The sequence below is a fragment of the Furipterus horrens genome, unplaced genomic scaffold (genome assembly GCF_987537825.1).
Source record: "Furipterus horrens unplaced genomic scaffold, mFurHor1.1.pri manual_scaffold_8, whole genome shotgun sequence".
NCBI classification, from domain to species: domain Eukaryota; kingdom Metazoa; phylum Chordata; class Mammalia; order Chiroptera; family Furipteridae; genus Furipterus; species Furipterus horrens.
The window spans coordinates 28,388,205-28,460,096 of NW_028327178.1; the positions used below are offsets into that span (position 1 = coordinate 28,388,205).

At 40.8% G+C, this 71,892-nt stretch overlaps 2 protein-coding genes, 1 non-coding gene and 1 pseudogene across 5 annotated transcripts in view; 2 read left to right on the forward strand and 2 right to left on the reverse strand.

The window, feature by feature from the left end:
* Positions 1-22,420: 22,420 nt before the first annotated feature.
* Positions 22,421-22,542, reverse strand: LOC150002662 (small nucleolar RNA SNORA26). The gene has a single exon (XR_016512894.1). It is a non-coding gene; the product is annotated as a small nucleolar RNA SNORA26 (small nucleolar RNA).
* An 11,901-nt stretch (positions 22,543-34,443) lies between these two features.
* On the forward strand, positions 34,444-40,092 carry ZNF396 (zinc finger protein 396). Its single transcript, XM_090285657.1, has 4 exons — positions 34,444-34,894; positions 35,165-35,306; positions 37,515-37,856; positions 38,727-40,092. The coding sequence occupies exons 1-4, from the start codon at positions 34,490-34,492 to the stop codon at positions 38,813-38,815; spliced, it is 978 nt and encodes a 325-aa protein (XP_090141783.1). The 5' UTR covers positions 34,444-34,489; the 3' UTR covers positions 38,816-40,092.
* Positions 40,093-49,901: 9,809 nt separating this feature from the next.
* On the forward strand, positions 49,902-56,883 carry ZNF24 (zinc finger protein 24). Of its 2 annotated transcripts, none has more exons than XM_090285656.1 (4): positions 49,902-50,114; positions 52,302-52,808; positions 52,980-53,127; positions 55,361-56,883. In XM_090285656.1, the coding sequence occupies exons 2-4, from the start codon at positions 52,389-52,391 to the stop codon at positions 55,897-55,899; spliced, it is 1,107 nt and encodes a 368-aa protein (XP_090141782.1). In that variant the 5' UTR covers positions 49,902-50,114; positions 52,302-52,388; the 3' UTR covers positions 55,900-56,883. The 2 variants fall into 2 exon arrangements, with proteins under 2 accessions (XP_090141782.1, XP_090141781.1); XM_090285655.1 differs by having other exon boundaries at positions 49,902-50,032.
* Positions 56,884-66,414: 9,531 nt separating this feature from the next.
* The window catches only part of LOC150002665 (uncharacterized), a 15,031-nt pseudogene continuing 9,553 nt past the window's right edge, over positions 66,415-71,892 (reverse strand). The window contains exon 3 of the transcript XR_016512711.1: positions 66,415-69,628. The product of XR_016512711.1 is annotated as an uncharacterized LOC150002665 (transcript). The remainder of the gene's footprint in view (positions 69,629-71,892) is intronic.

Below are 71,892 nucleotides of genomic sequence, written 5' to 3' on the forward strand. Positions count from 1 at the left end.
CATGTGCTGACGAGGATGCGGAGAAAAGGGAATCCTAGTACACTGTTGGTGGGAATGCAGACTGGTGCAGCCACTATGGAAAACAGTATGGCATTTCCTCAAAAAACTAAAAATGGAACAGCCTTTTGAACCAGCAATTCCATTGCTAGGATTATATCTGAAGAATGCTGAAACACCAATTCAAAAGAAACTATGCACCCCTATGTTCATAGCAGCACTATTTACAATAGTCAAGTGCTGGAAACAGCCTAAGTGTCCATCTGTAGATGAGTAGATCAAAAAACTGTGGTATATTTACACAATGGAGTATTATATAGCGGAAAGAAAGAAGGAACTTCTACCATTTGCAACAACATGGATGGAACTAGAGATAATTATGCTTAGTGAAATAAGCCAGGCAATGAAAGAAAAATAACGTATGATATCACCTAATACAGGAGACTAATGAACAACACAAACAAACGAGCAAAACTGAATCACAGGTATGTAAACAAGGAGTAGACTAGCAGTGACAAGGGAGTGGGGAGAGGGAGAGAAGGGTATAAGAAGGGGAAGGGTCTAGTCAAAGAACATGTATGAATGACCCACGGACATGGACAATTCGGTGGGGACTGACCGTGGGAGAAAGGGTGGGCAGGGTGCAGGGAAGCAATAGGGAAAAAAGTGGGACAACTGTAATAGAAAAACAAACAAAAATTTTTAGCGGGGGGAAAAAAATGAAAGTAAAATAAATTAATAAATGAGCCAGAAAATCCACACCCCCTCAAAAAAACCACCACCACCAACAACAAAAAACCTCACATGCACATGTAGGAAAGTGAACAAAAGAAAATGTAAAGTATGGAAATTCAATTTTAGTGAATATTAGAAGGATAAGGATTTTCCTTCATACTGTATAATTTTTCTCCTTGCCTGATTCCTCCAGAATTTGGCATGCTGAAGAAGTAAGTAATGACATAAGGTTCTTTGCGTAAAACTAATAAAACCAGTTGTTAATAGAGGTTTTGTTGACCATGACTTTGACTGGAATGTCATGCCTAAAGGAGACATGCTTGGGCTCTGGTTGTTACCAAAAAGCCCTGAGGAACTGGGATTAACTTTTGAAGGTAATAAAAGCCCATGAGAAAAAAGGCCTGGTACCTTGGTTGGTTGTGCGGTCCATCACAATCTTTCCAGGGAAGGAATGAAGGTTGCTTTCCTGAAAGATGGCTACAAGGGACCTTAAGGCACAATGGAAAACCTGAAGGACTTGGAAAAGACAGGTGTTTACAGGCAAGACTGAATGGCAGGTATGTGGCTCAGCTCCTGTGCCCTGAAGGGCATACTGAAAGTCACCCTAAAGTTTCCTTGCATAAGTTCCAGCAAAGCAGAACTAAAGATCATATGTGATCATTTGCTGCTTTTGTTGTGTTTATGCAAATGAACAGGATAAGTTAAAACTGGACCTAATACAGTCTGTTTAATGAGAAGGAGGGTAATCTTAAGGAGAAAAATCACGATTCAAGGAAAACCACAATGCTCAGTGGTAGACTATAAAATAGTGCAGCTAATTGTCTTTAAAGTTTATTTTCATTTAAAGTTTGTTTTCATTTGAAAGTTAAACTAGGTCTGTAATATCATCAAAGATGCTTAATTTACAGGCAATAAGAATGTTAAATGCCTTGCAACTGGATGTCTTTCCAATAAGACAGTCTTGCAGATTTAGAGACTGGTTTGTGGGTTTTGCATGAATTAACATGTGTGTTTTGTTTTCATAGGACATAAGCCTATGATCTCATTACCTGAGTGATTGTCTGGATGTATAGGCCTCACTTAATCCTGTCTGCATTGCTGCCTCCTGAGACTCAACAGTTTTGCTGGACTAAGTGGCTGGGTTGGTGAAGCATGGGGTGGTCTGTGGGCTTCACTTTAAAACTGGTTTCTCTTTTCAATTCTAATGGCTTGGACGGAAAGGGCCCAGAGGTCTGAGAGAGGGGAAACCTAAAATATTCCCCTCATCCCAAACTAAGTATAGTGGGCAAAAGGGTTTTGGACAGGTGTGATGTGCCTTGCACACCTTACTCCAAAGAAGCCTTTTTTTTTTTTCCCCCTAATGTGGGATATTGAAAAATTAATCCTTGCCTTTTGTCATTTAGTGGTTATGGATTGAATGATGTCTTTTAACCCTGTTGCCAAGTCTGTTTTCCGCAAATTACAACAAGGATGCCAGCCTGTTAAACCAAGCACGCCATTGTCTGGGGACAGCCAACTGACCTGGAGTCTGCAAGATCCTTCCCCATGTGGGAAGGTCACCTTCCCCACTATACCCCCACTGGGTAGATAGGGCAATGACCATGTCCAGTTTTAAGCAGCTAGAGGAGCACAAGACCTTCACCCATTGTCCTTTATAAGATTACAAAGGGTCTTAAGTCTGAGAGGGAGGGATTGTTATTCTTTATTGTTATAAAAATTAATAAATTAATTTTTTAAAAGAGAATAATATAGGAAAGGGTGAAGCCAAGGAACTTACTCGCACAACCCATGGAAATGAACTAAGGGGGGTGAGATTGCTGGAGGAAGGGGGGTACTGGGCAGAGAGGAGCAAAGGGGAAAATAATTGGAACTATTGTAACAACATAATCAATAAAATATACTTAAAAAAAAGAACTCTTACAATTCAATAATAAATTAAATAACTTAATTAAAAATGGGCAAAAGATTTTAATAGCTATTTTACCAAGAAGATATTTAAGTTACTAATAAGTCTACAAAAACATATGTCTACACAAAGACTTGTCTGTGAATGTTTATAACAACTGGGCACTGGGGGCTTGCTCTGCACCTGTTCTTGCTTCTAGGACTTTCTGGAAGGGTGTTGAGATGCCCTGCTGTGCTTGAATGGATCTTCCCTGCACAGACCAAAGCTGTTGTGAGTACCTGTAGTGACAATGAAAAGAACAACATTATTACGTAACCTATTCCTGGCAACTATGGGGCACTCTGCCTCAATAACAGCCTCTGCTGTTTTCAAGGCAAATCGATGGCCACCGTGTTGCCTGAACTTCACTCATCCAGTGGGTAAAATTCTCTCCAGGACTGGTTTCCCCTGGCCACCCAGCAACCTCCTCTTCTCCCCTGGGTCGCCTAGCCCACCTATTCATAGCCTAACAATATCCCAGGTGACAAGCCTGAGCAACCTTTCCTGTTAGGGTGCATCTTGGCTGGTTAAGACTGAGCACTCCTACTCTTCTGATGGCTGTCTCTTTGAAACAAAAAAGATATATTGTGTCACCCTGACCTGTCTTATAAAGAGAAGTAAGGAGAGAGAAATGAGAGCATTTACTGTGACTGAGCTCCATTGCTGAGACTATTAAAAATCAGTGAAAAACCACAGTAGCCAAGGAGGAAGGAGAAATGTGGTTTACTGAGCTTTTCTAAAAAGACGGAATTTCTCTCATGGGACAACTTGATTGGAAATAGAATGAACTACAGTTAAAACATGTGATTCCCATTACCAGCTACATCCTTTCAGACAGGAGGCAGATATAATTGGATCCATTTCTATTTTAATTATAATTCTTTGGCTTTAAAGAAATCGCCAGTGGAAATCTGCAAGCCACCACAAATGCCGCCATTGCAAATTCCCTGGATTTTAATGTGGCCTGGATTTCCTTCAGGGAGGCTGAGGCCACCCACCACAATTGATATTTGTTGTTGTTACAGACCTAAAGTTTTCCCCAAAGATGAACTGATCCCTTCTCTTTCTCTTCTTTCTTCTATTTTTCCTTTTGAAGAAAGGAGAGAGATCTCTTAGATTTTGTCAGTCCCCTAGAAAACACAGAAGAGAGAAAGGAGCCTTTTTTTTTTTAAGATTTTTATTTATTTTTAAGGAGGGAGAAGAGAGGGAGGAAGAGGAGAGAAACATCAATTGGTGGCCTCTCATAAGCGCCTCTGACTGTACTAAACCAAACCTGCAACCCAGTCCCATTCCCTGACCGGGAATCAAACTGGTGACCTTTTACTTTGCAGGACAACACTCAACCAACTGAGGCACACCGGTCAGGGCAAGAAGGAAGGTTTTCGTGATGAATAACAACCGAGTGCAGGCTCACAGAGGGCTTCCTTTTGTTTTCCCACCTCTCCAATCTCTCTAGAGTCCCAGACTCAGGAATAGTCCTGAAAAGTGCTTAAAATTCAAAGACAGGCTCTTATAAAGTCAAAGAACACACCAACACTGTAAAACTCCTGGGGTTAAACCTCATTTGAACTGTTTCCCATTCGTTCTCTTTCCATCAAAGGCATTCTTGGCAGAATTGGACGGAACCCTGGGAAGGTCAGTACCGAGCACAAAGTAAGTGATGAAGACAGGGAACCAGGTGCCCATGCAGCCTGGGAGAGGAGCCTGGTGGGTGTCAGGTTCCTATGCCAGTCCTGGATGGTTGATGGCTTGTTGAACACAGTCTACACAGGAACAAGGCAGGATTCATCTTTCTTTTGAAGCTGAGCAAATAAATATAAGGAGCACAATCCATGTTGTAGTCACAATTTTGTTTCAACTAAAATTCAGATAAAAACAGTTGTGAATGTACCCCAATGTTTTGCTTGCTCTAATTTGCCCTGTGCTCCAATATCTTATTCAAATTCACTATGATATAATTCAGCAAGTTCCACAATGACTTTTCCTATCATGACTAAATCCCTATTTAGAAAGAAAAAAGAAGGGTCTTACAACCACCCTTCTCCAAGAAACCACTAAATACAGCCTAGAATAGCAAATTATGCAAAGGAGTTTCTCAGTTTCTGAGATGTTTGTATTCTATTTCCTTATGATAGGGATACTGAAGCTTCTTATGAAGAACTTGAACCCCTTCTCTCATGGTTTTCCAGATCCTCTTCTTATTTTGCTTCTCCTGGCTCCTGCCCCCTAACATATATCAATATTTAAGGCCCATGGGTAAGTAATTGAGGAGGGAGATAGCTTATGGAAGGCCAAATAATGGCTCCCCAAAGATGTCCAAATCCTAATCCCTAGGACCTGTGACTATGTTATGTTACATGGCAAAGCATAATTAAAGTTGCAGATAAAATTAAGGTTGCTTGACTAGCTGACCTTAAAACAAGGAGATTATCCTGGATTATCCAGGTGGACCTAATGTAAAAGTGGAAGAGAGGCGCAGAAGAAAGAGTCATAAAGGAAAATATAACCACCACCACCACCACCATCCCAAAAAAGAAGAAGAAAAATGAACAGAGCAATGCAACATTTCTGGCTTTGAAGATGGAACCATGAGCCAAGGAATGTGCGGCCGACTCTAGAAACTGGAGAAGACAAGAAAACAAATTCTTGCCTAGAGCTTCCAGAAAGGAAAGAATTTCCACCCATACCTTTATTTTAGCCAAGTGACACTGACTCTGCATTTCTGACATCCAAAATTGGAAGATAAGGAAATAGATTTGCGTTGTTTTTAAGCCACTAAATTTGTAGTTATTTGTTACAGCAGCAGTAGAAAACTAATACCAACTTGAACACTGTATCGCTAGTGTTTCTCCTCTAATTCCACCTCGTAGCAGCCTCGTGACTAGTGGTCCACTTCAAATTATTGTTGATTTTGTTAGGTATGATAGTGCCATATGTATAATTTTGTTGTAGAAAATAATATCCTCCTCTAATGGAAACGCACAAAAAGGCTGGGATTTGCTTTAAAATATTCCCAAGCAAAAACCACGTTGTGAGGAGAGATATGAAAGTAGATTGTTGTTGATAAGTGTTGAAGCTGGGTGACAGGTACATAGAAAGCTCATTATGTTATTCTCTCTACTTTTTGTGCATGTTTGAATAGTTCTATAATATAAAGTTGAAAAATATGTAGGTGCAACAAAATTTTAAATGTCCACCTTCATAGATAGATATTTTATTGTAAGTAAGCTAAGGAGTTTTTCAATTGTTTTTACCTACATCTTACTGCATGAGACTCTTTTTATTATTAACTTCACCTGTGCGAGATAGGCTGGCCACTGCTGTAGGCTCTGGATTTTGACTTTCTTCCTGAGCAAGAAGAGAAGATATTAAATCTAATGCATAGAATAGATGCAGTATTACTGTCTTCCTCCTCTTGGTGAAAAGGTATTGGGGGTTCTGATAGAGCAGGGAGAGCAGGGCTCAGGTAGTTACAGGGGTCCGGGCACAGGTGGAGAGGCCATTCTTCAGGATGGCCTTAAGCTTGCACAGAATTTAATCAATTCTAATCAACTAAATTTAATCAATTCTGGTTTAAATAATTCTAAAATCAATATTTTTGTTTACATTTTAATATATATAAAGTAGGGATGCATCTTACAGTCTATGGTATATATATATGCTCCTGCTCCTTGGGGTCAGTATGTGGGAACATGAAATGCCCAGAATTGCGTACATCAAATCACCTTCCCATGGAATTTACATCATCTCAATTTGTTGACTGTCCTTTGACATTTTTGTAAAGCTCTGTGGTAGTTTTGTACTGCTGCTGTAACAAATTACCACAAACTTCATGGCTTAAAACAATACAAACATATTATCTTGTGGTTTTGGAGGTGAGAGTCTTATACATGGGTCTTACTGGGCTAAATCAAGGTGTGGGCAGGCTGCATTCCTTTCTGGGGATGCTAGGGAAGGATCCATTTCCTGCTTATTTGGGTTGTTGGCAGAATTCAGTTTCTTGTGATTGTAGGACCAGGGTCCCCATTTCTTGCTGGCTCCAAGCCAAGGGTTGTTGTCACCTCCTATAGGGCTACCGCTTTCCTTCCTTCAGGGCCCCCTTCGAAGTCAGCAGTAGTCGGCTGAATTCTCACACAGCCTCCCTTACACAGTACCTTGCCTATTAACATAACTAATCCCAATACCTTAACCAGCAAAAATCTTTCCCCTCAGATGTGAAAAACTGAACTAAAATCAGGTATACTCCATTTTTTGAATACACTTTGGCCAGGAGTACACATGAGTAGGTGTACCAGGGATAGCAGGGGATGATGAATTTCCTCATGAAGAGTAGAAATCTTGTAGCTCCTCTTGTACCTACCTATCTGAGCTTGATGAGAGTAAGAACGAGCAAAATTCTTCAAGTTTGCTTCAGACAAAGAGAGAAACCTTGGCCCAACCATATCTTTTTATCTTAAAAGTGAGCTTGTGTTCACACACACACATACACTGTCTTGTATGCTGTTCTTTCATCACTTTCTCAAAGACTCCCCTCTCCTGCCAGCATCACTGTGTTCCAGAGACACTGTCAGCGCATTATCTCACTCCTGATACCCAGCTGGGTCAAGCCGAACATCTCTGCAAACAGACGAGTGAAAGCTTTGGGGAGGGATACAAAGGCAGGAGTCTCCATTTTTACTAGGTAGAACCCAGCTCTACCTGGAACCCAGAGAGGGCATGGCTCCATGCCCACCCTCCACTGGACTTGCCACTGGAATTTCGTACTTTGTAGTAAATTCTCTGAGGACAAACTGATAAAGGATTTTGAGATTTCCATGACTTGGTGGTTGGATGTTTCCCTCAGCTGCAGAATCTATTGTGTAGGGTGGTCAGTGGCTAGCCCCACAGATCTTGTGATGGGAATTACAGCACCAGCTACAGGGTTTAATTGTATGGAGTCACCAGCCTTCTCTAGAGAGGAATCTGGTGTCCTGGCTTCGTTACGGATATTTGGGAAGGGGAAAATGATGCACTTCGTGTGAGACAGAGAACCTACAGACGTCCTAGGATCAGATGGACATCACGCTTGTCAGCAGCAACTATTAATGTGAAGGAATTGTGGAATTATGGTTTGAAAATGTTGCAGAAAAAGTGCTTTAACCTAAAATTTTATATCCAGCTATATTACTATTTACATGTGAAGATCAAATAAAGATATCCTCAGGTACATAGAGTGTCATAGAGTTTTACTAGACAAACAAAAAACAACAAAAAAAGACAAAACCAACTTTTTGAGGGAAATCTTGGAGGAAGCATTCTAGCAAAAGGAGAAATAAATATGGGAAGACACTTTGGAATCAGGAATATAAGGGTGAGTACATAATTTGTAAAGTTTACAGTTGTGTAAATATTTTTACTGTTCTGTAAATAGGCAAGAACTTCCAATTTTCTTTTAAGTGTCTCATTTTAAATATGATATGCTGGCTGGTATGGCTCAGTGGATTGGGCTCTGGCCTGCGAACTTAAAGGTCTCCAGTTAAATTACTGGTCAGGGCCCATTCCTGGGTTGTAGACCAGGTCCTGGTTAGGGGCTTGTGAGAGGCAACAATGTATCTCTTGTGCATCTATGTTTCTCTCTTCCCTTCACCTCTCTCTAAAAATAAATAAATAAAATATTTAAAAGAATAAATGTGAATGAGAAGCCAGGAATCACCTGACAGAAGAAAGCCTTTAACATTAAGTCTGGAAATAAAATAAACAAATAGAAAAATGAAATTTGGAAACAAATACAATGCAGAGGGCAGAATAATATATTTTTAATATCATTAATATTCTAGATAGATATCACATTCATTAAATAAGAATAGGAGGCTATTTTAAAAAGTATTCAAAAATATGAGTGATTTCTTCAAAATTAAAAATATGATAACAGAAATTAAACACAGCCCTGACTGGTGTGGCTCAGTTGGTTGGGTGTCCTCTCACAAACTGAAATGTTGTCTGTGCGATTCCTGGTCAAGGCACATGCTTGGTTTGCGGGCCAGTCCCCAGCTGGGGGCATGCAGGAGGCAACCGATTAATGTTTCTCTCACACACTGATATTTCTTTCCCTCTCTTTCTCCCTCCCTTTCCCTTTATCTAAAAATAAATAAATAATTTTAAAATAAAAATAAAAATTCAGCAGAATAAAAAAAATTCAGCAGAATATTGAAAAGATAAAGTTAAGGTAGTTTCCAAGACAGTAGAATAAAAGATAGATAGATACATAGACAGATAGATGATGGACAGAGAGGAAAGGAGAAAAAAGAATTAAATTAGGGGGTTAGTCCAGGAGATCCAACATTCAAATAACAAAAGTTTCAGAAAGAGAAAACAGAGAAGAGACTCTTAAAGACATAATACAAGAATACACAAGATGTTTATGGAGATTATTTAAAATCTCAAACTAAGAAAATAAAGGAAGATACATTTGCCTACACTCAAGATGGATTAGCAGGGACCAAATTTTACACTCTTGCCTCAAATATACAAATAAACAAACCAAGATACAATATAGTAATCCCTCACTTAACATCTTCAACAGGTTCTGCAACTTTAAGCGAAATAACAAAACCAATTTTACCATAGGCTAATTGATATAAACAAAAGTTAAGCTCCTACAGTACCTCATTAATGTTATAATAAATGCATGTTGAAAAAAAGACATTATTTGAGGACCTGCTGTATATGAAACAACAGGTTTAAAGACATTGGACATCAACCAACAATGAACATCAATCCTGAGAGACAAGCAACAAGGGAGATGAGCCCTGTGACTACCCAGCTTACTGCCTTGAGAGTTTCCAGGCTGCGGTTCAGGAACAGAGAACCCTGGCAGAGCTCAGCAGCTTTCTTGAGTAGAGGAGTCAGAGCTGAGAGTCAAAGGGACATCAAGATGGCTAAAGTGTCTAGGACAGAGAGAGAAGCCCAGAGACCTGCAGAGGGTGACCAGCACAGGAGTGAGAAGAAACTAGCTAAGGCAAGGGAGAAAAACTATCTGAAAGGATTGGAGAACAGTGCCTGGCACTGACACCACGCTGGGAACAGTGCCTGTTCCTACTGGTCCGATGGGTAAAACTCATAAATCACAGGGCATTCAGGAGAGTACTCAGGAAAGCCTTGCCTCAGGAATGGGGAATAATCAGCCCTACATAGAGCAGTACTCTGGACCTACTAGTATCATAAAAGTAAGACATGAAAGTATCAATCTGTTCCTAAGAAACTTGGTTGCATCCCAGAATAAACCTCAAGAATATCCTCAGAACAAAAAATTATCCAGCACCTGCAAGGTAAAATTTACGATGTCAGGCACTAAAACAATGGTCTCCAGGCATTGAAAGAGTCAGGAAAATACAATTCACAATAAGGAGAATAATCAATCAGTGAAATGGATCCAGAACTCAAATAGCTCAAATAGCTGTTAGAATAAGTGAAGATACTAAGACAATTATTATTATTGTATTCTATATATTCAAAAAGTTAAATAGAGACAGATATTTATATTTTTAAGACTTTATTCTTAGAGAGAGGGGGAAGGAGGGAGAGAGAGAAAAATCAATGCAGAGGGAAACACCTATCAGTTTCCTCTTGTATGTGCTCGGACCAGGGACCAAACCCACACCCAGGAATGTGCCCAGACCCAGAATCTAACAAAATGACCTTTCACCTTGTGGGATGACACCCAACCAACTGAGTCACACTGGTCAGGGCGAGACAAATATTTTTTAAAAGACCTAAATCAAACTTCTAGAAATGCAAACTACGTCTGAAATGAAAATGCACTGGATTGTATTAATGGCAGATTAGGTTTGGCAGAGAGAAAAAAAGCCTCAGCGAACTGTGAGAAAGCCTTAAGCAGCCTAACATGTGAATGGGTTCTTCACAAGAAGAGAATAGGAGGTCAAAAAATATTTGACTAAACCATGGCTGATATTTTTCCTAATTTTTTTGCAAACTATAAATTCAAGATCCAAGGAACTCAATGACTCCTATACATAAGAAACTTGAAAGAAACATCAAAAAAGCAGTGATGAGAAAATCTTAGAGGCAGTTGGGGAAGGGGGTGGAGGGATGTTATGTACAGAGAGACAAAGATGAGAACAGTAGACTTCTCATGGAAACAATATAGGCAAGAAGACATGGAGCATCTTCAAAGCACTGAAAGAAAAATTTTCAAGCTTAAATTCTATACCCAATGAAAATATCTCTCAAAAATGAGGGGAAAATAAAGATGCATCATCAGACCTGCACTATAAAAAAATGTTAAAGGACACCCTTCAGGAAGAAGGAAATGAAAATAATGTCAGAGGTAAATCTGGGTCTACACAAAGGAATAAAAAGCACCACAAATTTCAAGTACGTGGGTAAATATATGAGTGAAGTGTAAGGACCTGACAATTTTTTAAAATTGCAATGCAAGTGCCTGAATTAAGCTCTTGATTGCTGAAACAGCTACTTCATATACAGCTATCACAAATAAACACATTGCTAGCCACAGCACTAGATAAAGAGCCAGCCTATAGTACCCCAAGTTTTCTTTGTTCTAGAGATCTGGTTGATTTAAACAACTGATGGTTTGGCCGCTTATTTTTCACTTCCTGCACTTATTTCCACTTTTATGCTTCAAATTTACCAATAAAAAGTGAACCCTTAGAAACCTTAGGCCCCCTACATTTGCTTCCATTAAAAGCAGAACTCAAGGCCAACGTTCTCCCTGTCTCTCTCTACCTGTGATATCACTGTGTGGCCCCAGGTGTGCCGTGGTACCCTCCAGGACTCGTGAGTAATAAACCTGTCTTTCAAAATTTCCCGATGATTATTGATGAGAGCATCTTGCAGCCATATTGAGAACCACAGGGCCAGTCCAGCCACAACACTGGTTGCAAAAGGGGAGATGTAGGTGGGGAGTTCCCTGTGGGCCCAGGTGAGTGCCCCCAGGCATTTCTAGCTGTTAGCATCACTATCCATAGGCTGAGACTGGCACAAAACAAAATGATTTTAGTATGTATGTATTAGTATTTACATCTCTTTTTAAAATAATTGATGATTTAACAAAAGTTATGACATTGTATTGTGTGATTTATTTAAAAATGTATAAAACAGATGTGGTAACTGCTAGGAGGGAAGAAATGTAAGTAAAGATTTGTGACATTCTTACACTATATGTGAAATAATATAATATCACTTGAAGGTAGCTTGTAATAAGTTAAAGATGTATAATATAAAACCTAAGGCAACTACTAGATATTAAATAAGAAAAAATTCATGAACTTGAAGACACAATAGAAACTATTCAAAATAAAGCACAAAGAGGAAAAAGACTGAAATAACAGAGCACCAGCAAACTGTGGGATAATTTCAAGTGGTCAAATATACAGTTTGGCAGTTTCTTAAAATTTTAAACACACCTACCTACCATATGACCCAACCAATTCACTGCTCTGTATTTACCTAGTGGTAAAGAAAACATATGTGCATGCAACAACTTTTACACAAAGTTTATGGCAGCTTTAATTATAATAACCCCAAACTGGAAACAACCAAATTGCCCACCAACAGGTGAATGGATAAACAAATCATGCTATATCCACCTGGTAGAATACCACTCAACAATAAGAAGGAATAAACTGTTAATTTATGCTACAAGAATGGCTGAATCTCAAAATTAGTATACTGTACTGAGTGAAAGAAGCCAGACCCTTCCCCCAAAGCACCTACTGTGTGATTCCATTTATTAAAAATTTTAGAAAATGCAAACAAATCTATCTATAGTGATAGAAAGCAATCACATTGCATGAAGAAAAGGGTGTAGGGAGGGAAAGGATTACCAAGGGGCACAAAGAAATTTGAGAGGATGACATATTTGTTCACTCTGATATTGGTGATGATTTCATAGTTTCATCCACATGTTAAAGCTTACCAATTTGTACACTTTAAATGTTTGCAGCATTTTGTATGACAATTTTATTTCTATAAAGCTGTTAAACATGAAATACAGGAAGATTTTCATAAACGCACATGGTTGTAGTGACAACATTTTAAGAAGTTAGTGCTTAGAAAGGGAGAAATTAATTTAAAAGGTCATCCATGAGAAAAAGAAACTTTGAAAGGGAACTTCTTTACTTTCCCTTCCATTTCTAACTTACTGTCTTGCTATGGCTCCAGAGAAATAAATCAAAGAGGAAATAAAATTGTTGTAATTGGATTTTTTAAAAATGGTAATGCAATAATATTTCCTCTCAAGGGGTTGAAAGCACGGAGCCTGCTGATGCTGGCAGTTATCTAAATTTCATGTCACTCATGGTAGAGTAGCAGGAGACAGCATGATTTATACCTATATCAGGAAGATGATAAAGTCTTTTAGCAGTACCAAGAAACAAGTCAGGGATGCTACAAAAACACTTTCAGTATTATTTCCTACCCCCTGTAAGGATGAGATCATTCACCATCTTGCTCCTACTGACACTTTCCAGCCTCAGTTTCCACTCCATCCTTAGTAATGTTGCTCAGCTTCATCCAGACAGACTGACTCACTATTATGCCAGTAGACCTTGAGATTTCCTGACCACCTGCCTGGGAAACATCCCTCGCTAATGCCTCTTTACTGACCTGCTCAATCCTTACCCATCTGCTGTGATCCTATTGTATCTCTCTTATTCTAAGTGAATGTTCCACTTACAAATGGCTAGAGCATTTTGAAGGTATCATTCCATTGTTTCTGCTTAGAAGTCAGCTATACATTTATGGCTTAATATCTTCAACCAATTTTTCAAAATTCTCAACTATTAACTCTTCAAACACTGCTTCTATCCCACACATCTTCTTCTATCCTTATGGGACTTCCTTCTCTCTTACTTTCACTTCTGGCTTTCTTTCTTTCTTTCTTTTTACCTTTTCATCTTTCAATATGATATTCTGGATATTGTCTTGTAACCCATCAGAAATCCATTAATTCTCTCTTCAGCTATCTATTCTGCTGTCAAAACCATCGCTGAGTTACTAATTTTGATCATTGTACTGATAGTTCTAGAGTTTCCCTTTTTTAAGTTTCTATTTCTCTGTCAAAATAGTCTTATCTTTCACCTCTCAAGGAACACAGTAAGCATAATTATTTTAGTCTGAGTTTTATAACTTCATTCTCTAGATCTCCTGTGGGTCTCTTGTTTATTCTGGTTGTTATTTACATTGTTTTGCTCCTTAATACGCCAGGTTGGTATTTTTCTTTTTTTAAAAAAGATTTTACTTATTCATTTTTAGAGAGAGGGGAAGGAAGGGAGAAAAGGAGGGAGAGAAACATCAATGTGTGATTGCCTCTCACGTGCCCCCAACCGGGGACTTGGCCCACAACCCAGGCATGTGCCCTGACTGGGAATTGAACCTGTGACCCTTTGGTTCACAGGCTGGTGCTCAATTCACTGAGCCACATCAGCCAGGGCAGTATTTTTCTTTTAGGTGAAATTCACATAACATCAAAATAACCAATTTAAAGGGTATGATTCAGTGGCATTTAGTACGTTTACAATGCTGTGCAATTACTACACCTAGTTCCAAAATGTTTTTATCACCCCAAAAGAAAATCTTGTACTCATTAAGCAGTCGCTTCCCTTTCCTTTCCGCCAGCTGCTGGCAACTAACAATTCGCTAAAGTCTCTGTTCCATCCTAATAATTAAATGAGTTTCTTGTAGGCAGTGTGTAGTTGGGTCTTGCTCTGTTTGAGTCCTCTTTTCTGTACTGTCACCTGAGAACTCTCAGAGCTATAAGCTAAGGCAGTTATTTGTTTTCCTTACCTTGGGGATTGCTGTCCTGATTATTGCCTGATACCCAGTCTCTTTGAAGCAGATTAGCAAGAAGCTAGGACACTTCATTGGCAGGTGGAATGGGGAAACTGAGACAGATAGTAGAACAAAATGGTTGAGTAATTTACAGCCAGATACAGAAGGTCACCAGGGCAGACAGCCCCCTGGTGCCTAGCAACAGGCAAAAGTGGTACTGAACCTTGCCCCCACGGTGGCCTTTCCTCCCCGGTATATTGCTGGTCATGCTGTTGAGACACCCTGCCCTGGCACTGACCAATCAGTGGAGACCACAGCCCTGAAAGGGAACCCCTGGAAAAGCTGATGAATAGTCTATTGAGATCCTCCCCTAAGACAGCTCATAAACTCCCAGCCCTTAAAACCTTCAAGATGGAGGGCCCAGGGTGCCTTCTCCCTCCCTGGAGCACACCTGCACCTTTCCATTTCCCCTCTCCCTCCCCCACAGGCCTGCATCTCCTAAACTCTAAGGGACCCCATGAGGCCTGCAACCAGGGGAGCAGTGAGCAGGGGCCACTTTTCCAGATCCAACCCCCCAGAACTGTCTTAAAGGCCCCCTTTTCTCTGACTTCTCAGCAGCAACCCCCAGGCTCTCTCCTGTTCTACCCTAGGTCCTTCTTTGTTTCACTGTCTCAAAAATCACCTCATGTTGTGAAAACGTTCCTGCACAAAGTCAAGAACCCACACACTACCAGCTCTGGCCCAGTCTTCTTTCCAGCAACATCTTCTCTTGAAAACCATTATTTCATATATTTTGGTCCATTTTTCTTTTTTCTTCCTTTTTTTCTTGGTTGTTTTGGGTAGGAGGGTGTCTGTTACTCCATGTTGGCTAGGAGCAGAATTCTGCTGCTCATTTAAAACATAATTTTTGTGCTTTAATTTAGTAGTTAAGTCATTCTATTGTTTGAATTAATTCAATTTTAATTTTAGGGTTTTTTTTTTTTTTTTTTTGAAGGATGGTGTCATTTGATCACTTTTTTTTTTTTTTTTTTTTTTTTTGGTTTTTCAATTACAGTTGTCCCCTTTTCCCCTAATTTCTCTCCCCCACCCAACTGATCACATTTTAACTAAGACATTCATCATCCTGAAATCCTTCCTTGGGAGCTTTTATTGTAAAAAAATATGCTTGTTTTTTCCAAGTTAACTTTCTTTGTCTTTAACCATCAAGCGCCAGACTCCAGATCCTCTTTGCCCTGGGAGCTGGTATGAACAGCATGTGTCTATGAACTGCTGGAGGTGTCCCTAGTCATCAGATACACTCTGACTATAGATACCTGACAGCTCTACTCAAGCTGGGATCATCACGTCCGCCCACCCCCTAGGATGTGCATAGAGCCGCTGACTCTACATCAGCTTCTTTGAGCTCTGGGGGTTTTGATGTTTTAAAATCCAACAGTTAACTTTTAGAAGTTGCTAAATTAAAAAAAATAATTTCCAATTACTTGAAGATTTTTGTGATTTATTATCTCCTCTTTCCTTGTTCTTGAATTTTTTAATTATTTTATTTTATTTTATTTTTTGCCATCAGCTTGTAGTGCTTCTAAACAACCCAGATGCTGTCCACTCTTGAGCCCAGACTGTCCTGGGTGGCACTTTGTCTGAGAACCACTGGCGCTGTGTGATGTATATGTGATGGGGTGCCACCACGGTCTTCTCTGAGGCAGAACTCTGTGAGCGTCCCCACCTGAGGACTGACTAGTTATCATGTTGGCTTTAAAATGCTGCAACCAAGGATCATTTAAACAAAAAGCAGGCTTTTTGTCATGCCCAAGCCAAGCCCATCATAACACCTTCCCTGCAGTTACTGTTTCATCTCTCCCTGCCCTTTCTCAGCCAGACTTCTTGAAAGAAATGTCAGCACTTGCTCCTTCCATTTCTTCACACCTGGCCTGATTGCAGTCTGGTTTCTATACCCCACCTCCAGCCTTCATAAGCATCTTTCAACAGCTCCTGCAATTGCCCCTCAGTTCTGGTCCTGCCTGCAGGGACAGAGACTCACCCCCTTCTTGTCCCCTACTTCTCTGCAACCCCTCCACTTTCTTTCTGCCCCCTCCTTTTGTTACCTCCCAGTTTTGTTGATGGCTTTGTCCCCACTTTCTTCCTTCTTCCAGAAGAACCCATGAACTCCTGTGGCTTTGATGACCCCACTGGTGAGGAAGAGCTGGGGATGAAGAAAGAAGACTGTATAGGTCAGGAGAGTGTGCCAGGCCTTGGATTAAATCCTAAGCAGATTCCTGGGGAGAGTTAAGGCAGCTGGGGGACAGTGGGGACACTAAGGACATGCCTGCCACTTCCAGAAGTGGTGCCTAAACACTAAAGAGTCAGTTTCTCTTGTGGATCCAGAGTAGTAGAACTGTAAAGTATACATGGCAAGACAAATTATTATAACGTCAGATACTGCATAAAATCACAGAGCAATATATCAACATGGAATGCTGAGTAAGGATTTGCTGTTTTGAAGTACAATTTATATGTTGAAACTTCCCCCCCTGGGGGAAAGAACCATGCAGATGTGTTTGTTCCAGTTTGTTTTATACACGTGTATGAATATGTACAGAGGAGGGACAAAGGACACTGCCCTTCTATGGCTGCTGGTTCAAAAACCAGGACTTGGTAACCATGATTGTGTCCAGTTGCCACTCTCAGTCTGGAAATCTCCCTTCCTGCTTTGACTTGACCCTCCTTTCCAGCAGAGCTTGCAGCTGCCTTTCCCAGAAAGCCTTCCACCACCTTGGGCTTGCCACTTGCCCATGAACATCTGGTTATTTATTCTTCCTTCTGCTGTGGCTCATACAAACCTTCTTTCTTCAGCCAGCCTGTAGGCTTTATGAAAAGAGGGCTTGTTCCTCAAGGCATCCAGCAAAGCACCCCACCTGCTGTGAGCACTAGGTATTTGTGAACTGAAGTTTGTCAGTAAATTCCTGCAGGAGGGCGGGGATTCCTGCAGGAGGGTGGCACCAGTAGGGCTTTGACCGCTCATCCCAAGCTCAGCCACCCCAGTCAGCCTCGAAGAGCCACTTGAGAGCACTGATGTGGCTCCTTGCCAGCCCCTGCACCAGGCAAATAATTCTCAGCTCCAAGTGGAGAAAGGGGGGAGGGAAAACACCTTAGAGGCCGTCCCTGTCTCTCTCATGCAGCAGCACATCCCATCCTAAGAGCCCTTGGAGGGCACCAGTGATGGGGATGTGGGAGCCAGTCTGTCCTGGACTGGGGCTGCGTAATGGTCCAGGCCTCGGTCAGCTCAGGCTGTGTGCGTGTGCATGCGTGTGTATGTGTGTTTAAAGGACTGGCATTTAATAACTGGATATTACACTGCAGCATTCCAGTCATTCATCCACCCAAATGCATTTCTGATTCAGTTCTCCTCCCTTGAAGTTGAGCTCCCTTAAAGTTCATGTCCCAAGAATGGCACGACCCTGCTTCTAACGAGCTTCTACTTGCCTCCTCATTCCACAGTGACTTTAGCATGTAACTGACCTGGTCCTTTCCAGCCTCCTCCTGTCACTTTTGTATCAAGGATGAGCCACTGCACCTTGGCTTCTCATTCTTTCATCATCTCAACAACCATCCTCTCCCTCCACAACACCTCAGATGTCCACAGCCTAACTCCAGATCACTGCCTTCAAAAACGTGCGTGGCACCTCCATCTCCTGTGGTTCCCACTCCGTACAGAATTCCAGCTCAACACTTGGACCGCAGAGCATGGACCGCAAGGCCAGCATCTCACTTTCTTCCTCATCCAGCTAAGACTATCAGTGGTCCAGCACTTTACCATATGCCTGCCTTCTGATACCCTTTCTCTCCACTGGGGCGAACGTGCAGTACTTGTAGGAGCAGGAGCCAAAGGAACGGGGATGTCACAGGCAGGAAGAATCTCCTACAAATCTCAGAGGAGCACCAGCCCTGCACAGCCCCTCCCTCTGAACAGTCCGTTTCACAGCCTCCCCTTTCTCCTCAACTCCCACCCCACCTCAAGCTCTGCAGAGATGCACAGCAAAGTGAAAGCCCTCTGCTGCAAGTGGTGGGGCAGGAATCCTGCTGGGTTCAGGATCCTGCCCCAGAATAAGCCCACAGCCTCTGTCACTCCCCATGGCCACCCCACTGAACTCCTAATTCTGGCACGAATTGCTAGCCTGATGGAGAACGAGTCAGGGAGAACATTACTTATTTCCCCTGCGGTGGGGCCTGTTCCTCTCTGCCCCATGGAGAAACACTCGGCAGCTCCTACATTTTTCTGTGAACTGTGGTGTCTAACATCGTCACTGTCATCATCGTCATCGTTGTCAACTTCAAACTTCACACTTGGGCTGGGTTTGCCCTCCTCTGCCAAGACACCTGCAGGGGCAAAGGTCCTGCAACATTTCTCTTTTCCTTCCAACCTTTTTCATGATTTTCCTTCCACCCTTTGCCGTGGTTTCTGACCCCACCCTGGGTGGAGGTGGTGCAGGCGGGGCAGGAAAGTCCTCACAGCTTGAAATTCCATGATGATCTGGTATCAACCCTCTCTGTGAAGTAAGCGTTTTCCTCTCTGAGGTACTTTGGTGGGTTTTTCGGAGTCCCCGTAGTCTCTGGGATCTCTTTCTAGCCGGTCACTCAAGACACCTTCCTCAGCTTTTTAAGTGTATGATGGAACCTCAGAACTTACTCTCTGTGGGGTTCTGCTCACCGGGGAATCTTCTTGGTTGGGATGTGAAACAACCCGATGCCAGGTTTCTCACTTGAGTGGCCAGGCCTGGACCTTGGGAGATACACATTCCCTCGGCCCCTGCGTACAGGGGGCCCCTGCGTACAGGGGGTCCCTGCGTACAGTGGGAGCCCTGCCCCCTACCCCCTGCTGCCTCCCTCCATAGCACAGACTAGGACCAGAAGCTCTCTCCAAAATCCTGTCTCATCTCCAGTTTTTCCCCTGGCCTTTTTAACCTCTTTTCTAGGCCAGAGGTAGGAACCAGTTTTGGAAACTTCCTCTGTAAGGCAGTCTTGACCATCACTTGGGAATGCAACACCTATCCTGCAGCCCAAACTGGAGTCTCAATAGCCCCTAATCCTGCCATGCTTGGTTGCACATGCATGGAGTGAAGAGTTAGTCATGGCTGCTGTTCTAAAGCAGGAAGGCAGCAAAAGGCCAGGAAGCAGAGATGTCCTGAGGGGGACCAGGCAATGTAATCAGTTTAACTCCTTGGTGAAATTTCAGTGCTCTCCTCAGACCCAGGAAAGCAGTATTGTTGCAGGCTCTGAGATTTTGCTCCAGAATAGAAATAAATATATTTTTATATAATACACCAGATAGTTTGTCATGGCAACCAATACATCCTTTGACCCCTGTATTCATGTCTAGGAGGCTGAATGTGAGCAGAGGTGGCAATGACTCCTTTAGCCTGGCCTGTGTGCCCACTTGTCCAGCGCTGACTCCCCAGATGGTGAAGCCACTGCACCCAGAACAGAAACCACTCGCTGCTTCAAGCAGAGAGGAGCTGTTTACCAAGGCGTTGCGAGGGCTGGGGTCAGGTAGGGGTTGCCAGATGAGAATAGCAGGTTAGGGAAGCTATAAGGGTGGAGTTATAAAATACGACCAGCATGTATCGCACGTCGTATCTGACAAACTTAGAGGAAAGAGCTTGAGGAGCCTCTTGGAGGTCATTCGGTGCCCTCTTGGCAATCCCACCTGAGTTTCACAGATGAAGAAATAATAGTGGTTGTAATGGTAATAATAATAGCCTCATTTTGTTGTTGTTGTTTCCTTTTAATGTAAATGATTCCTTAGACACTTAGGAAACCTGACCTCATTTCTTCATTACTTCATTTATTTCTCAGGACAATCCTATGAGGAACCTACTACCAACACCTTCATTTTACAGGTGAAAAAACTTAGACTCACAAGGTAAATCCACCCGCCCTAGGTGCCCCAGCCAGAAAGGGCCTCACCAGGAGGAGGGCCTGTGCATTAGGACCCTGGCCCAGTGTGATTTCCATCACATCACAGTGCATAGCAGATGAGCTCAGGGGGAAATGCTCTTGTAAAACCAGATTTAGGATCTGAAAGAGTGGTGCATACCTTTTCCACTTTTCAAGGTCAGACTCCAAGGGCAGAGCCATTGCTTCGAAAATACTTGTGGCATTACATTGAAATGCCAAGGCCAGAAGGTGAAGAGCAGGTGGCAAATGGGAGAGCAGAAGCTGTGAAAACAGTGTCAGTCTATGCTGGGGAGAGCCTTGTGGGTTCTGAGAGTCAGTGTATCTCTGGCTCTGACAGGGGCAAGCTGACCAGGCAGTGGACGTGAGACCATGGGAAGAAGGACCGCAATCCTGTGTTGGGAGAGAGCGGGTCTGGGAGAAGAAAAGAGATCTAGAGACCAGGGAGTCTTAAGAGATAAAACAAGTTAAGACCAGGGAGGGAAGTCAGAGGAGTTTAGAGGTCCTGGACGAGAAGGCAGCCTGGGCTTGATATTTGAGAACAAACTCTCAGATAAGGGGGAAGGGGTGGAAGGAAAACACCAGTGTCTTAGAGGAAAGGGCCCGGGAGAAGCACATGGCTTCTGTGAGGAGAGGGTGAAGAACAGCTGGAGAATGCCCTGGGGAGGAGGCGGATGAAGATCATGGGCCTTGAGGGAACAGAGCAAGCTGTAAGGGGCCAAGCAGGGAGAAGAACAAAATGCTGACAAGTTTGAAGGGGATGTTCAGGAGCGTAGAGAGAGAGAGCTCCGAGTCTGCCCAGTGTTTGCAGGCAGAATCAGCACGCTGAAGTCTTCTGGTGTTCTCTTTCCTGCATTCCCACATTCCCACTGCCCATCTCTTGCTGTGCAGGCAGCCTATCCCCTCCCCACCACCTCCTCCAAACGCATCATTAACATCGCTGCTGGGAGTGTTGCCACCCTGTGTCCCACAAACCCCCTCACTGCACCCTCCACCACCATTCCGACCTCCCAGCAGCAACACCCCCAACACATTATCTGCAGATTCCTTGGGCCCTTAGAATATCCTTCAAATGTATCCTTCTTGATCCCTGTGTGACGTCACTAGACTGTGAGGACTCTGAATCATTTCTTATTCATCTTGTACAGTGTCCTGGACCTCAGAGTCAGTCATTTAGATGTTCCCTTTTCATGTACAATAGGTAGTATTTTAACTATTCTAATATAAGTGTTCAGAGTGTCAATTAAAAATATTACTAAACCCTTAAAAACAACACAAGACAAAACAATAGCAGTTCGTCAGTTCTACCAAAATGGAAATAGTTGGTAGTTGTTAATAGCCATCAAGTTAAAAATCTTACTCACCTTGTGCCATCTTGTGGAGAAGAGGGCAAAGAACATTCAGTTCTTTCCTTGCCACCTCCTTCTCTAAATATATTCAATAATTATAATACAATATTAATCAATAAAATATATTACATTTAACTATATATTATCCTACATTTTAATTTAATATCATTCTATATTAAAATATAACATATGACTATATTTATAACTTATAGTTAAATATAGTTATAATACAATATTAATGAATCATCTTTACCATATTATTATTTATGATTTTTTAAATACTGTTCACAGATGGATCAGGAAGTATTGTATAATTATATTTTATTTCTGGCAACATCCTTGTGTGTTTTTGCTCTTGGAAAATCATTACATTGCTTCATGTCTTATTTGTCTAGTTTTCTGGGTATTTATCAAAATTAATACCCAAACTCTCTGCTGAAACTGTAAGATCCTCTCACTGTGGTTAAACAAATCTTGAGTCTTCAACAACACTACTTTTTAAAAAGTATTGGAGCTATCTTCAGTGCTGCTGCCTAAAATGAGACCAAGTTACGCTCTCATTTGTTGCACAGCTATCATCATCCTCAGACACTTGCTTGCATTTTCAGTCTGTGACAAATAGCAGTTCTGAATTTTTTTTTTTTTTTTTTTTTTCAGCTGTGACTCCAGACAGGATCCAAAGAGGAGTTTTACCATCTCTTCTCTGGGTTTTATGGAGACTTACTTTACCCTTCTGTGTTAGCCTCCTAAGGCACTGCATCAACCTTAAAAAGGCACAAGAAAGGGCGGCAGTTCTGATTTTTAATGAGTCAAATTTATCATCTACGATAACATACCTTTGCAATGTCAGAATAATTTCCTTTTTCCCAGACCCCTCAGGGCACAATCTCCCACCAGAACACTAGACCACACAACCCCTCATTGTTATCTTGTTCTCCTGCACACCATCTCCCTGTGCTCTAAAAATTAACTGTTAACCCACTGATATGAAAGAAGTATGTATCCACCCATTTTACTTTTTATCCGGTCTCAGAGATTTCCGTGTTTTGCTTTCTCCTGCCTCTCTAATCTACCACCAATGGATTTCATGTAACCCCCTTATGTCACCTCCTTTGATTATAGTGTATAAAATAAGGTGCAAAACTGCCATTCTCTGGAGCATTTTCTCAATCCGTTGAGATTTTGCCTCCCAGCAAATTGTTATCAAGTTTGGCTCAAATAAACCCATAAAAATTCTTATAGGTTTGGACGTTTCTTATGTTGACATTTATTAAATAATAATACAAGAATAAACTTTGTGTTTTGTGTACTCGCATATGTAAACTACTTTTGCTCCAGCCTGTATAACTAAAAAATATAATTTACTCCTTTAAAAAATTGTGGCAAAATGTATATCACATAAAATGTATCATCTCAACCAGTTTTAAGTGTGTAGTTCAGTAGCGTTAAGTATATTCATGTTGTTGGGCAACCAATCTCCAGAACTCTTTCCATCGTGCAAAACTGAAGCTCTGCACTTATTAAACAACTCATTTGCCCTCCCCCAGTCCCTGGCAAATACCGTTCTACTTTCTGTCTCTATGAATTTGCCTACTCTATTGATTTCACTCATATAAATTTTTGTGTGTGTGTGTGTGATTGGCTTATTTCATTTAGCATAATATCCTCAAGATTCATCCATGTTGTAGCATATGTCAGAATTTCCTTCCTTTTTAGGGTTCAACAATATTCCATTGTATATATACGCCACATTTTGTTTCCATTCCTCCGTTGATTTACACTTGTGTGGCTCCTACCTTCACACTATTGTGAATAATGCTTCTATGAACATGACGTGTACAAACATCTCTTTGAGATTGCTTTCAATTCTTTAGGGTATATATGCAGAAATGGAATTGCTGGGTTATATAGTAATTTTATTATTAATTTTTTGGGGAACTATAGTATGTCATTTAATTCATCTTATATAACCATTTTTAAGTAATGGGAAAAAGTCATATTACAAATATCAGTATATTTTTAAAAGAATTTTATGGTATAATATGTTAATCCAAAATAAAATCTTACATAAATCTCTGCTCTCTATATATCAAGGAAAATTGATGAATTTTTTTTTAATTCCCGAATGGTTTTAAGAAATTACATATTAATGTCAAAGGTGCTCTCTAGTGAAATTAGATTCAGAAACAATGTACTAGCTAAAATACTAAATTTGGAATAAAAAGCAGATTAATCAGTGCAGCAAGTGAACAAGGACAGCTATTTAATTAAGAGGTATTCACTGAATAGTGACTCACTGTATGTGTGTTTTTGATGGATAATGCAAAAGGAAATGGGACATGGTCCTAAAAGAGTTTAGAATCTAGTGGGCTGGGCCTGGCAGACAGGAGTGCAATACATCAATTAATTAGAGGAAACTTGCATTCAGAATATAAGTAGGTGCTAAATGTGTGAGACATGAAGGGGGAAAGGTAATTGAAGGAAACTTCATGGAGAAACAAGCTGTGTCAAAATTGAGAGCATAAGAGGAGATATTTAAGGTTCAAATCACAGATCAAGTAAAAGAACAGCTATAACAAATGATTACCCTTTGTCTACTCAGCTTGCATGTGCACCCTTTTATATATCTTTGAACTTCTGTGCATGAGTAAAACAATTTTTCCCTAACAAAATATAACTTATTTACTTATTTGTCTTAAAAGTAAAGTTCTCACCTTTTCTCAAAATGTGGAGATAAACAGTTCCAACAGTAGTTGTATCCACCACTGGTTATACTAATTACTCATCAAACTCAGGGAGAATCCCACTGAATATTTTGCTATCTTAAGCAGAGCTTTTCAGTATTTTTCATCTCATATCACACATAAACTAATTACTAACTTCTGTGACATACCAAAAAATACATTTTTTTTTTGCTGGTGTGACAAAAAATAGGTATAATTTTTATTGATTTACAAAAAATAATAATAAGTGTAATTCCCTACCTTTTTGCTCCAAAGACACTTTTTAAAAAATCAGGTGCCTGTCCTTGTATCTAAGGATTTCTGGTACGAAGAATTAACCAATCAGATGCAACCTTATTATTCAAAGTAACCAATAAGATGCAACTGTATTATAAGAGCTATATATTTATAGTTCAAGACAGGGCATTCACACTGATGACTATTGTTGTATTGGCTGTTGTCATTTCTTATTTGACAAGCTAAGGGAAAAGAAGTCAGTGCCTCTGACTAAATAGTCAGGTATTGCATGTTTTAAAAATTCTTGAAACACACCATTTGAAAATCACTGACCTACAGAATAAATTGTAAGGTTAATTTTCAACTACGTATACATGCAATAACAATGGGAAGGAGAGAAAAGAAAATGGTTAGCATATAAAAAAAACATACATACATATATAAGCAAGTAGGGAATATACAAAGCTGCTACTATCATTCTTTCTGTGATCTGTTGTGAGGCTGTCAATATCTATGTCTTCCTTCTTCTATTGTCCAGTACACATTTCCTCCTCCCTTCACCAGAAATTCAGCTGGTCGGGGTTCTTTACCTAAACCTTGACTCTTAGAGGGTTTGAATGTTCAGTCCTTCCTTTTTTTGGTTTCTGTGGTTTTCCATTAACCTTTACTGATTGACACGGAAGTACTAAGAGGCACCCACCAGATAACTCCCTGGATTTCAGACATAGTCCTTGCCTGCATCGTGTAGTCAAAACCCAAGTTCAAGTACTTCGGCTAGAGTAATTTTTTTTTTTTTTTGCCAGTTAGTCCAACAGCATAAATCCAAAATCCCCTGAAGGCAGGCTTACTTTCCAATTCAACTGAACTGCTGTATCTGCTGATGGAATAATTTCTCTCTTGGGGACTATGACTTCCAAAGAGTACTACTCAAAGTTTCTGGGACAGGAAGAAAAATTCTTCAAATGGGTTATTGAATTTAAGAATGAGAGGACTCACTGCCACTTCCACAGCTTGATGGCCAGATCCACGTGCTCTGGTTATGGGCTAGAAAACATCATATAATAGTATCTGGTTGAAGCATATACTGTACCCTGTAAAACAGAATCCCATTGTTTTGGGGTGTTATCTCCCAATTGGCACCACAACTAAGTCTTTAGTAATTTCAACTTTCAGTTAGGCCACTTGCTCCTGACTGATGGGGTATCTGGTAAGAGTAGTTGGGTCCACAGGCATAAGCCCATTGCTGTATTTCTTTTGATGTAAAATGAGCTTCTTAATGAGAAGAAATGCTGTCCAGAATACCAAGATGACAGGTAAAGCATTTCATATGTACAAAATGGCAGGGCTGGTGCAGTATTACGTTAAGGGAAGGTAAATCTATATTCAGAATACATGTATATTCCAGTGAGGATAAATCTCCGTCTCCTCTGTGAAGAGGTCCAATGTAATCAACCCGCCGCCATGGGTGGCTGCTTGGTCCCATGGGGAGTGGTACCATATGAGGGGCTTAGTGTTGGCCTCTGCTGTCAACAGATTAAGAACCAGCAGCAGTGTTAGCCATGTCAGCCTTGGGTAGGGAAAGTCCATGATTCTGAGCCCACACATAACCTCCATCCCTGCCACTGCAGCCACCTCGTTTATGTCCCATTGAGCAAGCACTGGGGTAAGAGGGGAAAGACTGATTTATATCCACTGAATGTGTCATTTTGTCCACCTGATTATTAGGAGCCTCTTCCACAGTGCACAGCCATGGCTCACGGGACAGCAAAGAAGTCACTGTTGTGCCATGGTGGTGGAACTTGCTAGAAATCTTCCCTCTAGATTGCAAGAAAAAAGCCATTCACAATAGAGGCATGCTGCTAGAAACTGGCCTGGAGGGTGCAGGAGGAAACCGCTGCCTGGGAAAGCTGCTGCTGGCTACTGGAGAGCTGCATGCGCAGCCTGTTGCCCTACCTACACAGCTAGCACACCAGAACCAGGAAGGGAAGCCCTTGTTCCTGCCATGTCTCTCTAGCGCCTTCCATTGACAAATCATATCATTGAGCTGGACAGTGAAGAAAAAATATTTAAGAGGTCCATTTCACATTTACAGGCCAGGCAACGAAGGGTAAATTTCAAAAAATTGTTAGCTGGCAAAGGCACTGACTGTACTGGACTGAATAGTGTTCCTCCAAAATTCATGTCCACCTGGAGCTTAGAATGTCACCTTATTTAGAAATGTACATTTCTTGCAAATGTAATTAGTTAAAATGAGGTCATAATGGATTAAGGTGGGCCCTAAATCCAATGGTGTCTTTTTAGGAGGAAATGAGATGCAGAGCCACATTTAGGTGCAGAGAGAAGAAGGCCATATGACAACAGAATCAGAAATTAGGGTGATGCGGGATTGCCAGCAACCAAACAGAAATTATGAAGAAGCAAGGAATGATTCTTCTCTAGAGCCTCCAGATGGCCCTGTCAACACTGTGATTTCACTTCTAGCCCCCATAACGATGAGATAATAAATTTCTGTTGTTTTAAACCACCGAGTTTGTGGTAATTTTTATGGCAGCCCTAGGAAACCAATACAGCACCAAATGTTTAGTTCCAGTTTGCGGAAAACCAAACTCATAAATAAATACATGCAGTCCCATGTCTTGGGAGAGAGGTGAAAAACAGGACTCCATGTGGGCAGCATTCTGAACACCCAAGGTTATAGCAGACTCTGAATCTTTTCTCATTAGGCTTTGCTGTCTTCCCACACATGGATTTTCAGTACTGCATGAAATTTATTATCTTCATCTTTTTGCCTTAAAATGTCATGAAGCCATTATGCTTTTATTCCAATGTATCTACCTACAGCAGTTCTCCTCCTCATGGATTACTCGTCTCTTCTGGTAACTATGCCTTTAAATCTGGCTGAGTAGTCTTTGTTAAATTTCAGATTTAATGTTTTGGCTTCATCCTTCATCTCTTTCAGTCCTTATGCCTGTGCCCCTAGTGCCAATATAAGTCAAATTTCATATCCTTTTTTTCCCAGTCCACTCCCATTCCATAATCCCATTGCTAGAGGGAAACTGACCCTTTTTTTATCAATTTGATCCTCTTCTTTTTATATTTATGTATTAATGGAGTATGAGTTAAGTTGAGATCAATGTGCCAGTCACCATAAAGGGAACAAAGGACACAAAGAGCATAGGATGAATGGGACACAGACCCTGCCTGACATGTACATGAGTGAAACAAAAATGTCTTGAAAGACCTCAGATTTCTTCCAGGGGGAATGGGTGGATGGCGGTGCTAGTCCAGGAGATAAGGAGGAACAAGAGGTGAGCATAGGGGAGGTGAGAAATAATTCATGATTTAAGGTTCCTGTGAAACAAACAAGTAATGATGTTTGGTAAGCAGTCAGCCCTGTGATGAGGAGGCTCAAAAAGATCATGCTCAAGATGTAAACTGGAACTAATATAGTTAGAGGTGGTACTTGAAGTCTTAAAGGTAGTCTTTAGGCTAGCCCATAGAGAGCCTAAAGCACGAAAGATACAGGAACCAAGGGCAGAACAATGAAGAACACTAATAATATGTGGGATTGCAGAACAAGAGCAGCCACTGTAAGGAGTGCTTAGAAGAAGGAGAACCTGAAGATAGTAGAGTAATAGAAATGAAGAGCAGAGAGTTCAAGGTAGAAGTACCATAGTAAATAATGTGAAATGCTGAGAAGATAAGGACTAAAATAAGTGAATTAGGTTTGGCAATATGTAAAACAAGTGAAGAGTTGAGAGTGGAAGCCTCAATATAGAAGGATTAAAGGGGAATGGGAGGGGCAATTACAGTTGCTTTTCTATAACTGATGTTATAATACGCATATTTTAAAAGTCAAACAGACCTAGAATGGACCAGGGCAGTCGCTCCTCCCATCCCACAACCATGTCCTGCTCCCCAGGACTAAGTCCACATCCCTAAAAGCTTCTAACCAGGTAAATAAATATGGTGATGAAGGAGAAGAAATGGTCTAGTGAATGTTTCTATAAGATCACTGTAGAGTGACTGCCCTCCTCCTTCACTGTGTTTATAAGTGGCTTATGAAATTAATAGGGAGTTTAATATACTTACATAGGAGAAACTTTCAGATATTGAGCATGTTTGATATTTACTTTCATATAATCTCACAAAATGTCTAATTATGTACAGAGTGTTGATTATAGCATCTTCAGCCACTGTCAAACCTATTCATTGCGGGTTTTTTTACTACTTCTCTGAACACACTACCTACGCAGTCAACTGTCAGTCTACCATCCAAGCAAGCATGAGCCTCCCAAGAGTTTCCTGAATCTACCTCCATCCTCACTGCCTCTGCACTAGTTCAGACTTCCATCATGCGCAGCCTGGATCCCTGTAAGAGCCTCAGAGCTGTTCACCCTGCCTTGAGTTTTGTGTCCCGCAAATCTGTCCTTCATGCTGCCATCAGAGAATTCTATCTGAATTGCATATGTTTGTGCCACTTCCTCAAGACCCTGCTTAAAATTTTAGGTCACAGCCTTTTTACCTGACCTGCCAAATCTTTTAAAACTAGACTCTTGCTTAATTCTTAATCCCCATCCTCAGGTACTCATTGTCAGATCATGTACACCTGGACTTTGGTAATCAACCTGGCCCTGGACTTAGCGTTTCCCAAAAGATTTGTTGATAGACTGAAACTTTCCCAGAGGAAATGCTAATGGATTTAGCAGTTCCCAAAAGATATGTTGATGGACTTAAACTTTCCCAGAGGAAATGCTAATGGACTTAGCCCGGTATGTTAACTAAGCTGGTGTGGGAGGGGGAAAGCAATGAGATGTAAATGACCTACTGGATATGTCAATAAGCAAACTCCCCCTTACCGAAAGGTGTATAAAAAAAGGTGCCTGCAGAAGTGTCGGTGGCGATTCCTACAGGTCCACAAGGAGCACCGGGAATCACCCTCCCCTATTCCCTTGCTCCTGCGGGCCCACCCCCTCCGCCGCTGCCGTTTCCCTTGCTCCTACGGGCCCGTTGAGTCAGTCCCGGGAATTGCCTTTCCCCTTAACCCTCTTCCCCCTTCCTTTGTTCCCTCAGTAAACCAGTTATCTGTTCCCATAGCAGTCTCTGGGCGATTTCTCAGAGGAGGGCTACCCTGACTCTCATGGCCTGCAAATCTAAATATTCTGTACTGGCCTGTCAGTCAGAAATGCATCAATACTGTTTTCCTCATCAGCTCAAATTCCAATCTATCCACCTCTATACCTAATATCACCCTTTCTTTGGGGTATCATAGCATCCTGTAGACAGCTCCATCAGAATGTCTGCCGTTTTGTTTGGAATAATCAATTTACACACCTTTTTCCTTAATTAATCAGTTCCTAAAGAGCAAGAATCTGTATATTACATTTGAATTTCCAGTGTTTATCCTGCATCTGGTATATGGTAGATGCTATCTCTATAGGGACCTTGTTCTTGCTAATTTCTTTCCACTCTACTCTCAAACAATAATAAAAAGCAAACAAACACCTGTCCTTTATCTCACTGTGAGACATTAATAAACAATCTTTTTCATTTGCTCCTTTTTATTTATTTATTTAACTTTAGCTTCTTAAATCTGGCTATTTGGTGGAATTAGAACCCATGAATTCACCCCTGACCTCTTGTCAAATCCTATGGCTTTTCACAGTTCCTTATTCTCCTTGCAGCCTTTTACTGCTGCCCATTTTCTCCTTAAAGTATCTTCTTCAATTTCACATTATTGCCAGCATTGCCCTGGAAGAATTGTTTTAAATTCCTCGATGCCTTGAGTCACTTTACGTACCTACCACCAACGTAAACACATTTAATTCTGCAATTTGTGCCTCGGCAACAAATGTTAGCCAGTGCAAGCACCCTGCGGAAGCAAAAATTTCTTCAAATTTAATGTCACTGTAGGTTAACTAAGAAGCAAACTTCTCCCCTAATCTCCTAGGTCTGGTATAGACTGACTAAACCAGCCTTTTCTTTCATCACTACAGACTGCAGTACTAATATACTTTTTCTTGGTCATACCAAAAGAGTGTTTTTTAAATTACTTTCGCTTATTCATTAGCAAGTGGTTTTTAAGGATCTCTGTCCTCCCCTTTTCTAATTCCCCAATTCCCTCTAAAAACACATTTCAGCCCTGGCAGGTGTTGCTTATTTGGTTGGGGCGTAGTCTTGTACACTGTCAGGGCAGCCTTGCTTTGAGAAATCACCCGGAGACCACTGTGGGATTAGGCAATGGGTTTATTGAGGGAAAAGGGGAAGAAGGGGGGGAAGCGGAGAGGCAGCCCCCGGACCAATTTAAGGGCCCGTAGGAGCAAGGGGAATGGGGACTCCCGGTCCTCCTTGTGGGCCCGTAAGAGTCCCCCCTGAACTTCTGCAAGCACCTTTTGTATACTTGTCAACCACACAGTTTGGTGAGGGTGGGTTTGCTTATCAACATATTCAGTAGGTCATTTACATCTCATTGCTCGCCCCTCCCCCCAGGTTAGTTAACATATCGGGCTAGGTTCATTACCATTTCCCCTGGGAATGGTTTCAGTCCGTCAACACATCTTTTGGGAACTGCTAAGTCCATCAGCATATCTTTGGGAACGGCTAAGTCCAGGGCCAGGTTGATTAGCATATACCAAAAGTCCAGGTGTGCATTTTAGCTGCATTCATGTTCTGACATACACCAAAAGGCTAGGGGTTTGATTCTGGTCAGGGGATGTACCTAGGTTGTGGGTTTGATCCTCTCTGGGAGTGCGTATGGGAAGCAACCAATCAATGTTTCTCAGGTCGATGTTTCTCTCTCTCCTTTCCTCTCTCTAAAATCAATAAACATATTAAAATTTTTTAAAAATACATTTCCAAGAGTCCCTGGGGGAAGGTGGGTGTAGGAGGAAGCCAATATGTGGGTCTGTGGTCTTGTAGCTCACTGAGCTTTAAATTCATTTGTAAACTGACTTAAGATTCTTTGAGGAAATATATACATATATAGGTCCCAAATATGCGTGAAAAGGTTCTGTCTCACCTTTCGAAAGGGCCATTAGATTCTCTTGAGAAAGCATGAGGGGTGGGGTGGGTCAAACCTGTTCCTTAAAACGTCAGTACTGGGGATTCCGAGCCGAGGGTACCCAGCCTCAGTAGCGGGGATGGTACTGCAGGGGAAGTTGTGCAAACACAGGAGTCTCCCTCTCTGTGATTACGGACAAGTCCTGGAATCCTTGGTTTTATTTCCTGTAAAATTGTGATAGCCTTACTAGGTGATCGAAAGAGTAAAGTTAACAATGTTAGTAAAAGTACTCTGAGAAATAACAATGCTAGTGTATCTGAACCGGGATGCAGAGTAGCTGGGATGCCGAGCCATGGAAGTTATTTTTTTAAAGACTATTTATTTTTAGAGAGAGGGTAAGAGAGAGAGAGAAAGAAAGGGAGAGAAACACCAATTGGCTGCCTCTGCCAGGCCGTTCAGAGCCCAACTAAGTAACTCCTGTTCTCGTAGCGCAGCGCGCTTCCCAGAAAGCCTGAGGCGGTGGCTCGTCTCCATGGCAACCGCTCCGCTATCCTAGGCCCGCCCCGCAACCAGCTGGGAGGACCGGAAGCAGCATCCAGCCCCGCGCTTCCCGGCCCCGAGGTGAGAGCCGAGGCTTCTTTTCCGCCCCTAGGCCACGGGGAGAGGCGTCCACACCCCCTCTCCTTATACCTTCCCCCACCTCACCCCCAAGACGATCCCTGCACTTCTCGTGGCCTTCATCTGGTTCCTGCATCTCTCTGCCTCTCACTGCATGTCCCCGCACCCGCTCCCCTCGTCTCCCGCGGCGCCTACCCCCTGCGGTGAATCCACTGGCATCCCCACCCCCCGCGCGCGCTCCCCGGATGTCCGCGAGCCTCCCGCGGTTTCTCGCGGAGTTTGGTCCTTGCCCCAAAGGGGAGCCGCGTGGTTGTGGGACCAGGCGGGGGGTGGGGGTGGGGAGGTACAGTTTTGGGTTCCTAAGTCCCACCTGGAGCCAGCCCACCGGAGGGAGGGATTTGGAAGTGAAAGTTGGTCCTCTCCGCAAAGACCCCGGATCCGGGCTCCGGGCGAAGCTCCGTTCCAGGGACTGGGTTCGTTCCAGGCACTCCTGCGGCGTTGCGGGTGTAGTTCCCCCGTCTCTTGTGTAAGTCTGAGCGCAACTGTGGAGACGGCACAGGTTCCGCGGCGTCTATCCTGCGAACTCCGGAGGCTGCCTTAGCTTAGGGTCCTCAATGTAACACCCCAGAGGGCTCCAAATTCTTAGTCTCAACCCTTCCGCCGCTCCGGCCTCCACCCCAGATTCTGTCCCAGCCCAGGATCATCTAGGTCCAGTGCACGTCTGAGCTGGGTCTCCTGCCACCGGCCTCCTAACCAGGCAGCACAGTGAATAAACGTGGATGGCCTGCGTTCAGACCCCAGCCCTGTCCCGTTGCCCTCCTTACCTGAGCGTGCCGTAGCATGTGTCTCATCTACAACATGGGGATGAAAATATTCGTACAAAGCTTTTGTGAGGATTTAAAATGAGTTTATATTAACTGTTATCACTGTCAGCTGTTGTTTGCAGCATATCACATCCCTGTATAAGTTGTATCGTAGTGTCTCTTCTGCTAGGGTACAAGCCTTAAGAAGCCATAGGCTTTGCTCATGTCGCCAATGTATCTTAAGTGCCTAGAAACGTGCTTGGAGAAGTGGGGGAAAAATGACAGGCTACATAAAGGAAAAATAGGGGCCCATATAAGATTTTTAAATTAGTCATCAGATACTAGTCATCATTTAACTAATCACATTTAAATGCTTCTATGTAAAATGGTACTCAGTGTAATACTATATACTAAGAAAAGTGTCTTTCCATCCCTGGGAACAAGCTAATGATACTTGAAGTAGTTGCTGCTCTCATACATAATTATGTCGCTGGTGGCATTGTGAATTGATAGTCTTGTCTAATTTATTTGATAATACCTAGACAGACAGAACTTGCCACTCTCTTTTGGCCTCAATAAGCAAGGCCTTGGGACATGCTTGAAGAAAATAATTTGAAAGGAGGAAAATAGTCTATTCATGAAAATGTGCCTCTCAGCATTATTTGTAATAGTAAAAATTAGAAACTGCTTAATAGTCTACAATAGAGATATAGTTAAGTAAATAATATAGATTTACAGATGGGAAGTAGAAGTGAATGTAGAAAATGGAAATATATTAGGATGGAGGGATTTGCAATTACTTTTTTATAATGGTTTCGTTAATGTCGAAATAATATTGTTTTAAAAACTAGTAAACTTAAAAAATTACACATGGAAGTACTTCTCTCAAACTATTTCTTAGAGCTCTTTGCAGCAGGCTAAAAAAAATTAACTGGCTCTTTGAGCCTCCTCCAGCATCATAGCTTTTCTCCTGCTTCCCTACTTCTGTGTTCCAAGAGCTCCTCTACAATCCTGTCTGGTCTCTTATTGTGATATTTAATCAGCCTTGGTGGCATGCTTTTCCCTATAAATTGGGAATTACTCATGCATATGAATTAATGAATCTTAAGCTCTTTGATTATATTAAAGATGGAAGTATTCTTTGAAAGCATGATTTATGTTAAGGTCAAGAGCTGTACTTTCTGTACAGCCTTATTTCTAGTCTTAGTTGTATTGTTCTAAGAAGCATGTGTCTTTGTCTTGTTTCTACTTGTTTCTTTAATTGTATTTAAGGGTTATCCATAAGGAGAGCTTCACCTCCTTGAAAATTAAAGCCTAGCAGTCCTAAATTATTCCCAGTCCAAATGTCTGAATCAACATTCCCTCCACAAACTTCAAAAGAGCCTGATAGCATTCTGGTAGTGAAGATGGAAGGGAAAGAGGAGGCCTGTAATCAGGAATCCAACCTCCACTGGAGATGCTGCTACAGCCCAGAGACCTTCCGTCAGCGGTTCAGGCAGTTTGGCTATGAGGAGTCCCCTGGGCCCCGGGAGGCTCTGAATAGACTCCGAGAGCTTTGCTGTCAGTGGCTGAGGCCAGAGGTGTACACCAAGAAGCAGATCCTGGAGCTGCTGGTGCTGGAGCAGTTCCTGGCCATCCTGCCGGAGGAGCTGCAGGCCTGGCTGCAAGAGCACCAACCAGAGAACGGAGAGGAAGCTGTGACTCTGTTGGAGGAGCTGGAGAAAGAGCTTGATGGGCCTGCAGAGCAGGTAAGAAGACATCTGTGGGGTTGAGTGACCAGACTGTGTCAGGATTTCTGATGAATCATTGAGGGTAGAGCTCTCAAATTACATATATTCACATTCAAGTGGCTGTGTAGTGGGGTAAATGTACTCCCAGCTGTGCAAGAAAATAGAATGTGGCTCTGCTATTTTCCTCCCCTTTCATGTGTCTCAAGGTATTTTCAACATAGTTTCTTTTATCTTTATCCTGAAGTCTCATCCCAATTCTTCAGCCTCAGATAACCTAACTGTTCCCAGGTTTTTGGACAAAATGAGGACATACTTGCAGGGAAAGTGGCAGCGTGGGAAATCACTCAGGAATCACCAAGTGGCCAGCTCAAGTCTGCGAAGAAGCAGCTGCAGTGCACATCACTGGAGCTTCATCCCTCAAGACAAAACGGTGAGAGGCAGGGTTTAGTTCATGGTGCGGGGCAAAGGTGGCCTCTCAGCCTGCAGCACACACCTCAGCTGCTTTCTGACAGAGGTCTCAAATCTCCCCTCCGGCCTCCTTTTCACTGTGGCAATTTCTAAATAGATTTCATGCTAAGGAACATTCTCAGTATTTTTGTTCTTGTTTCTTTCTCATAGATTCTTATAAAATCTGCAGATTTTTGAAGTTCTTGACATCATCTCTATCAGGATTTTCAAACCTTTTTAAAGCAGCATGACCCTTTTCTCAAATGACGTTTTACATGGAGTTCCATTATATAAAACAGATAAAAACACAGCTACTCTGACTGAAGCAGGAGCAAACAGTCTCAGCCCACAAGGACTCCAACTTGGCCTTGTTCCAACCTCTTTTATTGTCAGGGCCCCTGAAGTCCTTCTTGAGGAACCAAGGTCACAGTCTAAAGACGATTAGTGTACATTATTTTCTGTGTAACTTCTTGCTCAGTTACTGATGAGATCCAGTATCAAAACTGTCATGTTGCTGCAAAGGCGACTGCTCTCTCGTGGTGCTTTGAGTGTGTTTCTCTACTCCTTCCCATTCTGAACTGGCCTGTGTTGTTCTTTGCATCACTTTTTACAGAAGTGCTCCAAAATGGCCAGCATAGCAACCTGTTCTTCCATTGCAAATACTACAAAGATAAGTGCTGCGGGGGGGAAAAAAAACTAAACAAGGCACAATAAGGGGGATACAAAGTGGGGACAGGGTTTTATTAAATGTAGTGGTGGAGAAGGCCTCTCTGATGAGGTGACATTTGAGCAGAGACCCTTCTGGATGATCCTCCTCAATAAAATGTAAGCTAGAGATGAAGAGGGAAACCCCACTGGTGGGGGGAATCTCCTCTCTCCTACCACTGTTTCTGTGTTCCGGGGGTGGCTGATCAGCTAAGCAAGGTTAGTTTTTTCAAGGGAATTATGATAAGAAACTACAGGAAAAAAACAAAAAATATATAAAAATTTAGAGAAACATTTAGAAAAGATTTCTCACTCATATTTGACAAATAGGTACTTCCAGGAGGCTTGTACTGACCACTTAGCACATCGAGTCTAGCAATTGCCTTGGCTTAACTAGGAGAAAAGTGGAAATCTTTTCACACTCCATCAGGATGGGGCAGAAAACCATCCCAGCCTCAGCAGCTTTGTGTAGTGATGACTAAAGAAGTGATCAGCTGCAAAGCCAGGTTCTTGGTTCCTGTTGTTGGCAAGAACCAGGTTCTGCCTCTGACTGTCCTCACAGATGCATAGAAACTTGAAATCAAAACCAGAAAGCCCAAAGCCCAGGATCTTTCAATTCAAGGCAGAGAAAACCAGAATCATGCATGATAGGCTAACAGAATTATCTCTTAAGGCTGCTGCATGATTTCTGTGGTACAGAGTCACGTCATATAAAAGCCTCTGCAGGTGATAGTGGTCTCCATGCTGCCAAGTGCTAACTGTTGCCAGGATTTTGTTAGTAGTGACTAGACATTGAGGTCATTTTGGAATTCGAGTTTCTTATAATTCATAAGGTAGATGATTTCTATTTAAACCGTAATAATGCCATTCAAGTAATACTATAAAATACATATAAGAGTAGAGGTTTTTTGTGCATGGTACTCTGTGCTACCCTTGATCTCTTGAGATGTTATCCTAGTCTGTATTCTCCCACCATACTTTTTTTGGGGGGGGGGATAACTTGTGTTTTCTGACCTTATTTTCCATATTCCTTGGCTTTCTTCATCTCCTTCCTTTGCTTAATTAATGATTCATTTATCATAATTAAACTTTGTTTTGTTGATTAACATTCTTGTTTATTACTATCTACTGCCAAATTTGAGTCCTGTCTTTCAGTTTCTCCAATAATTCCTCCTCATTGAAGCCCTTTCTTTTTGTCCAGAATTTCCTCAGTCTCTGACGTGTCTATTTCCCCCTACTCATTGTTCTACCTTTTACATAGAGCTTTTCATATTTCTATTTGACTGCCTCCTCATATTAAATTTTTCTCTTTTGCTTTATGATCTGTGTTTTCTGCTTTACCCTCTCCATCCTCCACATTATGATGCTATTTTACAAACACACTAGCTAATAAATGATCCATATATATTTCATTTGGATCATTCTATTATTTTTTTCTTTCCAAACAGAGAACTAGTGACGCTTGCTTTTCTGTGTATTATTTCAGATAAAGACACAAGAACTGTGAATGTGAAATCAGCTTCAAAGCAAAAGACTTCTTCGGTCACAGAACTGCATTACGATGTTTCTAACACCATTCATATGAGTGCTTCCCAGAGTTACACACCTAGAGGAACTGGTGAACAAAATGGCATGTTTGAAAGAAGACATAAAAATCCTTCTCAAAAGAAACAACACAAGTGTGATGAATGTGGCAAAACCTTTAGTCAGAGCTCAGCCCTTATCCTACATCAGAGAATCCACAGTGGAGAGAAACCTTATGCGTGTGATGTGTGTGCGAAGGCGTTTAGCCGAAGTGCAGTCCTGATTCAGCATCGAAGAATCCACACTGGGGAGAAACCCTACAAGTGTCATGAGTGTGGAAAAGCCTTCAGTCAGAGCTCGAATCTTTTCAGACATAGAAAAAGTCACACTAGAGGAAAAAAGTCCAATCAGTATTATGAAGGAATCAAAGCATTTACTCAGAACTTTTTCAACAGATGAAGAAGACAAAAGATACAAACAACTTCTTAGTATAGATCAGTGGTTTTAATGAGCACCAGTTTTCTTTCAAAGGCCATAAAAGCCACAGGAGAGAATATAGACTGTCTTATGTCAGCATTGTTTGCTTTTCTGCTTATCAATACAGTGCCAATTCAGATGTTTGAGGCTCTAAGGCATAATTCAGATGTCCATCTCTAGGGCAACTCTTGAAAAGAAATTCTCAGACATGTTCTACTATTTCTGCTCTTAGCACAAATGATAACAGTACAGTTGATCCTTGCACAACACTGGTTTAAACTGCACAGATCCACTTGTATGTGGATTTTTAAAAACAAATATATCTGTATCCCTGAGTTTCAACCAACCATAGACAGAAAACAGTATTTTTGATCTGTGGTTGGGAGTCTGCAGATGCAGAGGGCCAACTTGACACATTGTTCTACACCATTTTATATAAAGGAGTTGAACATCTGCAGATTTGGGTATCTACTGGGGATAGTGGCAGGGTATGTGACCCTGGAACCAATCCTCTGCAGGTACTGAGAGACAACTGTATGTTTCTCTTTAGGCAAGTACATTTCTCCTGTTGAGAAGGAAGGTGAGTTACTCAGTATAAAAATAGACATTCTCTTTCATTTCATACCTTGAGCATTGGAGGTCTCAGACCAAAGATTAAAGCACTTTTTAAAATTTTTTCCATTTTGTTTTCTGTTACCAGATTCAGAATATGAGAATAGGCTCAAAAGAACATGTAAATCAAGACGTAGGGTGAAATGCCCAGGGTCATTGTCAGGAGGTAGGTGAGTAAAGGGACTTTTCTCCTATGAAAACTCACAAGAGCCTACACATTACTGATAAGACTAAGAAATTTCCTGTGTAGGAAGAAAATGTAATCTCCTTTACAATCTAATTTAGAAATAACTCAGTAAAAATGTTAAGATGACGCTACATGTCTTCAGGGAGTGGCTTAAACATAAGGAATGTTCTGGTAATAAATTGGGTTGCCTATGAGTGCTTATGTAAGGTTGGTGATCACCTTAATATAAAGGAGAAAGGGAGATGAAGAAAAGACTGTCCAAACAAGACTGACATAACATAAATGCTGAGAAGTGTGGTAACACAGAAGTGTACCACAACTTCCCTGGAAAAGGAAACCTTTAACAGCTCATGACCATCCTTCCAGGTTCTTCCTGACCCTCTTTCTGCCATCAATTAACTGTGAACATGTGTCAGGCATCACAAGACAGCCTTTTCAGGGTCTTATGCATTCTTAATAAGATGAGTTTCTAGACAAGCTGTCAGAAAGTGAGACCCTGGATTTTGATGTTTTTGTACTGATGAAACCACTAAAGTCTATTTAGAGTTCACCAAAGTTTTATCCATATTCAATAAGATTCCCTGTTTAAATACAAAATGACTGACTTGTATGTTATTAAAATGATTCTGACAGTATACAACATAATTTTCCCTTTTCTAGGGATTCTTGGTAAGACTATTTGTTACAAGAATGTACATATTATTGTGTTTCCCATGGTGCCACCGTTACCCAATGTGCAGACAAATGAAGTGAAAGTCCTTGGAATGAGAAAAGAAGAGGGGGCTCACAGTGAATTTCCTTGTCTGGGTGTATTCCTCATGAAACATAAACATTTCATTATCAGAAAACCCAGCTATATCTAGTGTTTACACTAACTCCAGAAACAAATGTGGCATTACTGTGCTCTGCTTCAGTACTAAATTAATAAATATAAAATTAGTAGGGGGAGAAATAAATGTGAGTTTTAACTATAGAATTGTCTAATAGTGATTATATTTTATAGTTCTAGGGAATATGAATATATATTGGGTTTTGTATATTTTCCATTATTAAAAATGTAGGGAGTCTTTATTTGGTGCTCATTCTCTTAAGTAAAGAGGGAGTAGCCATCTATTAAAGCAGCAAATGCCTCAGAGATGTGTGTATTGTGAATTACTGCTTAGTTATGGAAAGGCAGTTTCTTAGGCACTGTGTGAATAAAATGATCTAAATCAAGTGTTCTGAGGGATGGGTCTGTTCACGTGGTGCTGCCATAAACTACAAAATTGCATTCTCTTCATTGTGGATAATCTGAGCATCTCCACCAGAAAGTGATGTGAATCATATTAGCCAAGTACATGATGAATCTTTAAATGGTGTTGCTTTGTACTTGGAGTTACCTTGCACTTAAAGATGTGTCCTGATGAGTAGAAGATACTAGTTTATCTAAGTGGAGAATTACTATGACTTGAGCTAACCTTGATAAAAATTAGCATGATATTAGTACCACATTAGATTGATTTATTTTCACAGATGGTAAATAGTCTGAAGTGAAACTGGTATTTTTAAAAATGAATTTCAGTGCACCTGGGCCTTCAATATTATATCTATACTCCAATGTTCCTCCTGTACTTCACTCCCATTCTTTTTGTAAACATGTCCATCACTGTTGTCAAGCCTTCTTGTAGCAGGAATGCTTCGGGATGCAAAATCCAACCTTGGTGGCTTAAGCAAATAAGACTTTGCCACCAGAAATCTAGAGGGTGAGCTGCTGCTGGCTGTCAAGCAGCAGCTGGACAGTAACTGGTCTGGCTGGTGAACTTGCCGTTCTTTTGGCCTTTCTTTCCCTCGTGCTTACTTTCTCAGATATGCAAGAAAGCTGTCCCAACTCCAGGAACCACATCTGGGGTCATGACAGGAAGAAAGCGGAAAAAGGTCATGAGTGTAACTGTCTACTAGGAAAAGTAAAAGCTTTCCAAGAAACTCCACCAAAATTCTGCTTATATTTTCTTGTTATATGTCTGTTAATCAAGTGTTTCTAACCTCTAGAGGGAAAGCAGAAGGTCAGATGAGGATTGGGAACAATGTTGGGTCAACCAACAGTGCCATATTTCCTCCTCCTTGGCCACCTTCCTCATTATGGGCAGAGGACTGATTTTGTCTCCTGCATTACAGGTAGAAAAAGAGGTTACAACTCTTAGAGCCTCCTACCACCAAATTTGCCAACTTATCTACACTTGATCCATAATTTCTTCTCTCCCTCCTTTCAGAGTGAAAGAGGGTTCTCTCCTTCCTGACCTCGCCTTCAGGCAATATATGGTAGTGGCATGGCAATGGCAGAGGCCACAGGGAAAGCTCCTTATACTCAGAGGGGAATCCTTTGTGTGATCACAGGAGCTTTGGTCCCAAGAACGTGGTGCCAATCCCCATTTCCTTTATTCTCTGTGTCCTCTCACTGCTTGGAGCAGGAGGCAGACATAGTTGAGAGAAGTAAACAGCAGAGCAGGGAAACTAAAACCCCAGCTTTCTAGATGGATGACTAGTAGTGGAGGACTCGGGGAGCCAGAAATTGTTGGTTTTTTTGCCTAGAGGAGGGAGACCAAGTGTGATCCCCCAAAGTAGTGTATGAACTCTGCTCACCTCTAAACTGCACATGCGTGGATTTGACTCTATTTAAACAGCAGACAACAGGCATTGAGAACTGAGCTACAGAGTAGACTGCAACCCAGAATTCAGACTGGCCACTGGGTGGCATCAGAAAGGACAGATCCAAATTGCACTGGAAGTGTTTGAAAACAGAACTGACATTGGAACCACAGCCCTCAAGATGCAGATCAGAATTTGTGGCCTGACCCTAACTAGGTCCATTGCCTGCTAGAACAAACAAATCAACTTTCTCCTTAGGGTTTAGATGATACCCATAATCTGATAACATAATATTAAAAATGTGCAGGATACAATGCAAAATTACAAGGTATAGGAAGAACCTGGAATATCTCAATTTGCAAGGAAAAATAAAATCAAATTATGCCAATGCCTAGATAATAAAGATGTTAGAATTATCAGAAAAGTATTTTAAAGATTTTTAAAATTTATTTTTAGAGAAATGATAATGGAGAGAGGGGGAGAAATATTGATTGGTTGCCTCTCATATGTGCCCCAATGGGGATCAAACCTGCACCCCAGGCATGTGCCCTGACCAAGAATTGAACCTGCAACCTTTCTCTTTGTGGGATGACACCCAACCAACTAAGCCACACTGGTTAGGGCCAGAAGAATACTTTAAATAAAGTATTAAAAATAACTTCTTAGGAAGTAAGAGTGAGTTAATGGAAAAAATATAAAACCTCAGGGGGAAAAAGTATATAATAAGAACCAAATGAAAATTTTAGAGCTGAAAAAAGCAACCAAAAAAATGCATTGTATGAGCTCAATGGAAGAATACAGATGCCAGAGCAAATAGCTATAGATCAATAGAAATTATCCTATTTAAACAGCACAGATAATAAATATTGAGATGCAAAAAAGAGAAGACAATTAAAAGAAAACTACAGTCCAAAATCCTTAATGACCACAGGCACAAAAGTCCTCAACAAAAGAGTATCAGATTGAATCCAGAATAAAACAACTGCACCAAGTGGGATTGACCACAGGACTATTAGGTAAATTAAAGTAATCCACCAGATGATTTAGTTGTTTCAAAAGGAAAAGTCACATGGTCATATAAATTGATGCAGAAAAGTATTTAACATAATTCAAAAGATAACACCAAGTGCTAGTGAATATGTGGAGAATCTGGTCACTCATACATTACTGATAGGGATGTAAAATGGTATAGCCACTCTGAAAAACTTCGACAGTTTCCAACAAAAATAAACACCATATATATTACTGGCTCCACCTGCTATAACAAAATACCATATACTGAATGGCTTAAATAACAGGAATTCATTCTTCCCAGTTTTGGAGGTTAGGAAGTCCAAGCTCAGTAATTCAGTTCCCAGCTAAAGGCTCTCTTCTGGGTTTTCAGATGGCCACCTTCTCACTGTGTCCTCACATAGTGGAGAGAGAGAAAAATGGGTATCTTATCTCTAATAAGGGCACTAATCACATCATAAGGGCCCCACCCTCATGACCTTATCTAAACCTAATTACCTGCCAGAGGGCCCATCTTCAAATACCATCACATTGGGGTTTAGGGCTTCAACATGTGAATTTGGGGGACAGGCACAAACATACAGTCCATAACACTATATGACCTAGCTATCCTACTTCTAGATATTTACTCTAGAGAAATAAAAACTTGTGTTCACACAAAACCCTGTCCATAAACATTCAAATAGCTCTATTTATAATTCCTCAAATTCAGAAACAACCCAAAAGTCCTTTAACGGTTAAATGGGTAAACAAACTATGTAACTGACAGTAAAATACTACTCAGCAATAAAATGAACTATTGAGATATGCAGCAATATAGATGAATCTTAAAGTAATTATGCTGACTGAAAGGTTAAAGGCATTGTGCTGAATGAAAGGTATGTAAAAGGCTGAACACTTCATTATTTCATTTATGTTATTTTACGGAAAAGTAAAAACTATTTTGATGGATAATAAATCAGTAGTTGCCACAGGTTATGGATGTAGGAAAGTTGTGAGTACATCCTGAGGAAATTTTATGAATGATGCAACTCTTCTGTATCGTGGTTTTGGTGGTAGTTTCACAAATCTATGTGAAAACATACTCTGTATGTTAAAACTTACAGAGTAAATGGCACAAAAAGGCAATTTTATTGTATACTAATTTTAAAGGAGAACTCCATAAAATAGAGAACAAATAATTGAGCAACTAAAGCCAGAAGTTGATTCTCTGAGAGGTGAATAATATTTATAAATTTTAAGCAAAATTGATTAAGAAAAGCAAACAGAAATTACCAATTTCAAGAATGAAAGAGGGGTCATCACTACTGGTCCTGCAGACATTAAAAAGATATTAAGGAAATATTATGAATAACTTTATGCCAATAAATTTCGATGACATACCTGAATTAGATACATTTCTTTTAAAAATATTATTGATTTTAGAGAAAGGAAGGGGAGTGGAGAGAGAGGGAGTGGGGAGAGATCAATTTGTTGCTCCACCCATTTATGCAGTCATCAGTTTATTCCAGACCAGGGATTGAACCTGTAACCTTGGCATATTAGGACAATGCTCTAACCACCTGAGATAGCCAGCCAGGGAAAATTAGATATCTTTCTTGAAAATCAAACTATTTCTTCTTACATCTCATTAATCAGAACTGAATAATATGGCCATTCCTAGTTGTCAGGGAGGCAAAGTGACTACCTGGCAAAGGGAAACAGAATGGTTATGGATGGCTCAACTCAATCACAATTTATTGGCAATGGCTGGGCACAGTGTTGCCTGCCCCCCGCTCCCAGATCCCAAAAATTGGGAGTGTATTAGAAGAAGGGGAGTGCTTTGTATGGGAAGCTAATAGTGTCTGCCACAGTTAGGTTTTTAGTCACTTGCAAACAAAAGACTCCTGGCACAGTGTACTTATCAGCTACAATAAAATGAAATCTTTTAACCAGTACACTCAAAGTGCCCAGAGTGAGAAACTTTTGCACTGAGGGTTGGGACTGAGAGCTTCCAAATAATTGTTAGAGAAGAGCCTAGTCTATGGCCATACCACCCTGAACACACCTGATCTCATCTGATCTCAGAAGCTAAGCAGGGTCGGACCTGGTTAGTACTTGGATGGGAGAGAAAAGCCTAGAAAAGATTATTCTTTGATGAAATCTGATAACATCACATCTGAAGGTCTGTGCTTCTCTTCCAGAATGAAAACTTTGCCTCTCTTCCTCCATCTCAGGGTGCCTCCCTTACCGCTCAGCACACTGCCTCATTTGGCTTTCTTGCTGGTGCTCTATTCTACTCTACTGTAGCATTTCTCCACTGCCTTGTGAATACTTTTTTTTTTTTTTTTGTCTATTTCCTTAAGGAGGTGGTGATGCTAAAAGAAGAAATCATGACTTCATTTAAGCTATCATTAGTTCTCTGGAACCTATGTAGTCTGTTTTTTTTTTTTTTATGTTTTTTTTTTTTTAACCATTAATGGATGAATGAGATAGTTTTAAGGCAAAGTTGAAAGTTTTGGCTGGCAAAGAAAACAATTAGTCCTTTTTAGATTTAGACAGATTATTATTTACACAGACAGTGACAAAAAGAGCCAGATGACTGCAACATGAATGAATTGTGGACTACCTTGGTGCTGAGGGACTAATGCCATGTGGCATCTAAGCCATTTTATAGTCTGCAACTGTACAGAAGGGAGTGGGGGTGGGAAGCAGAAAGTCTTAATCATGACCCAGGAAGCAATGAGAAATTGTCTCGTGACAACCTTCTTGGAAGACTGGGAACTGAGTGGCAAATGGCCTTGTGGCAGCTACTTATAAAACCCCTCATGCTCTTGTGTTCCAGGAGGATCACAAGGTGTTCTGCCAAGACTCAGATCAGCTGCTGTTCAAGCCTTGTTTGTGTGGCCCATGTAGATATGTCCAAGGTTGTCCAGTGCTGGCACAAAGCTATTCCCTACACTCAGGTTGCTCAGAGAAACAAGATGCTCTTTCTTGACTTGATCATTTTTTAAAGTATATTTTATTGATTACGCTGTTACAGTAGTCCCAATTTCTTTTCCCTTTGCTCCTCTCTGCCCAGTACTGTACCCCACTTCCCTCCAGCAATCCCACCCCCCTTAGTTCATGTCCATGGGTCCTGCGTGTAAGTTCTTTGATTCACCCTTTCCTATACAATTCTTAACATCTCCCTATTTTGTACCTACCAATTATGCTTCTGAATCCCTTCACCATTTTCCCATTTCTCCCCATTTCCCCTTCCAGCTGATAATCCTCCAAATGATCCCCATACCTATGATTGCTTCGTTTGTTTTTGTTTTTAGATTCTGTTGTTGATAGTTCTGAGTTTGTTGTCATTTTAATGTTGATAGTTTTGATCTTTTTCTTAAACAATCCCTTTAACATTTCCTATAATAAGGGCTTAGTGAAGATGAACTCCTTTAGCTTTACCTCATCTTGGAAGCGCTTTATCTGCCCTTCCATTCTAAATGATAGCTTTGCTGGATAGAGTAATCTTGGTTGTAGGTCCTTGCTTTTCATCACTTTGAATACTTCTTGCCAGTCCCTTCTTGCCTCAAAGTTTCTTTTGAGAAGTCAGCTGATTGTCTTATAGGAACCCCTTTCTAGGTAACTCTCTTCTTTTCTCTTGCTGCTTTTAAGATTCTCTCTTTAAGGATCAAAACTATGAACATTAAAATGAAAACTGTATCACAACAACCAACAACAGAAGCTAGGGAACCGAAACAAAGACAAACTAAGTAGGCAACGAGAGTGGAAAAAGAATTATAGGTATGGGGAACATTTTGGGGGGAGGTCAGCAGGGAGGGGGAAGAAGGGAGTGGGGAGGGAGGTGGTACAGGAATTAAGAAGCATAGCAGGAGGGAGTGGAGTAGACAGGAAGATGTTGAAAGAACTATATGCACAACCAATGGATATGGACTAAGGATGGGGAACACCTGGAGGGAGGGGGGTCACTGGGTGGAGGGGAACAAAGGGAAAAGAAATTGGGACAACTGTAATAGCATAATCAATAAAGCATATTTTTTTAAAAAAGATTCTCTCTTTATCTTTAACCTTTGGCATTTTAATTATGATGTGTTTTGGTATGGTCCTCTTTGGGTCTAGCTTGTTTGGGACTCTCTGTGCTTCCTGGACTTGTATGTCTATTTCCTTTGCCAAATTAGGGAATTTTTCCTTCATTATTTTTTCACATAAGTTTTCAATTTCTTGCTCTTCCTCCTTTCCTTCTGGCATCCCTATGATTCAGATGTTGGCCTGTTTAAAGTTGTCCCAGAGGTTCCCAAGCCTCTCCTCATTTTTTTCAATTCCTTTTTCTTCATTCTGTTCATGTTGACTGCTTATTTCTTCCTTACTTTCCAAATCATTGGTTTGAACCCCGGCTTCCTTCCCTTCACCAGTGGTTTTGTGTGGATTTCCCTTTGTTTCACTTAGCATAGCCTTCATGTCTTCCCTTATGTGTTTGCCGTACTCAATCATATTTGTCAAGTCTGTGAGCATCATTATCACCAGTGTTTTGAACTCTGTGTTTGTTAGGTTGGCTATCTCCTCATCGCTTAGTTCTTTCACAGTAACCTTTATCTGCTCTCTCTTTTGGGCCATACATCTCTGTCTTCTCAATTTGACAGCCTCCTATGTTTGCCTCTGTGTCTTAGGGAGGGCTTTTGCACCTGTAACATTTAAGGGGCGGAGCCTTAGGTATTTCTCAGTGCCGGGCGACCCATTTCACCACATTGTGATACTGTATATGGGAGAGAGGTCTGAGAGGGAACAATGCTGCTTGCTCAGCACTCGCCGATTTTTCAAGCACTTTCCTGCTTCCCATATGGGACTGGCACCCATCTAGCTGTTGTCCTGGTTGTGGTTCCCAGAGTGGTTGGGTTTGCAAATTTTCTAGGACTGTGGGGGCCCTCTAAACAAATGGACTTTGCTGAGAGACTGCAGTTTCTTCCTCTACCCCAACTGCCCTGGGTTTTCACAGTCAGAAGCAATGAGGCTTTATTTTCCTTGGTGCAGGAACCATGAGCTGCAGGGTCTGGTCTGGGTCTGGGAGTGCTCCCCAGGTATCCCTCCTGACTTTCATGATGTGTGACTGTGCTTTACACCAGCCAGCCACAACCACTGTCTTGCTGCTGCCACCACGGCTGCCACTGCCACACCACATCCTCTCTGCCCTGGCTCCACCCCTTGTACCTGTCTGGATGAGTATTGCTTCTTTATATCTTTGTTGGACTTCCATGCAGGTTGATTTTCTGGCAGTTCTGATTGTTTTTAGTTTTGAGATAGTTGTATTCCCTCTTATGGTTGTGGGGGGAGGCGAAGCGTTTCTACTTAAGCCTCTATCTTGGCCAGAAGTCCATGATCATTTTAAAAAAATGTACGAGAGAGAGAGAGAGAGAAATTGATTTGCTGTTCCACCCATCTATGCATTCACTGGTTGCCTCTTGAATGTGACCTCACCAGAGATTAAACCTGCAATCTTGGTGTATGGAGATAACACTCTAATGAACTGAGCTACCAGACCAGGGCTTGACTAGATCTTTAAGATGGTTTCAATGACCATGATTCAGAAAAGAATCCACATAGTGGGGCTCAGAAGGATGGTGTTTCAAAGAGGTGTCAGTCCTTGCTCTCAAAAGAGGAAAAATTCATGTGTTTTCCATTTACTCTCTTAGAAAGAAATAGGAATTATAGAACAGAATCCTAGGAAAGGGTTTTGTAAAAATTTGTAACATTTTTAATTTCCTTAAGTATTTCTGTTTGATGATCTTTTCTGTTTTCCAACATTAATTACATGTAAAAACTCTTAAAGTAAAATAAAACAAAAATGCCTTGAGCTAGCTTTTAGAGTCACCAAAGAGGGAAAAGTAGTAAAAGCAGCCAAGCAGATTTGTGGCAGTACCAAGTAGAGGACTGAAAAGGCTGGATTTCTGAATCCTCCTAAAGAAAGAAAGAAAAGGATCAGAGTTAAGCAGTGGTTCTGGGGAGATGAAGTTTGGGTCATAGTGCAACGTAGTCCTATACCATCAGCTGCTTGCTTGTTAACTTGCTCTCATTCACAAATTGATCAGAGGCTGAGGGCACTTTCCTGAATGAGGAAAAGAACCAAAGCCTGAAGATATTGCAATGCTTTTGGAAGCCCAGACCTGCACTTCTAACATAGACCTTAAACAACAGGGCTCTTTTGTGTGGTTTCTGATGCCTGACATGTGACCTAGCAAAGGCACCAGTGGGGCCAGCACAATTCATTCGTTTATTCAACAAATATTTATTACATTCTCTATAAATCCAGCTGTCAGCATCCTATGACTCGGTGGGGATACTGTGCTAAACAAGACAGACAAGTTTCCTGCCCTTCTAGGACATTCAAAAATAAAACAAAACAAAAAACATGGAAATGAGTAAATCAGATCACTTTGAATATTGCTACATATGGTGGGAAGGCTTCCAAGAGGAAAGGTTGTCAGTGTGGCTGAGGATCCTGGGCTAAGGTGAGCCTAAGCTGAGGTCAGACAGGGAATATAGGGAACAGGCCAAGGTAAGGAGTTTTTATGTCATACTTAAGGCAGTGAGGATCCATTGAATGATTTTACTTTTTTAAAAGATTTTATTTATTTTAGAGAGAGGCGAAGGTAGGGAGAAAAGAGAGAAACATCCATGTGAGAGAAATGGCAACTGTTCACTTTGCAGAAAGACACCCAACAGAACCACACGGGTCAGGGCTTGAAGGCGTTTGAATAGGAAGTAAAGCAGTCTGATTTACGTTATTAAATGATCACTTCAGCAGCTGTTTTGTGGTATAAAATGGCCAGCCTAAATTAGTCAGATGACCACAAATTCTACAAATTCAATGTGAGATCATTCCCAAAACTCTAATCTGTCTCATCTTATTTCCCTAATAGATAAATTGGTCAAAATAAAGTTCTGTAGCATAGCCAGTGGGAGCCAAAGGTTGGATGGAGTCATGCATTGGTTTCAAATCCTGCTTCCCACTTATTAGTTATGAGTTCTTGGTAGGTTATTTACTGTGCATTAGTTAGCAGTGAAATGGGGATAATAAACGTCCCTGCAGCATAGGGTTGTGAAAATTAATGGCAATATATGTAAAGCTTGGTGACAGTGCCTGGCACAATGTAGTAAGCATTTATAAATATAAGCTTTTATTACTTCTTTCAGAGGATTACTGTGAGGATCACATGAGAAATCCCATGTGAAAGGGATTGTGAAACCATAAAGACTATCTTAATGGCAGAATTCTCTCTTTCTTTAACTTGCGTTTTAAGCGGAACGCAGAACTATGGGCTACCCGAGGAAAGAGGCACCAGGCCAAACCCAGGCTCAAAGCGGTCATTGTCGTTGGGCCGCCCCTCCCCCGCGCAGAGCACATCTCCACGGCAACGCGGGGCTTCACCTCCCTCCTCCTTCTGGGGCCAACAGACCGGAAGCAGTCCGCGCTGGGGGCTTCTGGGAAACGGCTTGTGAGTGGCATTTCTGCGTCTGCGTTGGACAGCGAGGCTGCTGTGGTTCCTGAGCCGGAGGTTTGCGCCAGAGTGGAGGAAACGGTGTCCGGGGTACGCTGGGATAGGGGCCGCGGACCGCTTGGAAGAAGCCAGCGAAGAAACCTGGCGGGGACCTTCCTCGAGTCCCCGGGAGGTGCGGGGGACAGGCCGCAGTCTTCGCGCCCAGCAGTTGCAGGGCGTGGAGGGGTAGACCAAAGGCCAGATAGGGCTTTCGACACCCTCCGACGGTTCTTTTCCCTTCTCTTCCTTGACCCTCGTCTTTCCCTTCCCCCATCAGCCGGTTTTGTTCTATTTCGAGGCCCTGGCGTCTCGCAGAGAGTTCTGGGACTTGGTTCGGGCGGAGGCGGGGAAGGGCGGGTCTTGTGTGAGAGCTGCCGGGACTTGTAGTTCCGTCGGCCGCGGGGGGAAGTGCTGTGGCCCCGATATTGACGGGCCCGAGTGGCCTTCAGTCGTCTGAACTCCGCGGCTGTGAGTGCGGCGAGGCTGGAGGAAATCGGGGTTCAGGCAGGGTTCGCAGCAGCACTCTGCAGGAGTGAGGTAGGGAGATCACCCGAACAAGGCTACCCACGCAAACTGTCAGGACCGCGGGCTTGCCCTCTCGTTAGCTCATTCATGTCCCACGGCCACGGTACCGGATGAGAACATGGAAGAGAAATTTCTTTTATATAGAATGCTTGAACCATTGACAAGGTAGGATAGGAACGAACAAATCTGTCGGCAAAACCTTACTTAGAGGCTTCCACACTCCAGAGTACTGAATTAAAGTTCTGTGTGTTATCTATCTGATAAGGTCTTTTCTGATCCTGGTCTTCAACTTGATAAGGGTTATAAGTTTTTTTGAAATTATTGGTTTTCAGATTCTGGGCTCTGAATAGAGTCATTGAGTAGCTGCATGGTCCATTCCTAATATGTATTGTAAGCAGCGGCGTGGGCATGACTGTGCAAATACTAAGGAAATGATCAGAAATAGCACAAGGTTTTCCTGAAGAAAGAAGCGGGGAAAACTGTGAGTCATCCCGTGTAAGGACAGGATTCTGGGTGACTGCAAGAAGTTAAGATGGTTATGAGAGCGCCTTTCATAGAAGTTTCTGTGATTAATGCCTATCAAATTTAAATTAATTATGTTGTGGTGAGTGACTGAATAATTTCATTGTATGGCACTGGAGGTTGATTTTTTTTTCAATGTCACATTATCTGTTCCTGAGCAAGTGAATAACTTTTCACATATATTTTAAGAGTACGGAGTTCTTAAACATTTTAAAAATATTTTTTAACTTAAAATTTTTTTGTCTTAAATTATTTTTTTCTTGAGCAGGTAATAAAAATGCATCCTTGATTTTGAGTTTACCTAAGTGTGTCAGGGAACACTAGTCCTGAACTGCAAATAATGCATTTCAGGATCAAATGCATTTAGAAAACATTGAAGTGGGCTGGTTCTTACTTGGGTTATTTTGATTATTGAAATAGGGTGTGTTGGTTTTTATAGGTCAAACTTTTTCTCTAAAAGGTCAAATAGTGCCCTGGCTTGTGTGGTTCCATGGATTGAGCTCTGGCCTGCGTGGTGAAAGGTCGCTGGTTCAATTCCCAGTCAGGGCACATGTCTGGGTTGCGGGCCAGGTCCCCAGTTGGGGGTGTGCAACCGGTTGCTTGCACATTGATGTTTTTCTTCCTCTCTTCCCCTCTCTCTAAAAGTAAATAAATAAAATCTTTAAAAAAAAAAGACCAGATAGTAAATTTTAGATTTTTCAGGCCATGTAGTCTCTGGCAACAATTCAGCTCTGCCATTGTAGCATGAACTGTGCACAAATAAAATCATTTAGGAACACAGACATTTTAATTGCATATCATTTTCACATGTCATGAAATATTCTTTTAATTTTTTCACCCATGTAAAAAATGTGGAAACTATTCTTAATACAGGTGTTATACAAAAAGGGGCAGCAGGCCAGATTTGGCTGTGAGTTGTAGTTTGCCAACTTCTGGTGTAGGTTATTGATTGGAATTTTAAATTCAGTAAAAGAAATATTTTTTCTTTTTTATTTATTTGCTTGTTTATTTTATTTTTAGAGAGAGGGGAAAGAAGAAAGAGAGGGAGAGAAGCATCACTGTGTGGTTGCCTCTCACTCGCGCCCCCAACTGGGTACCTGACGTGCAACCTAGTCATGTGCCCTGACTGGGAATCGAACCAGCGACATTTGGCTCGCAGGCCGACTGAGCCACAGCAGCCAGGGCCAGGAGAACTATTCTTACTTTATCAGTATATGTCCAAAATCTTAGGATATTTGGTCATTTATATATTTTTTTATTTTTTGTGCCTCAGGATTGCCTGTGAAGAAAACGAGGTATTTCTCTGAGGCCTATACCCTACCTTCCTTGATTGTTTTTTCTTGAAGTATTATAAATCAGGATGTCTGCACAGTCCGGGGAAGAAGATTCGATACTTATCATCCCAACTCCAGATGAAGAGGAGAAGATTCTGAGAGTGAAGTTGGAGGAGGATCCTGATGGCGAAGAGGGATCAAGTATTCCTTGGAACCATCTCCCTGACCCAGAGGTTTTCCGGCAGCGATTCAGGCAGTTTGGATACCAGGATTCACCTGGGCCCCGTGAAGCTGTGAGCCAGCTTCGGGAACTTTGCCGTCTATGGCTGAGGCCAGAGACACACACAAAAGAACAGATCTTGGAGCTAGTAGTGCTGGAGCAGTTTGTTGCCATCCTACCCAAGGAGCTGCAGACTTGGGTTCGAGAGCATCATCCAGAGAATGGAGAGGAGGCAGTGACATTGCTGGAGGATTTAGAGAGCGAACTAGATGACCCTGGACAGCCGGTGAGCCTGCCTATGTCTCTTTTCCTGGGTCAGAAGCACTGGCATACCAGTAGGGAAAGCTGCTGAATTAACTCCACCCAACAGCAGTATATGTTTTATATGGTTCTCTTATGTGCAGTTAGTTCTTATTCTCATCAAATTCCGATCAACTGAACTAAATCTTATTTCCAGGTTTCTCTTCGACGACGAAAACGGGAAGTGCTGGTAGAGGAGATTGTATCTCAAGAAGAAGCTCAGGGAATACCAAGTTCTGAGCTTGATGCTGTGGAAAACCAGCTCAAGTGGGCATCCTGGGAGCTCCATTCCCTAAGGCACTGTGGTGAGGACCAGAATTTCATATGGGTAGCGGGGTGAAAGAGAGTATGGGCTTTTTGTCCAGAACCCTTTGCTTATTCTATTGTGTGTGTGTGTGTGTGTGTGTGTGTGTGTGTGTGTGAGATTTCCTAAGACTGAACACATTGCAGGAACTTGATTCTTTTCTCATAACAATTGGTTTGCTGACCTCAGGTCTTTTATTCCTAGATATTAACATTTCTTCCCTTTCACCTCTTTCTTGAAGATCTGCCTGTTTCAGGCTGGCTGGCATTTGCCTTAGTCTGAGCCAGCACCTACCAATAGACCAGGTCCCTGTATTTTCATGCAGTTATTTTTTCTCTTCAACATCCTGTCTAGAGTCATTTTTTCTAAGAAGGTTCTTTTATAGAAACAATACTTGGGTAAAGTTACATCCTGTCTAGAGTCATTTTTTCTAAGAAGGTTCTTCTATAGAAACAATATTTGGGTAAAGTTCACCTTTTCTAAGTATTTATGCAAAAATAGGCTTCTCGGCTATAATAAGCTTTAAATACAGAAAAATTAGACTAGTCTTTCCCAATATATTGGCAATTAATGCCACATACTTATTTGTATACTTTGACACAACCCAGTTTATTCCTAAAACTACTGGATATCCTTTTTCATATTTAAATGAATTGAAATGAAATTTTGTTTGAGACCGCTTTGGGGATCATTCCTTGAGGTAGCTGGCGATCTCACTGGAGGGATGCAGAATGAGGTGTGAACCAGTTTTCTCCCCACTTGAGGGGAACAGTGTGTTGGGTAAATTGGAACTTCTGGTGTGGGGGCTGAAGTCTGCTGAGAATCTGCAATTGTATGTATTTCATAGGACATTCTTTTGTGCAGTAAAGTTTTTAAACCACTAACCTTGGTTTGGAAGTGGCATTTTCTCGGGTAGAAAACTTCTCCCCCCACCTGAATATTAGAATACTTTTCACCTATCTTTTAATACCTCATTTCAACACATCTAGTGTCTGCCACACTTGAGAACTTCCTTCTTAGTGTGCCATCTCTCTCCACTTAACCTTATTCACATGCCTCTGTTCTCCAGGTCTCCAGACCCAGACCTCACTAGTCCCCTCCACCCCTTCAGTCTCTCCTTTTTCAGCGTGACTATCCCTTTCTTAATCATTTATTATAGTCCTACCCACCACCACTTAGTTCTGAGTGCTGTTGCTCACCCTGTAGTAACTGCCTTGACTTTTCAAGGTGTGAAGTTTCAGGAAAGTCTTTTTTTTTTTTTAAAACAAGATTATTTTATTTTATTTTATTTATCTGTTTTTTAGAGAGAGGGGAAAGGAGAGAGGGAGAGAAGCATCACTGTGCGGTTGCCTCTCACGCGCCCCCAACTGGGGACTTGGCGTGCAACCTAGTTATGTGCCCTGACTGGGGATCGAACCAGCGACACTTGGTTCGCAGGCAGGAAAGTCTTAAATGAGACTTGCTACCGTGGCGGCCTACAGATGTGATGGTACCTCATGCTGGTAATTCAGGCTTTTCTTTCACTAGACACATCTAAGGCCAAGAAGTAAGAACTCATCTAGGTGCCATGAGAAATACCAAATAGGGCAAGCTTCTTTTACAGGAAAACTTAGATTTATTAAGGACATATTGAATTTGTAAGGGTCACGATCTGAGTTAACACAAGATGTTCCCAGCATATCTTCAGCTCCTCCTTGTCAGGGACTCCTCCTGCATTCTAATCTTGGCTGTGACCTGCTCTGTCTTCCTTATTTCAGAAATGGTCACTTTCTGACCTGATTGCTTATTTTTTTACACCATTGTATTTTGATGTAATTTCTTCCTTTTTCAAAGCAAAAAAATATTATAATGATTTTCTAATAGTCAGTCTTATTTTTCTTTCAGAGTTCCATCCAGACCTGGCTGCATTACTGTCACTGTCTTCCTAACAGTCTTAAAATCTTTCTGTTCCTTGTTTTCTCATTTCCATCTGTAACCCACTAGCGTATGTTACTACTTTTATTCAGAGATAACTGTTCAACCCCTCTTTGTTATTTACCTCCTTAGCCTCATAATCAGTCGTTTTCTTTTTTTTCTCTTTTGTGAGTAGGCGACCTTAATACCACTTTTCATAGTGCTGTTTATAGATGTATACAAGCTATTTGTTTACTTTAAGTCCATTAATTTTTTTTTTTCCAGGTTCCCTTCTCCCAGAATAGAAAATGATTGATATTTACATTTTCTGTTTATTTCAGATGATGATGCTAGGACTGAAAATGGAGCATTAGCTCCAAAGCAGGAGATTCCTTCAGCAGTAGAATCTCATGAAGTTCCTGGCACTCTCAATGTAGGTGTTCCTCAGATTTTTAAATATGGAGAAGCCTGTTTCCCTAAGGGCAGGTTTGAAAGAAAGAGAAATCCTTCTAGAAAGAAACAACATATATGTGATGAATGTGGAAAACACTTCAGTCAGGGCTCAGCCCTTATTCTTCATCAAAGAATCCACAGTGGAGAGAAGCCCTATGGATGTGTTGAATGTGGGAAGGCATTTAGTAGAAGTTCTATCCTTGTGCAACACCAGAGAGTCCATACTGGAGAAAAACCTTACAAATGTCTTGAATGTGGAAAAGCCTTTAGCCAGAATTCTGGGCTTATTAATCATCAGAGAATCCATACTGGGGAGAAACCTTATGAATGCGTTCAGTGTGGGAAATCCTACAGTCAAAGCTCAAATCTTTTTAGGCATCAGCGAAGACACAATGCAGAAAAACTTCTGAATGTTGTGAAAGTTTAAGAAATTAAAAAAAAAAAAAGTCAACACTCAGGTCTTTTTCTTCAGAAATGAAGACAAAATTAAAAACAAGAAATGATACATAATAGTTTGGTTTCCCTATAAGAATGTTAGAAAATCCACTGGGAAATATAGAAAATTGTCACCCACCATTATTATTTTTATCTTGAAAGAAATGATGTCATACCTGCCTAGAAACTAAAAATTTAAACTTAATTTAGGTGTTAATACCTAAATCTTCCATGTTATGTTTATATTCTTTTTTTTTTTTCCAATAATGAGCTACTCAGTTCTTTTTCCCCTTCTTAAAATTTTCCTTCGTAGACAGATACATTAGTTCTGTGTTGATCATTTAAATATTCTTTGCAAGGATACATTCCCTTCTACATTCAAAGTTAACATAGGAATTATGAAGTCTGAAAACTGAAACCATCTTTTCAAAATTTACTCTTCTGTTTCTTTTTTACCCAATTTGGATATGCATTTCAGAAAATAGAAGATAAAGGATGACTAAAAGCTTCAGAGTAAAATTAGAAGTGATGATGATAAAACATCAAAAAGTGAATGGGACGCCTAGATTTGGAAAGATATAAAAATACTTTGATTCAAGAATTGAAATGTACCAAGAATTTATCTAAATGCAATTATCTGCCTGTAGGAAAACTCAAAAAAGCACACATCCTGTCTGTAATTTGGAGGCATTCCACTAATGAAAATAACGTTCTCCCATGTATCATTAGGAACTGGACAATAATCATAAACTATGAAAGTAGAAATAACACTAGGGGAGAATTTGCAATGAATGACTGTGTTGAAGGGCAAATGTAAAAGGGTAATGGTCTATTTTGGCTTTTAGAAAACAAAAAGACTTGAAGACTCAATTCATTATTACTTTGCCTTCATTTTTGTTAAGGACAGAAAAATCTCTGCCCAGGTGGGTAACAAGTATCAGGTTCGCTATTTTATTTTATTCTATTTTTTTTTGGTTAAAAGGGTTGAACCCCAGGCTAACAAAGCAGCCATGTATTCATTTATTATTAAACATTTTCTACCGACAAGGCACTGTGCTAGGTACTGTAACCCTACCATAAGTAGGTAGGTAATTCTTCCACTGTATATTATTGGGAGATTGGTACAAAGCTGTTTCTTGTGAGTTAGCCTCTTGCCCACGTCTGAGCAGTCCTGGGGGAGGTCACCTCTGAAATTCCCAGAGCCATACTTCTCTTACCAGTGTGTTGTATTTGGGGGAAAGGAAGACTCAGCTCAAAGAGCTAGCCATCTTTCCAGCATTCTTCAGAGGTGAGTCCAAAATTCTATCACAGTTTGGAGGTTTGTGGATTTTAAAAAACTAATCAATCTCTAGTAGCATTGAGGTTGTACTTAACATGTTATGTTGAAAGGATTGTTCTGTTTAAAAAAAAAACCTAGGTTATTGACAACTAGATTATTAACGATCAGAATTGATTGATCTATTTTTTTTTTTAATTTTAAGTCTTAACACATTTTTAAAAATGTATAAAAGGAATACATGTAGTAGTAGGATTATATACTCCTTGGCTGAGAATCCCAAGTACTGTGGTTCTACTGTTTAGTGGAAAACTCTGGAAGTTAAAATATAGAATCTGAGAAAAGGCTTTTTATAGTGGGCATCATTATGTGGAAAATGACCCGCGTGAATACAAGTATTTCATAATTCCAGAAATTTTGGTTACAACTGGTGCTTGGATCAAATTTAAAAAATAGAAGGTGAAATTTGCATGAGCCTGTGAAAAAGCATAGTAATAAATGCAAGGCCCACTGGTGGAGAAGTGAAGCAGATGGAGCTTGTTTATAGGTTTTCTGATAACAATTAATTATAAGAAATGTGCTTTATAGATTAAGATTTATTGAAGTATAAATATGTAGTAATGATATAATGTATTTTAAGTTATACAAGAAAATGTAGGGACTTTTGTTTGGGTCTTTTTCTCTGTGGCTGAGAGGAAACAAGTCAATGTCCAATAAAGGTATAGACTCCTCTGCTATAAGATAAAATGATCTTGAGTTGATTGATTGGTTGATTTATATGACTTATTTCCAAGTAGGCTTTGAGGGGGCATATTTGGAATTCTGCTGGGATGACAGGATTCTTACATCAGAGTAGGTAAGAAGGGATCAAGCTCTCAGTTACTGAAGTTTCATGCTTTTTTAAAATTTTATGTGTTTCCTGTATACAAAGAAGCTTCCATGTGGTAGATTTGTCTTAAATGCCAAAGATGTTTGGTATAATGTGAGAGCTTAGGAAAAGTAGTATTTGAGTTGGCAAATATATATGTTTGCTTTGCCAGCTCTAATACCTGTGGGCTGTTTAGAAAGGATTCTGAGGCTGAGGCAAGGCTCGGGGGGGAAATGGCTGATGGTACACAGGACAAGGAAGTGGTCTGTGTACTCGCTGGCTCTAATTGGGTTGTGTACCCAGGAAACAGACTGATTTAAAATAACTATTCAGTGATTTATAATTTCATCTGTACATCTATTTATACCCACACAGATAACCAGCAATTCTGGGGGCTGCTCAGCCTCTGATGAAGTGGTGATCTGGCAGTTGTCAAGCAGTGACATCTGCTTGGTTAGCAAACGAGCAGTCAGTGTTAATGGCATGCAGAGTGCAGATACCCACCCAGTAGGCACTGAGCATTTGCTCATTACTGCTAAATTTTTTTCTGGTTTTCCTGGCATTTACGCTCCCCATACTTACACCCAGTTGGCACTTGATCATTTAGCAGTACGTCTAGCAATTTATGTAAGTTGAAGGGAGGGTTATATGTATTGAAATAACCTGCATGTCAGGCATTGGATTAGAAACTATACCTATCTTACTTAGATTTATAGACTAGAAAAGCAGGATTCAGAGATCATGTGACTTGCATGTGGCCAAGTAGAGCTAAAATTCAAATCTAGTTCTGTGAACTCCACGGATGTATATTTTTCCACAGTGCCATGAGTGGTGGCTGTTAAACCTTGATTTTAGGTTTTACCTTTTATGGTTCAGATGCTTTTATCTTTTATAGTTAACAAATGTGAAAACTATTAAATATGCTTGTTTAAATTTTCAATAGTGCAGAATGTAAAGGGGAAAAAAATGACATTCCTTCTCATAGTCTGACTCAGAAAAAATAATTACTTGGTTTGCAATTCTTCCAGAACTAGGTATATACAAATTTAAGCAAAAATGTGTTAATAGCTGACACTTGTGGTTTTGATAAAGGCACTGTTTGAAGTGCTTTACCATGGATTAACACTTAATCCTCACAGCACCCGTATGAGGTAGGTACATATGCCCATTTTACATATACTGCACTGAAATTTGCCTCCTCTCCTTTCCCATTTGATATAGACATTGTTTTCAATGGCTGCATACACTATCCCATTGCATGAATATACTGTAATTTATTCAACCAACCCCTGGATAATTTGGTTCTTTCCAGTGTTTTTTATTACAGATAAAGGTATAGTTAACATCTTCGTACATATATTTTGCTGCCTGTGTGGGTATTTCTGTAGGATAAATAGAAGAGGATTTTGGGGGGTCTTAATGTGTACATTCAGTATTTTAAGAGATGCCACCCAAAAGATTGTAGCAATTTACAGCTCCATCAATAGTAAGAGTGCCTGTTGGCCTATACTCACACCAATCCTGTACCTTAAATAATTTTGCCTGTCTGGTAAGCAAATTTATTTTCTTTTCTTAAACTATTAATGAACATTTCTTCATTTGTTTATTGGCCATTTGCATTTCCTGTTGTGAATTGTGCTTGCCCATTTTAATTTTTTTTTAATTATGAAAGTAGAAATGACTACCACCTCATTGTAAAAAATGTAAATGATAAAAGAGAGTCCCTTTTCTGTAGCACTTCGAGTCACATTCCACTGCCAATAGTTTAGTGTACACTCATCTAGTTCCCTTTCCATACATTTCTATATGAATATACATAAACATATGAAAGTTATTTGTACACGAATAAGATCTTATATGTATTGTTCTGGAGCTTGCTTTTTTTACCTTTTTTGTTTCAAAAACCTATCCTGAGGTTCTAAAATTTCTTTAATGGTCAAATAGGGTTAAGTATTATGAAACCACCATTATTGAACTATTTTCTTATATTCTTCTCTTGCTATTACATTGCCAAAGTAATTTTTTTTTCATATATCTTTATGCACGTGTGTGAATATTTCTTTAGGATGGAGTTGTTATAAGGTGGATTGTTGCGTCAAAGGGTGTGCTCTCTGATAGACCCACCTTATTAGCCTTCCCAAAGGCCTTCATAACTTTATTTTACCAACTGTATTGGAAGAGCTCATTTCCCCATAATACCCTTACTTACAGATGATAGTTTTATCTGTTGAGAAGGAAAAAAAAGAACCCTTAATTGCATTCCCTGATCAATGGTGAGGTTGAGGTTATTTTCATGTGTATTGGCCATTTAGTTTTACCATGGGTTGTTCATATCCTTTACCTGCTTTCTTATTGGGCTATGTGTGGATATATGTTGTTTTTATTTGTTCAGCATCTCTCCCCATCTTCTGGTAACAGAACCCTTATTTATTGTGGGGAACCTGTTCCCTGTGGCTTAGGTGAGTACCTGACCAGGTCTGGCCTTCCTGAGTTCTGCAGCTCCCTAGCCACAGATTAAAGAATAGGCATGTTACTCAAGCCAGGCTAAAGAGAGCCCTCAACAGAACTTCTGCAGAAACTATTGGAAAGAAGGCTCGACGGAGATCACGCAAACTAAGGACATAACATAAGCCTGAATTTGTACCATGTGGAGTTTGAGGAGAAACTCAGGCTAGCAGAAAGGAAAGAGAACTGAGTTCTGATACCATTTTTCTGGAGGCCCTAGTCCAGCTGTGCCTAACGCCTGCCCTACCTCCGGACTTTAACGTTTTGTGAGCCAATAAAGTCCCTTTCTTGTTTAAGAAAAATGAATTTGTTTTCTGTCCTGATTAATATAGGTTATTTGTATTTTCTTATTGATTTGTAGAAACCTTTGTAATTTTAAATTCCAGACTTATACTTTATGGACTAAATAGGTTAATAAAACTAGCATGGCCTTCCCTGATTTGGCCTCTGTCAACCTCTGCCATTTGTTAATCACTGTATACCAGGGGTCCCCAACCCCTGGGCTACATACAGACCAGTACTAGTCTTTGGCCTGTTAGGAACTGGGCCACACAGGAGGTGAGTAGCGGGCGCTAGATCGAAGCTTCATCCTGTTCCCCGTTGCTCACATTACCGCCTGAGCTCCATCTCCCCTTCCCCCGCCACCCCTGTCCCATGGAAAAACTGTCTTCCACGAAACTGGTCCCTGGAGCCAAAAAGGTTGAGGACCACTGCTCTGTACCACACACCATGCACATATACTTTACATACCAACAATAACTGAACATAGGTGTTGGGAATGTGGATGAAAAGCTTCTCACATAATCATGTCTTCACACCTTCATTACTGGGACTGAGACCGGATTACACTGCTGAGTCTCTGCTGCACACACCTCCAGCCATTGCTCCTGAGGCATTTCCTGCAAGCATCTCCTGTGTGTGATCCTTGGAGTCCCCATGACCTCCGCCCCCCTTTCACCCCTTCCATGGTTCTTGGGGGTCCTCGTTTTCTCCTCAGCCCTGTGTATTTGAAATTTCCACTGCTGAAGATCTGGGGTTTCCATCTATTGCTCCCGTTGTGGTGGTGGGGAAAAACATGTATGTAATGGTGAATAATGAGAAAATAGGGAAGAAGAGATACAAAAATCAAGGAGGAAAGGCATTGTAATTTAGATAGGTTGTACAGGGAAGGTTTCACTGAGAAAGAAATTTGATGAGAAAGACAAATGGGCATAAGAAAGCAAGCTGAGACTGGAGGAAAGATGTTCCAGGCATGTGAACGCAAGTACAAAGGACTGGATATGGGAACAGTACCTCATTTGTTCAAGAAACAACAAGGAGGCTAGTGTGTCTCCTGCAGAATGAATGTGGGGGAAAGTAGTAAATGAGGTCAGAGAGAGAAGTAGGGTAGGGTATGGGCAAAGCCAGATCATGGAAGACCTGGTTAGCCATGGGTGGGACGGACTTTCTTTTAGTGAGATAAGAAACATGTCTAGTTGCTGAGAACAGAACAAAGTGTCCAGCTATCTTGTTTTTTTAAAGTCTCAAAAATATTTCCTTACTTTCTTTGTGAAAGTAATAATAGGATGAATTTAGAAATAAAAGATGAATCAAATTGATAAACTAGCCAGAATGATCAGGAAAATAAAGAGAACATAAAAATTATATCAGGAATGAGAGCTGTGACATTACATCATACAGATTCAGGTAAAAAGTTCTAGTCAAGCCCTGACCAGAGTGAAAGGCCACCAGTTCTATTCCTGGTCAGGGTTTATTGCCTAGGTTGTGTGTTGGGTCCCTGGTTGGGGCCCATGCAGGCAGAGGCGGATTAAGGTTGGTTGAGGCCCTAGGCACAGAAGAAAATATTGGGCCCCTTAAAAAAAAAGAGGGAAAATAGTACATGTTAACCATATTTTAGGCAGCAGATAATCAAACTAAACTTGGTGTCATTAGAAAAAAGTGTAAAGTTGGGATTTTGCAGGGCCCTTCAGAAGTCTGGGCCCAGGGCACACCCTCAGTGAGCCTGCTGTTAGTTAAATCCTCTTCTGCGTGCAAGAGACAACCAATTGATGTTTTTCTCACATCAATATTTCTCTCCCTTTCTCCCTCCCTTCTCTCTAAAATTAAAATTCTTTTAAAGTTCTGGTCAAGTTTGCTTATCTTCATCCTACTTATTCCAATACTCATTTATTAGACATACTGCTTGAGCTATCAGCAATACTTTGCATAATAGACATTTTATTTGACTTCAAGAACAACACATGGGTTTGTTTTTTGTTTTTTTTTTTTAAATCTCTTGGATGCTTCTTAGTCTCAATGCTGGTATTTCCTCACTTTTTTTGACTTATATATTGGAAAGCCTGAAAGCTCAGTGTTCAAATCTTCTCTTTTCTACCTATTTCACTTCCCAGGCAATCTCATCTGGTCTTATGTCTTTAAATACTATATCTAGCTCCAAAATCTTATGTCTCAGCCTAGACCTCTTCTCTGCAGTACAGGTTTGTACTAGCCCTTTGCCTATCAGACATCTCCATTTTGATACCTGCTTTATTCTGGGTTCTTAAGAAAACAGCCTAAAATAAGAGCTTACTGCTAACGTTTTATTGGGTTGATGTAATCCCAGGAAAGGTCCATCGAGGGTAAACAGGAGGTGGAGTTGTCTACAGCTTCTAAAGCACAGCGGTTTGCTTAGTCTCATGGACGTCTTCAGGGTGCCAGTGGTATGAACTACCTAATTTTCACCTAACTGTGGGGGTAGGAGGAAGAAGACTTCATACTCCCCTCTCCCTCTGGTTAGTTTCCACCTCAGAGCATCCACTCCTCCACACTTCTAGGTGGCACCATTTAGCCTCTTCAGCAACAAGCACTGGAAAGTCAGGCTCCAAGAGACCCTAAGGACATAGGGGGAGTGGCAGGCCACAGATCAAGTGGGAGTCAGTTGCTCCCTCTCCCCACAGCCACATGGGCCTGCAGCCTCAAAGGTGGATGGTACAGGCAATCTTGGGGGCTCATCAGTATCATAAACCAGAAACTGGCCCTGCAAATAGGAGGAGAGCTATAAACTAAGCTTGCCACAATGACTGGTTAGGCATCTCAAGTCTAACATGTCCTATGTCCCAAAACAAACAATTTCTCCCCGAACATGTCCTTAGAACTGTCTTCATCTGAGAAAGTTGCTCAAGCCAATAATTATAGCCTCCCTGCTTTCTTGCCCTACTTCACTCAGTTCTCAACACAGCAGCCAGATCATATGTCACATTATTTAACTTACCTGCTCAAGATCCTCTTCTTGCTCTATTTAAATGTCAGAGGCACTGTGTCTGCAACTTTTAAAGGAATCAGAAAAAAATGGCATGTGTATTATAGATATAGAGATATATACACATCTGAGTAGATAGCCAGCTATCTGGCCCAAAACGTCAACAGTGCCAAGGTTGAGAAATCTTAAAAGTATTATAGTTTTTAAATGTTTTTTAAAAGTGATTTTGGAGAGGGGGAGAAAAAGAGAAACATTAATTTGTTGTTCCATTTATGCATTCATTGGTTGCTATGTGCCCTGACCAGGGATCAAACCCACAACTTTGGCGTATTGGGACAATGCTCTACCCAGCTGAGCTACCCAGCCAGTGCAGACTGAAGTAGTTTTTGTCAGGTTGGGATTAAACTTCAGATCTTGGAGCGTGGAGAATCTACATATATTATTTGTAATTCTTCCATAAGGAAGCTTAGTCCCTCTTCCATGTTTATTTACGTCAGTATGGACTCGGGTGTATTAATTTTATCTTGGAAGCTCTTTCAGATTGACTCCTTTGTTCCTTTGACATGCCCCCATTGTATTGTTTTTTGAGCTCTTACTATAAGATTCTCCAGGCTCATCTTGTGTTTTCCCTGCCCTAGTCCTAGAATCAGCTGTTTCTCAAAGGAACCCTGATTCCTTTATTGGCAGAATGCTATTTACAAAGCATGATCTGGGTATACTCATTGATACTGGAGTGCCATTACTTTTAGGTCCTCTCAGAACACAGCAAGGTAAATATATACTCATCCATGTATACACATTATATAACTGTTTCTGTGTCTACCCATATGCATGTGTTTGTGTGAGTTCATATTGATATCTGTGACTCATTATTCTGATAATTTTTGATGAAACACTGAATATTATAAATGAAAAGTTAAAGTCTCTGGATAATCATCCTCCAGAGAAGATTCACCCTGTCTTCTAACTTGATTAGGAAACTGATAATTTACTGAAGTGTTGACCTGACTGGAGATTGTTTCAGATGTTTTTAGACTTGGTCCATACTGGTCTCACCTTTATTCCTATAGCACAGCCTTTCAATGTTTACACTGAATTGTGGGGTGATTACAAGAGCTCCTCCTACTTGGTATGTTTCTGTGCTCCAATTTTTATTCCCTATCACAGTGCATTTGCTGAGAGTTCCACTTATCTTTATAGTGTTGTCAGGCTAGATTTCTTGGTCTTTGGCCTTGCCAGTTGAAGAATGCCTGGGAAAAATCAACTGGCATTAAATGTCAGGCCCAATACTCCCTTCCCTTTTTACTCAGTATACTTATTATTGTTTGAATTTTTAGAGTAAGTAGTATTACTTTCATAACTCATTTCCAAGTCCTAGTGAGCAATTGGATTTAGAAAACTGTAAAGTAAGAAGTGTAGAATCACTACATTATTTTGTCTGGAGGGTAAGATGTTTAGTAGTGCAATTCACCAGGAGAGAGAATTGAGGTGGAAGATAACATGGGTGTGTGTTAAGTTCATGAATTTCAGTTTGCCTTTAGGATACAGGGGGGAAAATGTGTAGTAAGCAGTTGGCTCTTAAAACTTATTCTCAGGAGAGATGGCTAAATTTCACATCATCCTATTTTTTTCCACTTTTTAAATTCCCCAAAGAACAGACAGTAGTTGGTTGTAGACTTTTCTCCCTACTCACTTCTCAACCTATCATCATATCAATGCCTGCAAGCTCCTCTACTTTGGGACTTCATGATTTTATATCCAGACTTCCAAATAGTTTTCCTTTCTGCTGTCTCATTTCTCCTTTTAATCTTAGACTCTTCATAAAGCAGGGAGATGATCATGCCATTCCCTGATTCAAAGACCTAATGGCTGTTATCTTGAGAGCAAAACGCAGAAATATATCTACTTGCACCATACCTAGTGCTTTTGTTTTATAGGTGACACTAAACCCCAGAAAGTTTAAGTGCCTATTTGTTTACTGTCATACTCCTCAACTGTCTTTTCTTTTACTTCGTTTTTATTTCCATCTTATTAAGTAGATGTCCCAGTCATTATTTTCATAACACTTAAGCTTGAGGACAGGAACCTTTTCTTTTTTTCTTTAACAGCACTTAGTACAGTGCCTGACACTGAATGTTTATTGAATGATTAATGACTAAGCACCACACTTCACATAATTTCTAATACTTCCTTGCTTCTCTGCTTTTGCTGACTTTCCCTCCCTGCCTATATGCCCCTACCTCATCCTTCAAAACTCAGATCTCAGCAGCTCCACAAAGCTTTCCCTTTTTCTAGTCAGAATTAAACCTTACCCCCTCTGAGCTCTTATAAGTGTCTTGTCTATCTTTATGATGACATTGAGCTATGTGTTTTCTGTATACACCAGTCTTTGTCATTATAAATACATGCTTTGTTGGGAGAGTATACAAACTTTTGTATGCAAACTTTGTGTACCCTATAAAATCTTAAAAAATGCCTTGAACATAGTAACTTAACAAGGTCTGTTGGATTGAAATAATTGGATAATTATGGTGGATATTCAAAGTACATGATAGTAGCAGAATTTTAACAAATGGTTAATACCAGAAGTTTGAAATTTTTATTTTTAAAAAAGTTATTTTTCAGTAGAAAACTTTGCATATATGTAGCCTGTTATCAATATGTATATCAGAAATCAGCAAAAAGTCTGATGAATGTTGACACTTAAAAAAAAATCAGATTTTTTTCTACTTTTTAAAATACAAATTTTAAAGATTTTATTTATTCACTTCTAGAGAGAGGGGAAGGAAGAGAGGGAATGAAACATCGATGTCCAAAAGAAACATTGATGGTTGCCTCCCACATGCCCCCAGCCCCCAACTGGGAACTGGGTCCACAGCCCAGGCATGTGCCCTGACCCAGAATCAAACTGGCAGGCCTTTGGTTTGCAGGGGGGCACTGAGCCACACCAGCTAGGGAAGATCTTTTTTGTTTTTAAGCAGATTGTGCTACGCAAATTAGTCATGGGGGTATTACTTTAACTATCATTTTGTTCAATCTATAGATGACAAGATAAATACAGTAGAGAAGTCTTTACACTTTGACATATGGAATTCTCCCTCCCCTCACATATTTAGAAGTTGTGATTAAATGGTAGTATTGAAGAAATGATCTCAGACTATTGAAGTTCATAGGCATCATTATTGAGAGCAAAATAAACCCATATTTGCTGTGAACATAACAGGAAATTAAAAATTCCTTCTCATTAGAAAAACCAAAACTAGGCCAAAAAAAAAATATTTTTTTGAGAAAATGGGGCACTGGAGTTATGTAGTTAACAATTTTAATACCAAAATACCACAGTATGTTCAGACACAGGGGATTTAATGATAACTAGCATCAGCATAAGCTAGAACACTCCAGTTGCCAGCAGATAAGGGTGATTGATATCAGAGTGAATGCCAATTAAATTCTGGAAGGAATTTAAGTTTCCCCTACCATATCTAATAATTTTGCCTATTTGTAATAGGTAATTTGGGCTCACTAAATGTTTAATACTAAAATGTGAATATATTTCTAATTCTGATTGCACACCCCCCAATACTGATTTTTACAATATCTGATAAGGTTCTTAATACTGTTATACATTTCTTACAATAATAAAACTCCCCTCTTGTGGATTGTATTTGAATAAGACCAGAGATTTTCTTACATTACAGCAGATATGAATTTCTTTCCTTTGTTGCTGACATTCACTAAAATTTTTATTCACATTGAACATTTTCCCGCAAGATTCCTCCACAGAATTTTTCTTAAGTTTAGTAATGTCTGAGCTCTAAGTTAAAAGTTTCATTATAAAAATTGAATCAATGTTTTCTATCCACAGTGGGGTGGATTTTTTTAATGCAGCACAAAAGTTGAGCATTGATTAAAACCTTTTTCATAATCATCAATAGCATTCACAAGACTTTTTCTGGTGTAGTGTCTCTGGTACTGAATAAAGTAGGCGTATACACCAGAGGTTTTCCCACATTCGTCACATGTAGACTGTCTTGGCCAGAATGGACTTTCTCATGATCAGAAAGTTCAGAGTTGGGTAAGACGTCTGCTGCACTGAATACACCTGTGGGGTTTGTGCTGAAGGCTTTCCCACATGTACCACATCTGTATGGCTCTTCACCAGTGTGGATTCTTATGATTAAGGAGATCAGAGCGCTGACTAAAGCTTTTGCTACATGGATATGGTTTCTCCCCAGGGTGGATCCTCTGATGCAGGACAAGAGCTGAGCACTGACTGAAAGTCTTCCCACACTCATTACATTTACATGGCTTTTGTCCAGTGTGGATTCTCTGGTGTTTGATAAGGTCTGAGTTCTGGCTGAAACTTTTGCTACACTGTGTGCATGGGTATGGTTTTTCTCCAGTGTGACTTCTCTGATGAAGAATAAGGTCTGAACTCTGACTGAAGGCTTTCTCACAACTGTCGCAATGATAGGGCTTTTCCCCTGAGTGTACCCTCTGATGTTTAGTGAGGTCTGAGCTTTGACTAAAACTTTTATTGCACTGGTTACATGCATATGGTTTCTCTCCGGTATGTATTCTTTGATGTTTAACAAGGTCTGAACGACGACTAAAACTTTTAGTACAGTCACCACATGGATAGGGTTTCTCCCCAGTGTGGATTCTCTGATGTAGAATAAGGTTGGAGCTCTGACTGAAGGTTTTCCCACATTCGTCGCATTCATAGGGTTTCTCACCTGTATGAATCCTCTGATGTTTAACAAGATCTGATCTTCGACTAAACATTTTACTGCACTGGCTACATGGGTAAGGCTTCTCTCCAGTGTGAATTCGCTGGTGATTAATAAGATCTGAAAGTCTACTGAAGGTTTTGCTACACTGATTACACCGATAGGGTTTCTCTCCGGTATGAATTCTCTGGTGCAGAATAAGGACTGAGCTCTGATTAAAAGCCTTCCCACACTCATTACATTTATAGGGTTTCTCTCCAGTGTGGATCCTCCGATGTTTAATAAGGTCTGAGTTCTGACTGAAACTTTTGCTACACTGATTACACGGATATGGTTTCTCCCCAGTGTGGATTCTCTGATGTAGAATAAGATCTGAGCTCTGACTGAAGGCTTTTCCACACACATCACATTTATATGGTTTTTCACTAGTGTGGATTCTTTGATGTTTTATAACATCAGAACTCTGACTAAAATGCTTGTTACACTGGTTACATGTATAAGGCTTCTCGCCAGTATGGATTCTCTGATGTTTAACCAGGTCTGAGCGCTGGCTAAAACTTTTACTACAATGACTGCACTGATAGGGTTTTTCTCCTGTATGGATTCTCTGATGTATAATAAGATCTGAGCTCTGACTGAAGGCTTTCCCACATTCATCACATTTATAAGGTTTTTCACCAGTGTGGACTCTTTGATGTTTAATAAGGTCTGAGCTCCGACTGAAACTTTTAATACACCAGTTACAAGGGTAGGGTTTCTCCCCAGTATGAATTCTCTGATGCAGAACCAGGGCTGAGCTCACACTAAAGGCCTTTCCACACTTATCACATTCATAAGGTTTCTCCCAGTGGGTTCTTTGATGCCTAATAAGGCCTGTGCTCCAAGCAAAGCTTTGTCCACATTCATCACAGTTATGGTGTCTTCTTTTAAAGAGGTTCTGATCCTTTTCTTTTAGTTTACCCCCCAATTCACAGAATTCTCTGCACTCAGCATCCTGGAGAACATTGTCTCTGGGGTTGTCAGACTCTTCAGTCAGTAGTTCATTTTTGGCTGTAATTTCCTCCTCTGAAGCCAGCTCTCCAAGCTTGGTCTTAGTCTCACCATCTAGAACAATAAACAAAATCCAAATGGGATGTGTTCGCCATACTGTAAGAAAGTTTCAGGTAAAACAGATCAGTATTCACCTATAAAATGCCATCCTAATCCTGGCTGGTGTGAGTCAGTGGACTCAGTGCTAGCCTGTGAACTGAAGGGCTGCCGGTTTGGTTTTCAGTCAGGGCACATGCCTGGGTTGCAGGCCTGGTCCACGGGTTGGGGAGTGTGGGAGGCAACGGATCGATATTTCTCTTGCACATCGATGCTTCACTCTCTTTCTCCCTCCCTTCCCATCTCTAAAAATAAATAACATCTTTTTAAAAAGTCATCACAATATGGGAGTGCTACAAAACACAAAATTATCCTCTGAGAAGGAAACTGGGACAAATCAATAAGTAATGGATCACAATAACCATTTAGAGAAGTGGCCTACCAGACTTAATCTGTATGTTTGTCACAGGGGATCTGGGACTACTGAAACCTAACCACAGTGATTGGGAAAGTTTGGCTAAAGTAGAGCTGATACATAAGCAATGTATGAGCATTTGTAAGGTAAGCAGCGTGAAAGAGTGGGGGGGGAGGGGGAGGTGGGAGGAGGCAGCAGCACACAGGCTGTCACTGGGAGAGGCAGAGGCTGCCATTAGGGTAAAGGAAGAAGCATCATGCCCAGGGATGGTCGAGACAGAATCCTAAATTTAAAAAAGATAGGTCTTTAGATAATCCTCCATCTCTTTTGTCCTGACTACTACCAAGGAAGTGGCCAAGAATGTATGATTCCTTTTTTGGAACAGCTAAGTTCATTGACCAAACTTCCTTACTGAGGTGTGTAAATCAGGAAAAGGTTACAGGGTGGGGTCAGAAATCTCCTTCAAGTTGATGTTTGAGGAGGCCATTCCTATGCTCAACAATACTAGATGCCTGTGATGGTAGGGAGCATGAGAGCTCCACTGAATTTCCTCCCTCTCTCCCTTCCTTCCTTTTTTACTTATTTTTAGAGAGAAGGAAAGGGAGGGAGAGAGAGAAGAGAGAAACAACGATGTGAGAGAGAAACATGGATCAGCTGCCTCTCCCACGTGCCCCAATGAGGGACCGAACCTGAAACCCAGGCATGTGCCCTGACCAGGAATCAAACCAGTGACCTTTCTCTTTGTGGGGCGACGTCCATCTAACTGCACACCAGTCAGGGCACTCCATTGAATTTCTTGTCTGTCAGCCCACTGTTAAGTGGTATTTACTATAAAAGGCACACAACTGTCAGATTGCAAATGGTTTAGAGAGCTGAAACCATGACACAGATGAGATTTAAAGGCAAAAGTCCAAATCCCAAGCCTCCAAGTGGAGGAGTCCTTCCTCCAGAGGCAAAGGGCACTAGAAAAAGTTAAGTGTCTAGGTAAACCTAAATGTGTGCTGACTGATTTATGCAATATGAGTGTCTTATGGAGTTTACAATATATGTAGAATTAAAATACATGGCAAAAAATAGTACAGTGGGAGGGTGGTAAATAGAAGTAAAATATTACAAGGTTTTTGGATTATCCTCAAAGTAGTAAATTAAGATAAACTGTAATAAATTATATGTGTATGTTGTAATTTCTAAGGCAGCCTTTTCCAGCCAGGTTCCATAGGAGAATAAAACAAGATTATTTGACTATTTTCTTAATTCTCCCCCAAAATGATACATAGCTAATACCACAATAGATGTATAGAAGGGAGATAGTAATACATTATTCACAGTGGATGCCTTAGACTTTGGCTTAATTCTCTCACAGAATCACATCTGAAAGAGTCTGCTATGAGCTAACCATTAAAAAACAATAAAAGAATGTATAAACAATAAATTAATAGAAAGACATTAAAACAAAAACCCTGATAATGCCAAGTTAGGCTAAAAAAAGGAGAAGTAACAAAACATGGGCTAAATAAAAACAAATACAGAGATGGTACATTTAAATCCAAACATCAGCCATGTTATATGTAAATTTACTACTCTAATAAAAAGCAAAGAAAAACCAACAGTGAACATCACACTTAATGGTTAAATAATGAATGCTTATAGGAACAAGGGAGCAAAACAAGGATGCCGTCTCTTACCACTTCTATTCAACAGTGTACAACTTCTATTCAATATTCCTAGCCAATATACTGTCTTTCCTTATAGACTATACACCACTACATATATAAAACATCCTGAAATGTCTCAAAAAGCTATTAAAACTTGTAAATAAGTTTATTACAGCAATATACAAAAACCAATTTTATTTCTGTATACTAGC

Coding starts and splice junctions, on each gene's coding strand:
- ZNF396 (XM_090285657.1), top strand. CDS start 34,490: ATGTCTGAATCAACATTCCCTCCACAAACTTCAAAAGAGCCTGATAGC. Junction 34,895..35,164: donor TTGATGGGCCTGCAGAGCAG/GTAAGAAGACAT, acceptor AACTGTTCCCAG/GTTTTTGGACAAAATGAGGA. Junction 35,307..37,514: donor TCATCCCTCAAGACAAAACG/GTGAGAGGCAGG, acceptor GTATTATTTCAG/ATAAAGACACAAGAACTGTG.
- ZNF24 (XM_090285656.1), top strand. CDS start 52,389: ATGTCTGCACAGTCCGGGGAAGAAGATTCGATACTTATCATCCCAACT. Junction 52,809..52,979: donor TAGATGACCCTGGACAGCCG/GTGAGCCTGCCT, acceptor TCTTATTTCCAG/GTTTCTCTTCGACGACGAAA. Junction 53,128..55,360: donor CCATTCCCTAAGGCACTGTG/GTGAGGACCAGA, acceptor TGTTTATTTCAG/ATGATGATGCTAGGACTGAA.